The sequence below is a fragment of the Astyanax mexicanus genome, chromosome 1 (genome assembly GCF_023375975.1).
Source record: "Astyanax mexicanus isolate ESR-SI-001 chromosome 1, AstMex3_surface, whole genome shotgun sequence".
NCBI classification, from domain to species: Eukaryota; Metazoa; Chordata; class Actinopteri; order Characiformes; family Acestrorhamphidae; genus Astyanax; species Astyanax mexicanus.
In genome coordinates, this window is record NC_064408.1 from 87694516 (window position 1) to 87761618 (window position 67103).

General features: G+C 38.3%; 1 protein-coding gene across 1 annotated transcript; it reads right to left on the reverse strand.

Annotated features, from left to right (window-relative positions):
• Nucleotides 1-5590: 5590 nt before the first annotated feature.
• On the reverse strand, nucleotides 5591-58758 carry LOC107197707 (uncharacterized protein C14orf132). The gene is made up of 2 exons (XM_015606803.3): nucleotides 58575-58758; nucleotides 5591-10365 (listed from the first exon to the last, which is right to left on the reverse strand). Exons 1-2 carry the CDS (start codon nucleotides 58686-58688, stop codon nucleotides 10135-10137), a joined length of 345 nt encoding a protein of 114 aa, XP_015462289.3. The 5' UTR covers nucleotides 58689-58758; the 3' UTR covers nucleotides 5591-10134.
• Nucleotides 58759-67103: the final 8345 nt, after the last annotated feature.

Here is a 67103-nt window from a genome sequence, read left to right on the forward strand (position 1 = left end):
TTGTAACGTAATCAGTTACATTACTTCAAGTGAGTAACGTAATCTGATTACTTTGGATTACTTTAAATATTGTCATTTTTTTAAGCCTGAATGAATGTAGCAACCACATATTGCATATTATCCTTTTATTTTTCTTTCCAGTTAACAAATAGATAAACAAATAAAACAGCCTTTTCAATCACTCTATAAAAATACTTATGAAACCATTTCATCAAACAATTTTATGAAACACTTCTATAAATTGATGATAAAACAATTTAAAACCAAACAATGTAACAACAACTGTAAGCTATCTACTTGCAGGTTTGCCACCAGTGTTAATTTTGACAACAAATTTTGATTTAGTCTTAGTCATAGTCTTGTGACGAAAATAGCATTTAGTTTTAGTCACAATTTAGTCATCTGAAATGTTTTTAGTTTTAGTCGACTTAATGTCATAAGAATATAGTCTACTAAAATTACAGTAAATTTAGTCGACTAAAATGTAAAGGGTGTAAATGTAAATGCTTTTTCATCAGTTCCCTTGAATTATTAACTATACACTTATACGAAATGAAACGTTTAATAACCACTTGAGTAATATTGTTAATGTTTGAAAATGAAATATATTTATATATGATTTAATGTATATTATTATTATTATAGGTGTGTGACTATACATATTTTACATTTAAAATTTTGCTCTAGAAATCAGGTCATAAAACATCTGAATAGTTAAATTATAGTTTGAACAGAGCTGTAGATGCAAAAACAGCTTTTAAATGATCTAGTTTTATCTCCAGCAGTAACCCAGCACACCTACTGGAGCTACAGTCTATAAATGAGATCAAAAACACACATTCACACACTGTCCTGTAGAGATGCTCTCAGGATGTACTGAGAGACTTCATGAGTTAAAGTGAGAAACTTATGAGAAAGTGCTGTAAGGAACTTTACACAGACTTTTGGGTTCATAGATTCACTTATTTTATTGTTTTATTTTGGATATATTATTGAGTTCCTTTCTGACCTGTTCCTGCTTTAACACTAGCTATATCTTTCCCACTGTGAGACTAAACAGATGATCTTAATGAGTTAGGGTTCTGTAACAGTTCTGTGTTTTAGTGCACTGCTGAGTTAAACACATCAGCTCATGAAATAACATCAGTATTAAAACACGGATCTCTGCATGGAGATCTGTGTGACTCTGGTCTGCAGAAGCTGAAAGATTAGTGGTGTTTTTACCGGAGATGGAGTCGCTCCACACGGTTTACACGTTATCTTGTTTTTCGCGACGTCAAAGGAGAAATATGTCAACTATCTCTCTCTCTCCCTGCTGAACACTGTCGAGTTAACTTCCAGTCGAGCTCCGTAACGACAGGTTAATTCCCGGGTTTGTAACTGAGCGCGCGGCGCTACTGCAGGAGAGGCGGGTACTGATTGGTTGAGTACCCCGCTTATCCCGCCTCTCCACCTTCGCTAAAGTAGCAGTGATTGGATCTCTTCCTAACTGGTCACTACCTTTCACAGAACTAAATCAGTTCTGATTGGATTTCGTCCCTGCCAAACATTTTCGTCTTGTTTTTATTCGTTGACCAAAATGTCAGTTAATTTCGTCTCGTTGTGTGTGCGGAGCCGCTGTCTGCCCCTCCTCCCTGTGTGTGTGTGCAGCGAGACGGGAGGAGGGGCAGACAGTTCCCTGTCATATCAGAGCGATTTCACCGCAAAATGTTATTTGCGTTTTGTCAGTGTTGGAAGAGCAAAAATAGGAAAGTACCGCAATGTAATCCTTTAATTTTAGCAGAGTAACTGTAATCTGATTACCACTTACTGAAGCAGTAACTGTAACGGATTACAGTTACTCATAATTTGTAATCTGATTACGTAACGCCGTTACATGTAATCCGTTACTTCCCAACACTGACTACACGTATGATCAAACGTTCAATTTAGCACACACAACCATCCCCACAAAACAATCCATTTACGCTTGTGGCTTCTGAAAAGACTCCTGCAAGAACAGAACAAAGAGAGCAGAGAAATGTACAAAATCCTGGGATCGGTTGACCTTCTATTAAATGATTCTATTTTATGTTTTTCCATAAAAAAAAGAAAAAAAAAAAATATATATTTTTTTGGCAAATGCGAGTGATATTTATTAAACAAGAAAGAAAACATAGACAACTGAGAAAACAAGGAACATGCAACCTGAACCGACGTTAACACGTAAAAGAACAGACACAGACTATAAATACACACGGACAAGGACAGGAAACATCTGGGGTTAGGGGCGGAGCTACAAAATGAACACAGGTGAAGGCACTAGACACAGAGGAGCACGGGTCACACACACACACAGGAACACTGGGAGAATGACAGGCAAGGAAAAGGTAAACAAACACAGAGAAACATGAGCACAGACGAGAAATATAGGGCAAGGATGTGACAGTCCTTCATTTTTACTTATTAATATCATAAGTGACATAGTGTATACTGTATAATCTGAGTGTGTGAATCTGTAGTAATTAATCTGACCTTGTTTACAGAATGTAGGAGTGCTGGGTTAGTCCCTGAGATAGAAGTAGCTCTTTTTAAAAGTGAATGTTCTGCTTCTACAGCTCTGTTCTGACTATTTTAACAATTCAAACATTAATTAAATGTTTCTACCACAGAACTAGTTTTGATACAATTTTTAGAGCAAAATGTTAAAACACAGGTTATACAATTGTTGTTGCCATTTATGTTACATTAGGATTTTAAACAGTCATGTTCCCACTATAAGAAAAAAGCAAGAATGAGCTTTTCACTGATTTTACCTCACACTGATCATGCAAATCATTGAATTTATGCAAATCAGGTCCTGTTAGATTAAAAGAATCAAGACAGAATATACAGATTACAACTGATTACTGATTTTCAAGAAAAAAAAATATAAAAATACATAGCAAAAGTTGCACCACTATTTTAAAGGAAGAGAAAGGTTTTCAGAAATGATAATAATAATAATAATAATAATAATACAAATAAAACACTAGACTATACACTAGAAAATACATTAGTAGTGTGTAACGCATGTGTAATGCATGTATGTCCTAATGTCCTAGTGTCCTACATAATCCATCCCATGCAGAATGAATATGCATGCAGTTCCTGCAGATTCAGTGTTAGTAATGGAGACTACTGACCACAGTGTGGCCACAACCATATTTGTTGGTCATAGGCGGGACTCATCACTGAAGATGACCCGCTGCTATTCTGAGTCAATCCATGACAGTCTGGTATGATTACCCACCAAGTTTCATTCCTGTCTGTTGATTCTTGGGGTCTAAAGGGTTTTAAAGACTCATCCATTGAAACACAGAACATCTGCCTCAAGCACTACTTTGTACATTTATATGTAAGAGCATAGCAGGTATTGAAATCCATTTTGTTCTGGGTGAAATTGCGGGTATTTAAATCAGCATGTGGCTTCAGAATTGATTCTGTCTGTAAAGTCTGGATCTGATTGGTGTTGTTAGAGCAGCGGGGGTGAAGCACAGAGCCGTTCTCATCTTTCTTTCTGTTTTCTGAGCGCATGAGCCTCAGAGGCAGGAAAGATAGAGTTGAATTTCACACATTTCTCAAGCACACAAATGGGGAAGATGATCTACAGTTGGCTTATCTCGTTTCTGAACATAACACTACTGTAACTGATCTCAGCTTAGAATAACAAACTGCTGGTAATTGTATTGCAGAATATATGGATTTTTATATGCTCATTAAAATATCATCTGTTCAGATTTAGGCAGCAAGCATAAAAATAAATTTCAACAAAAAATATTTGCTCTTTTACTGAGACAACCAATCAGAGAAGCCAACATGACTAAATGCTCATCAAATTGTAGTGATGTTAAATGATTCAGTTCTCATTGTGAAAGTGTTAATTTGTTATTTGCAATTATAGTTTATCACTATTGAATTCACACTATCATAAAAAAGAACTGTTCTAGTTTGTAGCCATGCATTTACAGAAGGTCTGGTGTCATGGTGTGGGATACAATTTGGTAAAAGGCTAGATCACCTTTGGTCTTCATTACAGGCCCTTTGACAGCCCAACATAACAATAACCAGTGACCCTACATTTTCTGCACACAAATCCAAAAGGACAATGATCATACATCTCACATCTCAAGAGCTTTTCTTAAAAAAAAAAAAAAAAAAAAAAAACACAGATGCTCTTAGACCAATCCATCACAGTGTACCACACAGATCTATATCATGTCCAGAGTTTGTCTGTATTCTTTGAAATTATTTGAAAAGGCCCAAGTGAGCCAAACAGTTCAAATTTAATATGTCCAGAACTCAATGTTTTGATCTCATCTAGGTGATTTTTGGTGAGCATGAAAGGGAACATTTATATTCTTGGTTACCATTGATTTCCATCATGCTTTTCTCCCCTGAAGTTTTATTTTTTGGAATGATGTGCTGGACTGTACAACCTGTGAACTGCCAAGTTTTGTTGGATTGGGATGATCGAAATTAAGCTTAAAGCTAAATTTACCCTATCCTTGTTTACTAATCACTGATCCTATTTACTAATCCATCAACACTCTTGACAACAGGAGGTTGCATAATGAATGCCTCGGGTACCAAAGATGAGAGATGTATCGATTTTGCTTCCAGACATCCTGCAGACAGGAGGAAACACATTTTATTCTGCTAAAACCTCTGCACATATACAGTACCAGTCAAAAGTTTGGACACACCTTTATTTTATGTTCTTTATTTCTGCATTGTAGATTAATACTAAAGTCATCCAAACTGTAAAAAAATAGGATTATTTAGTGTTAAACAAACCAGAATATGCTTTATATATTAGATTCTGCAAACTAGATGCCTCTAGCTTGACAAGATGACAACCTTGTGCAGTTTGCCAATATCCCAGTCAGATGTATGAGGTAGAGTCACCTGGAATGGCTTTCAGTTAACAGCTGTGCTGAACGTTCTTGTCCGCTTAATGTGATTGAGAGCATAAGTTGTAATGTTCTTATTAATATTATGTCAAGAACTACCCAACTAAGTAAAAAAAATACTTTAAGACATAAAGGTCAGTCAGTCCAAAAAAAAAATCAATAACTTAAATTGCAGTCAAAAATGTATAAAACTGGCACTCATTAGGAATTCACCAGGAAAGGAAGAGCAAGAATTACCTCAGGATAAGTTCAGAGTTTCACAGAGTATTTTGCTTTGTTTAACACTTTTAAGTTACTACCTGATTGCTTATGAGTTCCTTTATAATCTGGGATGACTTAAGTGTTCATTTACAATATAGGAAAAAAACTAAAAAAACTAAATAAAAACACTAAATGGGAAGGTATGTCCAAACTTTTGACAGGTAATGTTACCATTGCATACCAGTACATTTATTAGTCTTGTAGTTTCATTATGTTTATGTGTAAAATTATTGTCACAATATAACAGAACATTTTATAAACACTAGAAATATACAATGTGATTATTAGAGATTATAATTATAGATTTGTTAAATACACTTTTATTAAAATGTGTATATTATTTATGTTTTCTCCAATGCTTTCTCAACTGTTAAAAGTAAAACACAAGGCATCTCTTCTATATGGTTTAATAGAACAACAACATTTTATTACAAAAGAAATAATTTACAGTTTAAGTAAAACACAACTCTGCAGAACAATCTAGTGTCCAGTTGTTTTACTGTATGGCAGGCCTTTAAATAAGACACAGTAACTTATTCACTGGCTAGATCTACTGTATACGCACTGATCAGCAGCACAATATTCCATTAACAGCAGATCACAGGGAAGGTTTATTTTATAGTGAGTTCATATATGAAGGCATCAAGGGAAAACCTTATGAAATAGCTTGTTAGAAATAGTCTGCACATTTCGTCATTCAGAAAAAGAAAAAGAAAACAGTGGAATAAAGGTTTGATTATTCCAACAGGTTGTAACATATGGAAATTGAATCAACTGCACCTGGATTGTCCTTAAACTCTGTTTATAAGTTTCTTTACTGCAATTGAGCTCAACAGACCATCCACAAATAAAGCTGTAGCTCTCACTGTGTACCAGTGATCCTGCTGACAAATTACATTATAATGTGATAATTTTCCCAGTAAGAAATCCCAACTCCCGTCATGGAGCCTAGAAAAAGGAGTTGGTCTTTCTTACTGGTGAAATGACCACATTATAATGTGATTTATCAGCAGGATCACTAAAATCAGCTGTAATGAGCTAATACTACTGAAGTGTGGAGGTAGAGAGTGTAATTTTGGTGGGTGTGGTGAACAGTAGGGTGAATGTCTCCAGTGGAAATCATATGGTGTGTACCAATTGTGTACAAATTACTAGCACTATCTAGTTTTTGTTATGCCACAATGCACTGTAATTCGGAAAGGGCAGAGCTACTCACATCTGTAATAATATTACAAAAATGTGGACAAGGGTACAGTAGTAAATTACAATTAAGTTGGGGAGGTGACTGGATCTTCCATACTTCCATTAGTGCCCTTAGTTGATTTCTCAAATGAATGTATAAGGGGAAAGCAGCTTCCATTATTTAACGTTCATACCCAATACTTTTTATAAAAGAAGTTGATAGTTTTGTTTTTAACTGAACCTTCGAGTTTGAGAAAATCAGCCAATTAAAAAAAGAAACAAGAATGTAAGTTCTGTTCCTTTTTTATTCTTTTTTTTAAAGAACATTTCATAAATAAATGAGTGGCCCCTTAATCAATATACTGTTACTTGCAACTCAAAGTTAAGAAAAGTGTCAGCGTTAGCTGTTCTGACAACTACTACAGTCAACTGAGCAGAAAATAATAAAGAAATAATAAAGAAAGCTTCACACAAAGTCCTGGATGTGTGGGAGTGTTACTGACAGTCCATTAACACCTCTGCCTCACTCCACTTTATTATTAATTTACACACTGACCCTCAGCACACTGGCTACTGTCAGCAGCACTAAAGAGACTCTGCAGGTTCAGAGACCTTCATAAAATGGTGCTGTGAGCATCAGTTTAAATACTTTTTCAGAAAGCCGTGCTGGATTTGACATTTTAAATCTGTCCTCATAACTGCATTAAAGGTTTGGTTGTGTCTTTTGGTCCATTCATCTTGGGACATGATGTAAATAAAGAGATAATGTGTGAAAACAAATAAAGATATGCTTAAAGAATAGCCTTGATCTGTTTCTGCAAATAAGCTTTTTAAATAGTGACAGCATTCTCATAGTTTCTACAACAGCTAAGCACTAGGGGTGTGCCATATCATATTGTTTGCAATAATATCGCCAACATTTTTGAATGTTGTGAACAATATTATACCATAAAAATCACCCACCCCTAATATCACATAATTTTTGCTGTTTTAGCAAAAGAAAATTCACACTGTTCCCATTTCCCATTAAAATCTACTAGAGACAGATTATATCTGTCCAGTATTATTTATTTTACTTTAATCCTGGATATATATGGAGATATTTAAAATGCATTATTAGTATTGTTGTAGTAGTGTGTTATTGAAAAAAAAATAATCTCAAATTCAGTGTTTTGTCACATTGCCAAGAGTATCATTATTGCGAAAATACCATGAAATTTCGTGATATTATTTTAGGGCCATATCGCCCACCCCTACTAAGCACACTTTTGTGCATAAATTAAAGTCAGATGTCGCTCACTGAGGTCGGGAAAATAAAGACCAAAAATCCAGAGATGGACATGAATTGTCTGTATATTTTAACTCTTAAAATATATATTTCCCATATTATTATTACTTTGGAACAACTCTTTGCATGTAGATAACAAATAATAATCCGTCCATCTTCACATCCACTTCTTCCTGGTCAGAGTCAAGATGGATCAAGAGCCTACTTAGAATCACTGGGTGCAAGACAGGTGTAATTAAAAAAATCTGGGAACATAAGGGGTTAATTTTTCAGAATTTTCTGTTAAAGGAAATACTCTCATTTAACCCTTTCAGACCTGAATTATCTCCAGTGATGGAAAAAATAATCTGAAATGCACAGAAAAAAGACTAATATTCTACAATAAAATCTATATAGTAAATCAATCCAAATAACTAAAATATTTATATAATTACTTTTCATTTTTGGATTTGAATCATATTGCTTTGGAAGCCTGTGTGTAATATTTCACACTTCATATTGACCTTTTCATTTTATAAACCATCCTAAAACAGTAAAAAAAAAGGGTTCTAAATCACATTAAAATAATAAAAAATAGCTGTTAACTTTCCTCAGTGGCTCTAGTACTACTGTTTTTCCAGTGTTTTTGCAGTGGGCGGTGCCAAGTTACTGTTTTATTGGTTTCTAAACTTGTTCATTGGTTGGGTCATGGTCTATTCTGATGGACAACAGCTCTTGAATAGTGTTATGCTGTCCATTGTAATGGATGCAGTGTCTGAAAGGGTTAAATGCATGTTGACCTAAAGGCTTATGCTTAAATGCTTTATAGGACATTTAAAACAAACAAAGTTTGTCAGGTAGACCAGTCCTAAAAGCTCCTCCTCGCTTCAGTCTAGCATCTTATAAACTCCCAGTACTACCTTGGCGACTATCCAAAGGATCCCAAAACAAGTCAATTTTCCTTTCCAGTCATTATGAATTAGGGTACTGTACATATGTTTGATGGAACGGAAAGATGCTTTAAGCATAAGCCTTTAAAAACACATGTTTAGTCAGGACAGGAGTGGGTCCAATCCTTTGTCTGGTTTCTGCAGATGCTTTTCCTAGTGCAAGTTCTTGGAGGTCTTTGGAAAGGTCATATGTGTGCGTGTGTTAGTGTGTGTGGAGCAGGTGTGTACTTATGTGTCACCAGAACGGGAGCTCTCCTCCACTTTGTCCAAGGCAAGGCACCCCGAGTTGCCATGGCAACCCGCGCCTCTCCCCAGAACTCATTAAAAGCGAGGCTTATTGTCTCGCTGGCAGACGGCACCGACGCTGACAGGAACAAAGCGGCACCCTGCCGATCGGGACGCGGGGCAATGAATCAAAAAACAAGCGCAAAGTACTGAAATTAAACAAACGTGAGGAATGGTGGACGTGAGGGGAAAACGCGATGTTCTGTGCGTGCTGAGAGTTCAGCCGATCGATTGTCTCTGTGGTGCGAGGGGCATGATTGTAGCGTGTGTTAAAGAGGCAGAACCACCAAGGGGATAGCATAGAGGGTGGACAAGTTAATGTGCAAATAACAGAGATGGCCCAATTGATGAATGATTAAGAATGCTCAACTAGGGCTCAGAGTGGTACAGCGGATTAAGGCGCTGTCACTGTGATCCCTGGATTGCTGGTGTGAATACCAGATCATGCTGCTTGTCATCAGCAGCCAGAATCCGAGAGAGCACAACAGACCTTGCTCTCTCTGGGTGAGTAGTTTGATGGTGGTCAGCACGGGCATCTGTTAGCTGATCTATTGGAGCTGGGGAACCATGCTTTCCTCTAAGTGCGCTGGCTACCCAGTGATGTTTAAAAAGAGGCAAGTGCAAGTCTTCACCCTCCTAGTATTTGTAGCATTGCCTAATGATAAGGGGAGTTCATATAAACAGGGATTGATTAATTGACCTTCCAAATTGAGAAGAAATAGGATAGAATTAGAAATAAATATGTTTTAAGGTCTATCAAGTAGAAAAACTGGCAGACTGTACACTTAAAAGTATTTTTTTAGTGGAAAGTGAGGAAACTGGCATTATTAAACCATAATTATTGGTCTCATATCCATTTGAAATATCAGGGATTTTTGCAGTCGATTGACATCTCAAATAGATGATCTCTATACATTTAAAGCTTTAAAAACTCCATACATTGAAACTAGAGGCAAAAATATATACAAAATGTTCATAAGTACCAAACGTGGCTTATTATTCTTTCGTTTCTGCTACACCATGCTGTTCGTAATTCATCAGCTTACAGGAAGCAAACAGAAGGAGCGATGCATCAAAAATACTCTAAAAACCTTCACATTGATTTGTGTAAAAATCGTAAGGGAGAAAGAAAATAAACGTTACATCTACGTATGCTACGCGAAAGACCTCACCACCCTGTTCTAGAATTTCGGCTCAGTTTTGGCCTTCAGTTTGGATCTGGTCTCTCAGGTTTCTGTCCAGTTTGAGTTTGTCCAGTTCAGAAAGTGAAGGCGTAGACCACGCCCACCACCACGATGTTGCCGATGGTGGCGGTGATTGCGATCCACAGCCAGATGGCATCGCGGGACATGGACTGCTGCTCCTCCTGCTGGTGGTGGGCTGCCATCGCAGCTGTGTGGACACTGGCAGAGGAGTTGAAGAGCGAGTGGTCGGTGCTGTAGTCGTCATTGGGGGACGAGTCCATGAAGGCCCCCGTCATGACCGGGATCTAAAAGAGAGAGAGAGACAGAGAGAAAGACAGAGAGAGAGAGTGAGAGAGGGAAAAAGAGAGAGAAATGCAGGTCAGCCAAAAAGAGAACAGTGGTAGAGAGCTGAATCAGTGGAGCAGCTACCAGCTGTAATATATGGAGTGTAATATATAGAGTAATCACACTGTGGCCAGGAGTGTGCTTGAACATTAGCCTATATCAGCATTTAATAAGGAGCCTTTGAACTTGGAGTTTATTGTTGGTTTATAAATGCGTAATTCACTGGTGTGTTTAATGATAAAAAACATCTAAGTAATTGCAATATTAGAGCAAAAGGACATGTTATACTGCTGGAAGGAGGCTGTAGAACACTGCTTGGCTGCCTTCAGCCTGGATACAGGAAGAGATACAGTTGGGCATGGAGGCATACAGGTTCCATATGGCTCACTACGGGGTCTCTATACTAAAACTCAACTTTTATCAGATCTCAAACAGAATCTGAATTTGTCACTAAAGACAATATGCTTCTAGTCCATAGCAGTCCAGGTTTCTCATTCACCAAACCACTGCACATGATGGTAATAGTGATTGGCTAACAGGCAGCCTAGATGGCAAGTGAATTGCTAAAACAACCTTTCTGCTTTTCTCAGTTCAGTAGTGCACCCACTCTGTTAACTGGGCAAAATGTCTTTGAGTGTGTTGTAGAGACATATCTGGCAGTCAATGGCCTTTCATCAGGAGGTACACTACCTGTAAGGGGCAAAGGCAAAGAAGCACTGTCACTCAAGGGACCCTAAATCCCAGAATTCCATGGGGTAATCAGTGCAAACCAGGCACACATGTTGGCACAGCAAGCAGCACACTCTGTCACACCTATGTTTAGGAGTGATAGGAGTGCTGTGGCTGGGAGAAAGAGAAAAAATCTGAAAAAAGAAATTAAAAAGAGAGATCTCAAAAGAAACAAAAAAATAATATTTCAAAACAAACAAAGGGAGATCTCAAAAGCCAAAAAAGATCCCAAAAAGCAAGTAAAGAGATAAATCCTAAAATAAGTTCTTCTTTCTTCCCTTTTGCTTCAGAGACATGCTTGTTGTTTTATTTGTTTTAGTTCCACCTGATCTGTTGTTTACGTAAGTCCCCCACTTCTTGCTAAAGGGGGTGTAATTCCAGCTCCTGTCTTTCTCAGTGGCAGAGGGTTAGCCCAGCATTGACAAGGTTGCCGGTTCAAGGAAATGCTTCCCTGCTTTAAAGAAGCACTATTATGCACTATTACTATTGTGGCAAAGTGTAAAATGGGAACACATCTGTGATCATTTACATGTGGGTTAAAAACATCGCTGTATGCTGAGTTTTCAGCAATCCAGAGGTGTATTACTTATTTCATCAATGAGTGTATATATCATTTTAGGAAGATGCATTTATGGGGCAGTATCTAATGGAGGCAATAATGAGCCAGATGCTACAGTAGTATACTTAATGGGCTAGTGGTGGATGAGGCAATAGCGGTGCAGAGTGAGTATGACGGTGCAATAGAGAGTATGATGAGGTAAGTATGTAAGTGATGGCCAATAGTAAGTATAACAGGGCAATAGTGAATATGATAGAGCAGCAGTGAGTCTGATTAAGTAATAATGAGTCTGATTAAGTAATAATGAGTCTGATTAAGGTAATAGTAAGTATGGTGGGCAATAGTACTGTAAGTGTGACAGAGCAATAGTGAGTATGAGCGGGTACTAGTGAGTATGATGAGGTAGTAGTAAATATGATGAGGCAACAGTGAGTATGATGGGCAATAGTGAGTATGACAGGGCAATAGTGAGTCTGATGAGGCAACAGCGAGTATGATGAAGCAATAGTGAGTATGATGAGGTAATAGTAAGTATGATTAGCAATAGTGAGTATAACAGGGCAATAGTGAGTATGATGAGGTAATAGCAAGTATGATTAGCAATAGTGAGTATAACAGGGCAATAGTGAGTATGATGAGGTAATAGCAAGTATGATTAGCAATAGTGAGTATAACAGGGCAATAGTGAGTATGATGAGGTAATACTAAGTATGATGGGCAATAGTGATTATGATGGATCAGTAGTGAGTAATAAAGCAATAGTGAGTCTAATGGGGCAGTAGCAAGTATGATGAGGCAATAGTAAGTATGATGGGCAATAAAGGCATGACGAGGCAATAGTGAGTATTATGAGGCAATAGTGAGTATGATAGGCAGTAGGGAGTATGGCAGGACAATAGTGAATAGGATGTGGAAATAATAAGTCTGATGAGACAATAGTAAGTTTGAAAGGGCAATAGTGAGTATGATGGGCAAAAGTAAGTTTGACAGGACAACAGTATGTATAGTGGGGCAATAGCGAGTATTATGAGGCAATATTGAGTCTGATAAGGCAATAGTGAGTTTGAAAAGGCAAAAGTGAATATGATGGGGTAACAGTAATTATGATTGATTAGAGGTAGGTCTAATTTAATTTAAAAAATACCTCAGACTCCCTTTGTCTGGTTTGTGTTTATTTTTTCTCTCATTCACACACACAGACACAGTCCCTGTGGCTCAGCCGTATCCTCCTTATATGCACACACGCATGTAATCTCTATGGCAACCAGTGGCAGAGCTCAGGGACATCCAGGGGTTATGATAGGGGACAGTTTTAATGAGAGTGGGCAGCTATCTGTGAACTGCCCCCAGGAGCTGTTAAATTTCACACATGCACAAATAAAGCAAGAGGACAGAGAGAATACACCCTTACATATAAAAGATGACATACTTCTCTCCCAACGGTTAAAAGGGAAAAGAAGATCAGAGAGGTATGAACCTGCTGTTTTTATCAGAGAAATAGAAATGAAATGCCAGGAAGTGTCTTGGAGAGAAAGCATGTGTAAAAAACAGGCTGGTCCAGCTGACATGATCACACTCTTGCAGCATATTTCTCTATTGCATTTTTCTGCCTTTCAGACAGATGCAGTGTGTTGATCAATCACGGCTGAGTTTAAAAGTCAGAATAAAGCTTTTTCATAGGAATGTATGATGCCAAGGCCTAGCTGAGTTTAAGACCGGGAGCCAGAAAGAGATTGCCTGTTAACAAAGTTTAAATATTTAGAATTTTGATTGTTCTTCATAAATAATTACAACCAGCAAGTACATGTTGGCCAAATGTTGGCTCAACAATATATGTTACACTGGCAAGGAGTTGGCAACAACCTTTTGGCCAGTAGGCCTACATTGGCCTGACTATGAGTATCAACCAGTGTATGACAGTGGGCCCACATTGGCCTGTCATTGGGTTTCAACCAGTGTATGAAAGTGGCCCTACATTGGCCTGACTTTGAGTGTCAACCAATTTTTGATGGTGGGCTTACATTGGCCTGATGTTTGGTGTCAACCAGTGTTTGACAGTGGGTCTACATTGGCCAGACATTGGGTGTCAACCAGTGTATAAAAGTAGGCCAACTTTGGCCTGACTATGAGTATCAACCAGTGTATGACAGTGGGCCCACATTGGCCTGTCATTGGGTTTCAACCAGTGTATGAAAGTGGCCCTACATTGGCCTGACTTTGAGTGTCAACCAATTTTTGATGGTGGGCTTACATTGGCCTGATGTTTGGTGTCAACCAGTGTTTGACAGTGGGCCTACATTGGCCAGACATTGGGTGTCAACCAGTGTATAAAAGTAGGCCAACTTTGGCCTGACTTTGAGTGTCAATGAGTGTTTGACAGTGGGCCTACATTTTGACAGTGGGCCTACATTGGCCTGACTTTTGATTGTCAAACAGCATGGTGATGGTGGGCCAATATTTGCCACAATATATAGTTTCAGTATTGCCATCACGATATGTACATACACGACAGTCACATCACAGGAAGTGAAATGTCACGTAAATATTAAAAAAAAAAAAACATTAATTGTAGAACTTGACTAATACACTTTTTTCCATGCCAAATATACCTGATGCAAATTGCATCATCCCAATGTATTACTCCAACTCAATACACAAAGGAAATTACTAATATTGTGTTATGCTGGGTCATTGGTGCTATCTTGTATTTATTTAAAACAACATTTTCTAATAATACACAGCTTATTTTTTATAGTTTCTATGCTGGGTTATTGCTGTGCTATCCCACATGGTTGCTAGGGTGATTGATATAGTGCACAGGTTGGTAAATATGTTGCTGAGTGTTTACTTGGGGGTTTCTTGGAAATTGCTATGTGTTTCTGTCATGTCAAACAAAGGACCGACCAAAAATGTGTGGCTATACAGTTTACACTGTTTGTGGTGGAGCAGGATATTTTTAAGAATAATTTTATGATTATTTTTCAGGCCTGAGTGGGCTGCTGTACAGTACGTTCCTTCTTTTGGGGGGAAAAACATATTTAAACAGCAATACAATACTTGAAAAAAAATGCTTTTAAGCCTGGAATCCTACACTGGAACTCAGGGGGGAAATACAAAACAAGAAAATTGTAGGATCAGGGCTTTTTTGTGTAGTTGAATGTAACTGAACTGGTGAAATATACTGTATATAACTGATTCTCTGCAGAGTGTACAGATGGTTTGAACAGAAGGAATAAATGATGAGGGTTTCTGCTTTTCTTCTGCAGAAACTCTACTGGTTGTGGAAACTGTTGGGAAGTAAATATGCGCAAGAGAGACTGTGTGAGGAGAAAGTTTACTCTTTGACGCTTGAAGTTCTTTGCGTATGAGCTCTTTTTCACCCTAAAGGGGGTTCATTTTGAAGGTGGATCTATCGTCTCCCAGAATATACGCCTGAAACAGAAACTCCCAAAGTGAATGGTCCTGCATGTTTAATACTATATATGCACTAACGCTGATAAATGGATTGTAATGAAAATATTATTTAACCAAGTTGATGTATCTGTAGTTAATTTTTCTGTTTGATATATCTTTACTTATGCCAAGTCAAATTAAATTATTATTGTGCAATGTTATATTTGGGCAGTGCACTGGTATTTTTGCCTTGTACCTACAATTAAGTGTAGGCTCTTATAAGTAAAGAAATGGATGTATGGGTATGAGGGTCCTACATTTGCCTTGTTTAAAAAGCAGAAACCCGGGCACCGAATGGTCCAGCGGGCTAAGCGCTGCCACCATGATCGGGAGATCGCTGGTTTCAAATCCCGGTCATGCAGCTTGCTGTCAGTTTCCGAATCCTTGAGAGAGCACAATTATCCTTGCTTTTCTTCATCACTCCTAGGGGGATGTCAGTCAGCACAAGGCTGATGTATCAGAACCAAATCGCTGCATTTTCCTCCGAGTGGGCTGTGATACTACGCAGCAATGCTGCATCAGCAGCAGCTCAAAAAGAGGCGGTGGCTGATTTTACATGTATGGGAGGAGGAATGTGTTAGTCTTCCCCCTCCTGGTGTTGTGGCATTACCAGTAATGGGGGATATACAGCCGAATGGGTGGGACAATCGGCCTAGACAAATTGTGGAGAACAAATGGGAGAAAATTAGAAATAAATCTTTAAAAAAAAGCAGAAACCCTCCTAATCACGTCAGTGCAAATGGATGTGGCTGATCTTCTCAAGGGTGAATACGCTGAAGTAGTTAAGTAAACTTTTATTTATCATTAAAAAAAAAAAAAATTATTGGAAAATTTCAAAAGAATGCTTGGTGTTCCCACACATTTGATGTGTACTGTGTGTGAATATGTGTGCCCTTTTCCGAAACAGAATTGTGAAAGCAGTGAACTTTCCAGCTGTCAGGCAACAGAGACTTCACTACAGTCCTTCTCAAGCCCCAAGCACCAGTGTGACATGCCAAAATGTAGCCAACATCTAAAAACAAATACTAAAATCTGTTTTTGTCATGTAGTTTATAATGTTTAGTACCATCTAATTATTGTTATTGTTTTTAAAATGTCATAAATGTAAAATGACAATTAATGCCAAGTCTTGGATGTTAGCATACACTGAATGGCTGCAAAGCTATATTTGTATTAGAGCTATATATTTTTTTACCCCTTAGACCAGACCTGGGCTTTTTTACGGTTTGGGAGCCACATGCGGCCTTTTGCTTTTTCACACCCAGTGCTTGACCTACACCACAGAAACCCAAGTGAACTTCACTGCACCTGTTCAACCCCCAAAAAGAAGAAAAAAAGAGTCCTTACTGCAAACACTGTTTATGTGAATGCTATTTTTTATTGCCTAATTATAACTTCAACTCTTTAAAAGTAATTCTCATCAAAACCATATAATTACTATTTTTTTTTTAAAGATAAAATTGACAATTGAGCCAAAATGAGGTGAATCTGTTGATCAGGCCCCCCAAAACTGTCAAAGTGATTATGTGGCCAAAAAATGTGGAAAATGAATTGCCCACCCTGACTTAGACCCTATATTTAAATTCACACTTCACTTTTATTAACTACCAAAGTCAGGGCATTTCATACGCCCCAAAATAGAACTTGTTGGACTCCACAAGATCCTGCTAAACCAAAGGATAGAGAGAGGATAATTTCCCGATTCAGTAACAGTTACAGACCCAACAATAACAGAAACAGTCAGAATCCACATCAGTACTTGCTGAAGAAATCACAGAAGATGCACTTAGTGTTCCTGCCATGCTGCTGTTGAGGTAAAGTCAGGATGAAGATGTTTATTTTCCGGCCTGAAATCTCCTGAAGCATCCGCTCAGCTTTTAATGATCATCTCTGCTGGAGTCAGAGCTCCATTCAGATCAACATTAACACAACACGGCCTGCAGCTACACACACACACACACACACACAGACACGGTACAGAAAAGAGCCATAACAAATACACACAAGAGCAGAACATAAATAACCTTTTAACTTTCTGAGAACTACATTTTTTCAGGAACCAACAACATATTTCACTATTATCACATTCAGAACAGAAAATAAAGTAAAATTCACTCAGAATCTGGAGGTCGTGGCTGGAGTGGGCGGATTTTAAAATAATAACAATGTTCAGTTTCTTTTTTAACATTTGTTGTATGTAGTAGGGATGTAACAATGCATTCAGCTCATGGTTTGATGGATTCCCAATTCGATTTTCTCACTATATTTGGAACAAATTTTAAATGACAAAGAATGAGGAGACAGAAGATTTCTTAAGTGTATAAATAATGCAAAATAAAAAGTCTTATTTAATATTTAAGTTATTTAAGTTTGAATAATATACTGTTTTAAGCTAATGCATAAAATAGTGTGCTTTTTAATACCTATTTAAACCATAAATGTTTTTAAACCCACTCATTAGGGGCATCACTAATGATGCCCCAACACAAGGAGGGTGAAGACAAGCACATGCCTCATCCCATACATGTGAATTCTGCCAACACCTCTTTTTGTACTGCTGCTGATGCAGCATTACTGAGTAGCATCACAGCGCACTCGGAGGAAAGCGCAGCGACTCGGTTCTGATACATCAGCTCACAGACGCCCTGTGCTGATCTGCATCACTCTTTGGAGTTATGTGGGTAGAAAGCGCCATCCACCCACAAAGAGAGAGAGAGAGAGAGAGAGAGAGAGAGAGAGAGAGAGAGCAAGGCTAATTGTGCTCTCTCAGGGCTCTGGCAGCTGATGGCAAGCTACATGAACAGGATTTGAACCAGCGATCTCCCGATCATAGTGGCAGTGCCTTAGTCCGCTGGACCACTCAGAGACAGTTAATCACTTTTATAAGTGATCTAGAGTGTCGTTGTCTTTTTACATGTCAAATTCAAATATCATACCTTTCACTTTACTATATTAGTGTTCAAACAAAGTAGTATAAAAAAACATAATGCTTGTTCCCACAATGCACATCATGTCACAATGATTTGTTACACCTCTAGTATGCAGTGTTTTGTAGTTGTCCGATTGTTGACTACAGGAAAAATGAAAGAAGGCAGAATAAAGACATCACTGTTGCTTGGAGGGTAAACTCCTGGTGAAGAACTTGGCTGACGATGCACAAAGAGGTAGAGAACAAAACTGAGCTAACTGACCTTCTGATAAACTTCACTGTGTCTTCTTTTATTTTCCCATATCTAAGCTGCTTTGCTTGCTAGCATGATTGGCTAACAACTGCTGAAACCGATAAGGGAATGAGAAGTCTAGATCAGAGTATGCCCTAGATGCATTGACTGCCCTTGTGATAAGAAAGTATACTTAAGAGCACTACAATTAATTTTTCTATTTCATAGTAAACTAGAAAATGAAAGCTCATAAACAAACTTTAAGTTTGCTTGGAAAAGTGCGCCAATAAAGTTGAAAAATTTAAATGGTTGCTAAGCTGTTTCTGTCTTAAGAATGTGAAGAGTGGTTGCTATGCTTTTGACTTTTGGCTAAATGCTAAACTTTTGGCTAAAATGGTGAAATAATAAAACTTTAGACTGGTATAGCAGTGTCCAAAACCTTTGTCTTAAAGCTAAAGTCCAAAAACTTTTGACTTAATGCTGAAGTCCAAAAACGTCTGGCTGCTAAGGTGTTGATAGACAGTTGCTTTTCCAAGCCAACTTAAATATACTTTAATCTGTATTTCCATATAATGTATTTTAAGTGATATATATTATTATATTAGGTTATACATTAGTATGTTGATAAACATTATATATCAACATTATTTAAAAGTAGCATTATATAAAATATATTTTAAAGCCCTGAAATAATGTGCATTCCTGAGTCTCCACACATTTTTTTCTGCATGTTTAAAACACCAAAGAAAAAAACTGTAGAAAAAACATAATCATATACTTTTTTTTCACTGCACCAGAAAAAATAACATATGAAAAAAAATGGCTAACAGGGCCTGCAGATTTTTATTAGATTTTTTTATTTTTTGTCTTGCATTTCCAGGCATCTAGCAAAAACAAACTCTAAATTATTAGTAGCAGCTCTCTGTACCAGGGCTGACCACAAGAGATGACAGCTTAAGGTACTTTCAGGTTGCACACAGTAGCCGCACCGCTGTACACCAACCCTTATTGTGTTCACTTGTTTCCCCAGTGCCAGAGCAGTGTCCAGCTACTTCTCTGAATGTTTTTATTTAATAGTGTAAATGAAATATTTACTTGTGGTGTGTTACACATGTACCAAAATATTTGTATGGGATTTTTTTTTATCTTACCTCTCAGGCCTTCTCTATATCAAAGCATACTTTAGTATAACTTACAAAAAAAACATTTCCTTTAATGTATCAAATGTTGGACTATTAATGATTGAAACTATATTTGATTATCATGTAATTTTAGATGTAATATGTAAAAGTATTTCTGAGATATTCTTCAATATAGTTTAGAAAATACTCTTGAGTGAATGGATCTCACTCACAAAATGAAGAATGCTTCATATGTGAATAAATGTACAATACATTGTATTGTATATATTCAATCAAATTATTGCTTACTACATTTAGGCAAAATGTACTTTCTTGTGATGTAATCTATCTTATATATAGTGACATTTTAAGGAGTGTTATCTTTGGGCATGGCAACCTTCACACACCCTTACACGGAAACACTTCACACTGCATAGTGCAACAGATTCACTGATTTATATACAGTTACATGCTGAATAACAAGTTATGAGTATTCTATGAATTAGCATAACATCCAATTTGAAATTGGGGGCCTCATAGTGCCTCATAGTGTGAGCACCATCACACGCTACAACACACAGCTGGACACACCAGTGCTGAGAATGCGATGAGAAAACCCTTTGGGGGTGGCGAAAGCAACGAAAGCAGCCAAATCAATAAGACATGATGTTGTGCTCTTGTGTTTCTTTGGGAATCAGAGGTATTAGCTGCTACTACTCTTCTAGGAAGGTTTTACACTAGATATTATTAAATTCCGCTACATGAGAGAATCAGTGAGGTCAGGTTCTGATGTTGGATGATTAGTTCTGCCAGTCCAACTCATTTTAAAGGTACAAGATGGAGAAAACAGTTCATCTGCTCCAAAGCCCAATGGTGTGTGTGGTGGGGGGGCTTAATATCCCTCTAGTCCACACTTGACATTAAGCATGGTGACCTTAGAATCGTGTACTCATGGCAGCCTCGGACTGTTCAGGGGCTTAGAGCTGTTTTGGGGTGAAATTATTATTTTCTTCAATTAAAGATGTGATGAGCTGGAGTACCGGTGCAGCTGCAGAGACCTCCTCTCTGCCCCTCAGGTTCATCCCTCCATCTCCTTGGCCTGCTCTGACCTGATGGATGGTTACTGATGCAGACGGGGCTTCATTCTTCTGCAGCGTTCAGAGCTGGTCTTATCTCCATGCTGAAGACAAATCACCCTCCACACACACACACTGCACTCAACCAGATAATTCTGCTCGCCTTCCTCAAAATCCCTCATTCACTGACATCCCCTCCTGCTGCACAGTCTGGAATATCCTAGCCATTTAATGATTGTTAAACATTCAGGTTTCACAGTTAACTTGATCCACCAGGAAGCACCGCATCATAAGAAATATGCAATTATATTAAATAATGAGGAGCTCTTTCATTATACTTCACTAGAGTCAACAATAACAATAATATGTTGGCTTTAATATGCACAATTTAGTTTTAATATAATTAAGTTAATGAGTCAGTATTACAAAAGTTAATCAAGAATATGTATCGTATATACAGCACAGCTCTGGAAAAAAAAAAATAAGAGATCACTTCAGTTTCTAAATCAGTTTATCTGATTTTGCTATTTATAGGTATATGTTTGAGTAAAATGAACATTGTTGTTTTATTCTATAAACTACGAACAACATTTCTCCCAAATTATAAATACAAAATATTGTCATTTAAAGCATTTATTTGCAAAAAATGACAAAATATGCAGAGCTTTCAAACCTCAAATAATGCAAAGAAAACAGGTTTATATTCATAATGTTTTAAGAGTTCAGAAATCAATATTTGGTGGAATAACCCTGTTTTTTAATCACAGTTTTAATGCATCTTGGCATGTTCTCCTCCACTAATCTTACACACTGCTTTTGGATAACTTTATGCCACTCCTGGTGCAAAAATTCAAACAGTTCAGCTTGGTTTAATGGCTTGTGATCATCCATCTTCCTCTTAATTATATTTCAGAGGTTTTCAATTTTGTAAAATCAAAGAAACTCTTCATTTTTAGGTGGTCTCTTATTTTTTCAAGACCTGTATGCCCCCACTCTAACAGGGAAATCAACAGCCCCAAAAACCAGTTAGCATACATGTCTATAGTCATGTTGTTTCTCTAATAACTATGCTCCTTCCCTCGCCACCACCCTCAGTGCATAAATCATATGGAACAGAGGTTCCAATTCATCCTCAAAGTGGCACAGTGCCATAAGCTAAATTCTGTTTAGCATGGGAATGGACAGGCTGTTTACAAGCCAGACACGGTCAGCCCTGAGCCAAGCCAAAGCTCGGAGGGAGCAGCCCTCACCAACCTCAGCCTTCCTCCTTTCAGAATAATAATTGCACTCCATTCACACAGCGGCACGGCTCTGCAACGGAGCAATAAGCAGATTCATTCGTCGGGGGAGCTCGCTGACATTAGCAGACACACTAAGCAGCTCAGGGTGACAGCTTTAACATTTACTAATGCATTCTGTCTCAGACACAGCAAAAGGAAGCCATTCAGATCATGCAAATGATTTAAACGATCTGGATGTGAGGAGGAAATCAGGCCAGCAGTGTTAGAAACAAGAATGGAAATTAGTGCTACAACAGTGAAACAACAAGAAGTCCAACCATAATAAGTGTTGACATAGTTTATATTAAGTGAGCAAATAACTGACTTTAATAAAACTCTATATAATATTGTATGAGCCACCCTAACATTATGACAGACTGTAATGTATTACAAAAAGTATTGGGGGTGCTCTATAATGCCATATAATGTTTATATAATTTACACTGTCGATCTACTGTATAGGAAATATAGGGGGTGTGCTATAAATCTTTATAAACTCCATACAATCCATACAGCAATTGTGACAGAATGTAATACACTACAGGAAGCATGGGTGAGGCTTTGTAATCCTCTATAATGTTTGTATGAACTGTCATTCTGTAATTTGTTTTTGAAAACTGGAAAATACCTTTTGTCAATTGCACTTAAACAGGCAATTAAATCACATATACAGAACCAATTAGAAGTTGTGACACACCTTATATTTTTGTTTTTTAATAATAATAAAAAACTTTCTGCATTGTAGATTCATTGTAAAGTCTATGAAGAAATACATATGGAATTATTTAGTAAACAAAAAAGTGTTAAACAAACCAGAATACGTTTTATATTTAAGATTCATCTTTGCCCATCTTGGCTGGATTTTCTCAGTTAGCTTTATGATGTAGAGTCACTTGAAATGGCTTTCAGTTAACAGTTGTTCTGAACTTATCAAGAGTTAATTACTTGCACTCTTAACGAACCTGTTTGAGAGCATCAGTTGTAAAGTTGTGAAGAGGTAGAGTTGGTATACAGTGAATAGCTCTATCTAATCCATATTATGGCAAGAAATACTTAACTAATTAAAAAATACTTAGAAAATACTTACAAAAAAAAATCAAGTTTGAAAGTATCCTTAAGTGCAGCCACAAAGACTATCAAAAATGTTTTGATGAAACTGGCTCTCATCAGGACCACCCCAGAAAGGGAAGGCCAAGTGTTAACTCTGTTGCTCAGTTAATCAGAGTTTCCAGCACCCCAGATAATTTTATTTAACACTTTTAAGTTACTACATAATTCTTTATGTAACTTCAATATTATTTTAAAATGTGGGAAAAAGTATTAAATAATAAGGTGTGGCCAAACATTTGAAACTGAACTGAACAAAATAAAACAGTAGAACACATTACCACCTATAGGCCATGTTCAAATTCAAAGTTTCTAAAAGTCCAAACTTGAGAACAAAAAGCCTGTTTCAAATTTAAACTGTGGCCTTAAAACAGACAATCAATTCTGCAACGAGGACCTCTAAGATAAAAACAAAAATGTACTAGACAGGTACAAACAGTTTACAGTCAATAGGCTTAAAGGTATTCTACATTTACTACACTCTAGATGAAATGTATATTTTGTGTTGTATTTGCCTTGACTTGAACTTGATGTGAACCAAACAAGATAATATACAGTACAGAAGAATCACTCAATACCAGTCTGTATATGTTCCTTTTTTTTTTTTTTTTTTTTGGCCATTTTTGTCAGTGGAGCAACCCCTCTTCTGTGAAACACAGATGGAGGTGCAGGCAGAGGAAGCACACCACAGGTCTACCCACACTGCTTCAAGTTTTCACTTGGCAAACCTTTACTCACCCAGAAACAAGACAGACAAGCAGCAACTGCCAAACCAGACAAGGACTTCTCTCTTTCTCTGCTGGACTTCTGACACCTGACTCTTCAAGAGACAAGTACAAGACCCAGAAGGTGTTTTACCCTCCGGTCTGAAGGCTGAAGGGTGTGAAGGTTCTACTTGCACATCTTCACACGAAGCTTCAACTAATCAATAGGGCTAGGAAGTACCTGTCTGATTCAAACTGTTTAACAGTAATACCCATCCCTCAAAGCAAGCAGCTATCACTGGAGTAAATGAATACACCCACATTGTTCTGACCTCTGTACTCATGGCATGCTTTGAAAAACTGATACTACTATAGGTATCTGAAGAAAATCAGAAAACCCTGTTAAACATACATCTGAATTGTTTTCATTGATTTTAGCTCAGTATTTAACACCATACACTTGGAATAAATCCACCAAAGATAAACCAAAAGGAAACATTTAAGCTCATCTCGCTGGGATCAATGAATCATTTTAAACTTTTAGTTTCTAATCACCATTAGAAACCCTGTGATTGTTTAATTTTTTTTTATTAGTTTCTTTTTCATATTTTAATTTATTCAATTTATTTTTATTTATTTATTATTAGTTTATTTTTTTATTCTAATGTTTTATATTTTCATTCTTGTTCTTAGTTGTATTATTAATTTGGTAATTTCTTATCATTCTTAACATTTTACTTTGCTTTTACTATTATCTTTTAACTTATTTCATATTTTATAAATGTTTTACTTTTTATGTGTCAATTAGTTTTTTATGGTATTTCAGAATTTTCTGTTTTACATATAGATATATTATATTAACTCCTGCATTGCTGCAGGGGTTAAAGGGGTGGGGGGTCAGCCTGTCAGTGCTCGGACCATACACTGCACACTGGATCAAATTGTTTGCACATGGCTGTTGTCCCAGAAGAAAGCCTCTTCTAAAGCTGATGCACAAGAAAGCCCACAAACAGCTTGCTGAAGACAAGCAGACTAAGGGCATGGATTACTGAAACCTGATAATGGGCACAGGAAATGTATACTGTCCTATAAGTATTACATTGTATAAAAGTGTCATATCTTCAGTGTCATTCCATGAAAAGATACAATAAAATATTTACAAAAAGTGTTGTGTGTATTTACTTTTGTGAGATACTGTACCTCAGCAGTGCAATTTGTCATATATTTACCCCAACAGTGCTATTTTAGCCATGAATTTACCTCAGTAGTCCTACTGTAATTATAAATGTACCACAGAGAAAATTTATGAGTGAAAGATACACAGAAAACATATCTATCTGGAAAGTGTCAGTAAACTGATGCCAGTCATAATAGGTGATACTGAATGCTTTATTAAATTGAATGTATGTAAATAGAGTATAAAGAGAATTTTGATTGATTGGTTGCGTTTGTCTGCTCCCATACGCTTTAGCTAGCACTAAAGCTCCCCTCAGGGGGACAACATATTAAAACACCTTATGGTGGAATGTGGGCCTGCTGACACCACTAAAAACAATACTCTAAATTAACTAGTAATCATGCAGTGTAAGTTATTTTTAGCTCTAATAATCTCGGTTGCCAAACATTAGGTGCATCCCTACATTCCACAATAAACCCTCACAGTTCAACATTCCTGCCTCCACCTAAAAGTCAATCACCACCTTCCTCACAGGCCGAGAAGCTTGGGAATTTATTTTCAGACACTCAAACAAACAGTACTGGTGGCCTCCAGGGATGCGTGCTCTTCCTCCACTCTTGTCACCGTACACTAATGACTGCACCTCCTCAGAGCCCTCTGTCAAAATCCTGAAGAGCGCAGACAACACCACAGTCACCAGTCTCATCCATGATGAAGATGAGTCTGCTTACAGTCAGGTGGATGAACTGCTGGTTCTCTGGAGCAGTCACAACAAGCTGAAGCTGAACATGTTTAAAATAGTGAACTTCAGAAGCCGCCCACCCCTGTCAGCCCTCATGGTCCTTGACAAAGACATGATGGCCATGAAGCCCTTCAAGAAGCACTGGCAACTACAATCACCAGAGACCTGGAGTGAGGCACTAACATTAGTTTCACCGTAATAAAGAAAGCTCAGCAGGGGATGTATATAAAGACCTCATCATCATCATAACCCCTTCAAAGTCTGGATGCAGCTCCTGTGCTTTACAGTAAGGCTTTTATTGTAGGGGTTAAACAACGCTAAACTAAACTGGACTCAATATGCCCTGGTTAGCTAACAAGTTTTTTTCTTTTTGACACTGCGCATGCGCCGACCACTAAACAATCTACCTGAATGTTAAAAAAAACATGTTAATAGCAGTTAAAGCATAGCAATGGCAAATAAAAAAAATAATAATGAACTGTAAAACTATAAAAATACGGTTTATAGTCACCTATATTACCATAACCTCTTAACTTTTTAACAGTAAAGAAACAAAAATGGATTATAGAAACCTATGCCACCTGTTCTTGAAAATTTTTTATGGGGTGGTCTGAACAAATGCTGCCTGAAAGGTCCAAATTATTATGTGGAATATTAGTTCATTTAAAACGATTTAATTCATGATTTGTTGTACTTTTTTACATCAAATAATTAAAAGTAACTATGTAACTTTTACTCAAAGTACATTTTAAATTAAATACTTTTTTACTTTTACTCAAGTAGATTTTTAGATGAGTACTCTTACTTTTACTTGAGTAGAATTTTAAAGATACTTTTACTTAATTAAAATTTTTTAGTACTTTTTTCGCCTCTGCCTATTTCATACACAATTCAAAAGTGGCAATTCAAAGTTTTTTATGCTTTACATAAAAAAGTAATATTATTATCCACAGGATAGAGATTAGCAGTGTTTTAAACTGAGCTGAAAGCCTGATTTAACAGAAATGTTTCAGCCTGGATTTAAAGGTTCCAAGTATTATGTTTTTATTGCTACCAATCAAATTGTTTCTTCAAAACATGTTTCTTAAACTGCATAAGATTTTCAAAATGCACTTTATATTTTGCTTTTTCAAATCAGCTTTTATTTAGTGTATTCTGTTGTGGTGAAGAGGGCTAATTGTGTTTTTGTATTTTATTAATTATTGAATAATAATAATAATAATAATAATAATAACAATAATAATAATTATTATCATTAAGAACACGATCCATGTTGCCAGTCTTTGCTATGGGAATCTGTGATACACCATGAATAAGAGTTGCTATACCCTTCTATTGTTTCACAGCAACTAAAAAGAAGCATCTCATGTGGCATAATTAGAAGTTGTAATAATGGTGCTGGCAAAAAGAGAGCAACTGAAATATAGCCAGTAGACTGATTAAATGAACAATTAACAACTTACAAGACTCACCAACAGAGAGAAACAGCTAATACGTTTGTTCCGCTGTGATTAAGTAATTACACAGCTTGTCTGGAGGAGATAACGCTGCTCTCACAGGCAGACTAGTGTTCCTGGGGTTCTGTAGGAGTCAAGTGTTTTCCGTGGCACATTTGTGCAGGTGTCTGATAGCAGCTAGCCTGAGCCATGATAAGAGCATTGCCTAGGACTTTCTCTTACAAGAGCAATGAAAGGATGAGATTTATAGTGGAGGGAGCCGTCATTTACACCCAACACCACTCAGAGAAAATGAAACCTGCACACTGAAGAGACGCTACACATCCAAGCTAATACTACACTTGTACTCTACACTTTATCAGTGTACCACTTAAAACAGCTCCTAACAAATCCTATAGCGTTTAGACTTACACCAACCTCAATAAACACACCTACACTTTACTAGAGGATATATTGCTTCTTAAAAAACAACCTACATAAACTCTCTTATACAGCACACTACAACTGATTATTTATATTTAGAATGTCACATTCCTCCTGCTATTTCCTGTCCTATGATTTTGATGTCTTATAATAGCTAAAGGATTCTACCATTACCTTTATGGGAATGTGATTTCTGCTAGAATAACTTATCCGTTCACACGCAAAATTCTAGCAAGACACCGCAAGTTATGATCATTCTCTCGTATACTGCAGTATTCACTGTGAGTGGAAATGCATATGATGTATTCCAAGTAAGAGAAAACACTGAGTAATGGGCCTGCACAGCATCAGAAATGGAATTATCTCATCCATCTGGACTCACTCCATCTCCAACACAATAGATGAAGGTGTGGGCGTTCCTAAGCTGTTCTCTGAGGTAACATTTCATGATCAAGTTACATCAGTTTACATACTGCTATCCCATGACTTTTGACATGTCAGTGTTGAATAGTTATTAGTTAAAAAATAAAACCTCAATTAACATCTCCATACACTGTAAACCCATAAGTTGTTTGAACTCAAATTATTTAAGTCTGTTTTACAAAAAAATCAAACTGAGATCTCTGAGTTGAACCAACTTATAATAACTGAGTTTAGTCTGTTGCCAGTTTCTGACACTGACCATCAGTGTTTAGTGATTAACCCTGGGCTGCCTTAAAAAATAAATCAAGTTCCCCTTTAGTTGTAATAACTTCATGTTTTAATTTATGCTAACTCAAGTTTTAATTCCCCATTACTTAAAAAATTTAGCAAACCGACTGCCTTAAAAAAAGTTAAGTAAACTCAACATATCCATATAAATAAAAAAGTTTTATCAACTTCCCCTTTAGTTGTAATAACGTTGCTGTAAGTTAACTTAAGTTTTCATCCCCTATTACTTAATTTTTTTGAAGGCAACAGGTTTCCTCATTTTTTTTAAGTAAACTCAACTTATCTGGGCTTACAGTGTACACTTATATTGTTCATATTTTTCTATAAACAACCTGAATAAAAATGACACTTAATTAAGGTACGTCATTAACCCTCATTAAAAGTCATACACTGGATAAGAGATATTCATCCATAAATTACCTCAATAAACATTTCTATACTCTAGAATAGCATTTTTTCTTTTATTAATACATTTATAAACCTCAATAAATACGCCTTTACACGAGCATTGATCAGTCAATACAAACATGTCAAGAAGTTTGAAAGTAGAAAGTCAAAAAACGTTATGATGAAACTGGCTCTCATCAGGCACGCTCCAGAAAAGAAATACCAAGCGTTACCTCTGTTGCACAGGATAAGTTTATCAGAGTTACCAGCCTCAGAAAATAACTGAACCCCAGATAAGAGCACCTAAACCAACAACCTTTACAGAGTATTTTGGTTTGTTTAACACTTTTAAGTTTATTATATGATTCCTTACATGTTCCTTCATAGCCCAAATGACTTCATTCACAGTATAAATGAAAAAAAAATACTGTATCATTCTCTAAGAAAACTTCAATACTTCACTATACACTAACATATGAAAGCTATTAATCCATATACAACCTTAATAAATATTCCAATACACTATAACAGGAGATATCAACCCATACCATACGTAAATAAGCACTCTTACAAACAAGAATATGAGATATTAGTACATAAACAACCTCAGTTAACATTTCTATACTTTATAATCAGAACAGTTACTTCATAAATGATCTTAGGTAACTTAAAAAGGGGATACAAGTGCAAATCCAGTTCAGAAATGTCAAGACTAGTGGCTTTTTATTGTTATTCCATACAGAGTACAAGTACACAATGTAAGAATATAATGTATCTCTGGAACCATGGTGACTCCATTAATAATAATGCATAAAAATGTCAAAAATACAAACCCATACAGAAAATAACACATAATTTAAATAGATAAAACAGCAGACGGCAAAACAAACTGTCCATGTTTTGAATGCAAGGAAGGAAATGTTCCACAAGGCCAAACTGAAGCTCTCCCTGCACCAAAGCAATAGAAAATCAGTGATGCTGCAAAGACAGAGGGATCTGAGCCACTCTAATAGGATTAAAAGCATGTTGGTCAACAGAAGCATTACAAAACAACAAGACTTATGTATATAGTCCTGCTGCTCTCTTGGTCTGAGACTGGAGGCAGTGTTAGAGTCGGCGGATACAGAAAGGGCCATGGGCCAGTAATGGCATCTTTTTAGAAAGGTCAGTGAAGTGCTTAATTTTGGGGTATGTGACTCTGAATAATAATGCCATAGCTGACGTCAGCCCCGCATCGACTCATGTTAACAAAACCGCATTACGCAACGCATGCACACAGACTCCTCCAGACGCGGACATTCACGTGCCTTGTCGCTTACCATGATGTGACATAATCAAGGACACAGCAGCATTGTTCCATGCTGAGAGCGCTTGGCGCAAGGCTTGTAGCGTGACCTGTGACTGCTTAGCATCACTTAAGTATTAATTCTTTAATAAGCCAATGTGTCTAAATGAATTGTGTCTCAACAAAACCATGCTGTTTGAGAGCTACAAGCTTTACATCACACTCGCATTGCCTTTTAAATATCCAAATACCTTTTTTACCCTGAGACTAAGCCTAGTCATAAAATTTGTTTTTTCTTTCAATGGGAAATCTGTGGAAAATGCTGTGTAGTTCTAAACTAGGCTTAATTCCTGTCCAGGAAACTGCCTCTAAGGGTATGAAGTCTGTACCAGAGTCAGAACTAAGGTTGGTGTGTTTGTTACATTATATACTGTATATTTAGTGAGCTTAGATTTGGTTTTACAATACAGTTTATTAAGCGAGTGATCTAAAGAACGTTGCTATGTTCTGTCATCATCACCTATCACCTATGAGGGATATGTCTCCCTATACTCCCTATACACACTGATTGATCAATGCTAGGATTCACTAGCATTATCTGTTGAACCCATACTTTTTCTTTACTCTGTTGTTTTCTGGATGATGATAGAATGTCTTAAATTCCTGTAATTAGTACCGTAGTAGTAAGTCTTAAGCAGCTAATAAAATGTTTTCATACTGCAAGCAAATCGTATCATGGATCAGTTCACACCTGCTATTTTTGATCCAGACCACACTGAAAAGATGTCACTGAGGATGGTCTTCTTTTTTGTTTCTTTGTTTTTTATATTCTGCTTTTCTCCCCAATTTAGCTTTGACAATTACCCCACAAATTCAGCTGCACTCTCACAACACTTTCAATGCCCTCATTATCAGGAGGGTGAAAAGGAGTACATTCCCCTCTGACACATGTGAAGTCAGTCACCTCCTCTGTTTGAACTGCTGCTGATGTAGCACTACCGAGTGGCCAGTGCTCTAGAAAGAAAGTGCAGCTTACAGATTCCTCATACTGAGCAACATCACCTTAAAAGAGCACCATATACCCACCCTGAAAAAGCAAGGCCAATTGTGCTCTCTCGGACTCTGACTGCTGATGGCAACCAGCAATCTTCTGATCATCGTGGCAGCGCATTAGTTTACTTCTTGAAACCCCAGGACTGTGTTCTGATTAATATCAGACTGGCTTCATCATTATTGCTATTTAAAACAAAGTTAGAGATATATAGTAACAAAGTATTACTACATAAATTAAACAGTTTAATTGTTTAATACTGCATTGTTACACATACAATTATAAAAATTTTACGAATCATTCCAAACCCACACTATCACTTAAGCCAGAGCTGTAGATGTTCTGTACTCTCATTGGGTTTAATGAAGCTGCTTATCAATGAGTGAATCAAGAGATCAAGCTGATCTTATAAGAAGACCTCACTGCTCCCATTCTGCCTTTAGCTCTGATAACTTTCCACTGCTTTCTACTGTACTTTTACCTTCAGTACTTCAGTAGTACATTCAGTACAAAAACATATATTAAATAGCTTTCCTAAAGAGCTGATTCAAGCCAATTTTATATTGTATTAAATGTCAGTTTAGTCAGTTATTTTCCCTCTTTTTTATTTTTGTATTATTTTATTAAAAAAGCACCTCTGGTTGTTTTAAAATGTAGAAATAGATTTTACTTAGCTACATAATTACTAATAAGAACATCCAAGAGTCTCTTAAAAGAATATTTACAGTATATCTCTGTGTATCATATAATTCTACAATCTCAGGTGTGAGCTACAGTCTCTTATTAGACCTGAAAGGTAGCTTTCCCTTTAACATTTTAGAAGCTTTCTCAACATCAAATTAATGCAGTGAAACTGACATGTCACGTCCTACTGAAATGCCATATTGAGATGAACTCATACCCACAATGTGCTATAGAATGCTTTGTGTTGTTTATGATAATTATATCAGCTATCATTTATTATATCAAGCTGTATCAGCTAATATAAAACTCATTACATCTCTGGATAAAGGGGTTTTCATCAGAAGATGTAATATATGATTTAAAGCCTAGATTAAAAAGTCCAATCTAAACCAGACCCATAAAGTAATTTATTACTATAGCCCCAATTAATTTAAATTTGATTGCAAACATCATTCTCACTTGCTTCACAAGAAAATACTTAGCCAATTTAATTTACATACTAATGAGAAATAAATGAACATTCGGTGCATATTAAATGAATACAGCCTTGGAATTATAAGCAGTCTTAATCAGAACACAAATCTTGCTGGCCAGATAATCTATAGAGGACAAACATCTTTCATTCCATCTGTTAGCTGGGAACACCAAGAGGAGGATTTCTTTTCCCTGAAAATGAACAGTTTTAGTTTGGGTTTTTTTGAAGATCTGATCAAAAGAAAGAAAAAAAACATTATAATTGAAAAACAACACTAAAACATTTTATTTAGCAGGAGTGTCGATTACAGGGCATCTCAGATTACAGTAATTTATTAATAAGGATGACATCACAATACTGGGGGTTCTATGTTGTACATTTAATGCTTTGTCTGATTCTCTGCACTGCAACCACATATCTTCAAAGGTGTTTTGCAACAACATCAATTGTAAAAAGTGCTATTTAAACACATTTGATAAGACAATCCTCTAAAGATCTTCACAGCATCTGTGTTACTAAAAAAGTTAAAATACCAGGAATGTAATTATGTATTTATTGATGTCAGTTTCACAGAATTTGACACCCATATTCTTTACCACAAGTAATGAAGCAGTATCTTTAATAAGTCAAACTGGGGGTCAAGTCTTAAGGAGTTTAGAGTGGCTGTGTGCCAATAAAAATATCAATATTTGACCCCACATACCAATAGAATAAGATGTATCACAATATCGATATAATGTCCCACCCCTATCCTTTAGTATAAACTACTGTATTACTTAGTACTATGCCAAGACATTTTTTTTAATAATCAAACTATTTATCTATAAATGTCTTAATATAATGCAGAGTTAGTCACCTGAAAGTGAAACATGTTACTGATGTATTTGGATGGTAATTTTGTGGTGTTGTTGGGTTGCATACCCTTACCATACATGCATGTGGGTTTCTCCCATTAAAAAAATCCTCTCTGCCAATGCCAAACATCTTATTCTTACTCGTTTGGTGTTTGAAAATTTTCTTGTGGCATCCTCTTCTTGGGACGCCCACTTTGCAGCCTGTCTCTGACATCCCCCATTATATGGAACTTGGCCTTCAATTAGGAGATGGTATCAGGGCTCACCCAGTTTGAAGTTGCCGTATCGCATGGCCCCTATTCAGATCAGTCAAGGTGGCATGACAATTCTTAGAGCAGACACCTACCGACCACTGTAGCAGTAAAAGAAACTTAAATAAAGTGTTAATAGTGGATGCAAAATAAGCTGCTTGGCAATGGTAGAGAGGATTTGGCAATTGTTATGGGCACAACCCATCTACTAAGGTGCTCATCCCACAAAATGCATGTTCCTTAAAAATTTGGAACCATTTAAAATTGACATTAACACGCTTTCCAACGATATAAGATTTTTTGCCAAGAAGCATTGTTACAACAAATACACCAAACTCTACCAAACACAAATTTCCTTACTTTTTGAGCTGGGTTTAGATGACACATTTCTTTATCTATGTAATATCAAACCCTAGTCTGCCACTGGGAAGGAAGTATTGAATGAAACACTATTCTATAAACAAATACAGCTTATTTAATATTTTAAGCATGCATATCCTTCCTCCCACCCCTTAGCGTTTTTTTTTAAACAATAATAAAAAGAAAATGGCCCTAAAATAAAAGCTTAGCAATAAATCTCTGGCATGAATCATAGCCAGTATACACTGCGTATAAGCCTTTCTCCACTGGTGGAATGTTTTTTTTTTTCTTGCCACTGGCCAAAGCAATATTGATCCCCCCATTGCTTTACCTTTGGAAAAGTGTTCTTTTATCTGGCTTGTTTAGATGTTCCTTTGTTTCAGTGAATTTTGTGTTGAAGATGGTATAAAAGGTTTTCTTTTGATGACTGTTTCAAGAAGGTCACTGTGCAGTAGAGTCGTGCACCACCACCCACAGTCCTGTGCTAAATCTTTCTAATGGTTGTTTAATTGCATTTTCTAGTCACTTTACCAGCAGCTCTCTCTAAAGTTCCCCTGCTTTTCCAGACCTCAGTTTGACCTCTGCTCTTACCATTAACTGACAGTCTTTAATTGCATTATAAACTGAGCAAGCAGTGGCTGCTGACATTAGGATCAAGGTTTGAAGAGTCAGAGTATTAATAAAGCTTTGAAGTTTATAAACAAGCTATGCTGCTAACAAGCTAATTAATGCCTAAGACCTTGTTAAAAGTTTTCTGAGCCCTCCAACCACCCAAACTGTTCTCCTGTCTTAATGCTACTTTCTCTTTTTCTCTCGATGATTAAATAAATAATAATGTTAAAGAAATAAGCAAAGGCAAACTATGAAGCCACAAAGGACCCGTTGCTTATGAGTAAGTATCTGATGCTCACTACATAGTGTCTGGTGTTCACCACATACTATCTGATCCTTACTACATAGTATCTGGTCCTCACTACATAGTGTCTGGTGTTCACCGCATACTATCTGGTCCTTACTACATAGTATCTGGTCCTCACTACATAGTGTCTGGTGTTCACCGCATACTATCTGATCCTTACTACATAGTATCTGGTTCTTGTCACATTGTATCTGGTGTTTACCAAATAGCATTTGGTCTTCATTACGTCTTATCTGGTTCTCAAAACAGTATCTCACTAGATAGGTGCTCACTAGATAGTATCTGGCCCATGTCCTGTAATTTCTGGTTCTCACCACATATTATCTGGTCCTCACTACATAGTGTTTGGTGCTGACCACAAAGTATCTAGTCCTCATTAAGTAGTGTCGAGTGCTTACCACATAGTATCTAATCTTGACTACATAGTGTTTGGTGCTCACCGCATAGTATCTGGTCCTCATTACATAGTGTCTGGTGCTCACCACATAGTATCTGATCTTGACTACATAGTATCTGGTGCTCGCCCCATAGTATCTGGTTTTCACATAGTATCTTGTCCTCAACACATAGTATTTAGTGGTCACTACATTGTTTCTGGTGCTGACCACATAGTATCTGGTTCTCACAAAATAGCATCTAGTCCTCACTACATAGTATCTGGACCTCACTACATAGTATCTGGTTCTCACCACATAGAATTTGGTGCTCATCATATAGCATATGGTCCTCACTACATAGTATCTGGTTCTCAACACAGTATCTGGTGCTCATCAGACAGTCTCTGGTCCTTGCCCCATAGTTTCTGGTTCTCACTACATAGTATTTGGTCCTGACTACATAGTGTCTGGTGCTCACCACATAGTATCTGATCCTGACTATATAGTATTTGGTGCTCACCCCATAGTATCTTGTCCTCAACACATAGTATTTAGTGGTCTCTACATTTTTTCTGGTGCTTACCACATAGTATCCTGCTTTTCATGACATAGCATCTAGTGCTTACCACATAGTACCCTACTTCTTATGACATAGTATCTGGTGCCCATGACATATTGTCGGGTGCTCACCACAGAGGATTTGGTCCTCACCACATAGTAACTAGTCCTCACTGCACAGTATCTGGTGCACACCACGTAGTACCTGCTGCTCATGACTTCAGAGTATCTTGTTTGTATTTAAACCTGTATTTCTATCTGGATAAACCCTACCCAGATATTCTCCTCACACTTTTCATTAAACAGAGTCAGAGTGTTCAGTGTGTTCACATTCACAACAGAAAAGAGATGGGGGTAACTTTGTTATTAACCACAGGGTATTTGCTCTAGAAACAAATTACCCTGCTCTTGTTGAAAACAGGCTGCCCTTTCCCAAATACAGGGCTGATTTCATAACTGAGACTGTAGCTCTAAGCACTGTTTCCATCTGGAAATAGGTGCTGAAAGACGTTTTGGGCACAGGGGTCCATTACACATCACATAACACTCTCTAATGTAATGTTCTGTCCTTTAACCCTGCAGACAGAGAACACGGCTACAGGAAAAGTGTCAAACTTTACCAATCACAGAAACCTTCATCTCACTGTGGCGTCTTAAAAAAAACACTGCAGGACACACAAACACAACAGCACTTTGGACCTTTATAGGATCTTTTTAAGTATAGAATCAAATATGTATGATTGATTACTCACCCAGATAAAGACAATAAACTAAGGGTTTGCGGATGAATGCAAGACTATTCTCACTGTCCAGCTGGTTAAAACTAGATGATTAATGTACAGCCCTGGAAAAAATAAGACCACTAAAAAATAATTAGTTTCTTTTACCAAATTGAAAACCTCTGGAATATAATCAAGAGGAAGATGGATGATCACAAGCCATCAAACCAAGCTGAACTGCTTGAATTTTTGCACCAGGAGTGGCATAAAGTAATCCAAAAGCAGCATATAAGACTGCTGGAGAAGAACATACCAAGACGCATGAAAACTTTGATAAAAAAAAACAGGGTTATTCCACAAAATATTGATTTCTGGACTCTTAAAACTTTATGAATATGAACTTGTTTTCTTTGCATTATTTGAGGTCTGAAGCTCTGCATCTTTTTTGTCATTTCAGCCATTTCTCATTTTCTGCAAATAAATTACAAGATTTTTATTAGGAATTTATTTATTTAATTTATTAATTTATAAACAGCAAAATCAGAGAAACTGATTCAGAATCTGAAGTGGTCTCTTATTTTTTTCCAGAGCTGTATATTTAGAACATGGGCTGCTTAATTCATCACCTACTGTGTATAAATGGTTACACAATACATATTTTCTTTCTAATACTACACCCATTTCCATTGTCACATCTGGTGCTGTTAGCTCCTCTGTTTCTCACGCACCCAGCTCTGACAGAGGTTCTCAGTCTAACAACTACATTACCCAGAACGCACCACCCGCTGACACGCACACACCCAGTCACACGTCACCTCACCTGCTCCAACCAGGAAGCCCCGAATATTAGTCTGGCACTATTTAAGGACACCTCTCACACACTTCTGTGCCGGGTATTGTTGGATTTTCCTCATTACTAAGCGTTACTCTCTATTGTCTCTGTTATCTTCGTGTATGACCTTGTTTTGTTTTTTCTCGACGCCGATTTTTGGATTATCTCTGATTGTGGATATTTTTGTGTATGACCTGGACTGTTTCACGTTTTTTGATTTTGGATTACCTCTGATGTTGGCCTGCTTGTGTTTGAACTCTGGACTGTATCTCACTCATGGTATGGTTATCCCTACGTTGCTTCTGTTTACCGGTGCTCTAACTTTGTTTGTACGACTACCCTTTTTTCTACCTGCTATTTTAATAAACAACCCGTTTTACTGCATCTGCGAGTGTCTGTATTCTGTGCACACCATGACAGAATACCCGGCCTCTCTCGATCAGACAGCAGATGCGGATATGCTAAGATCAGGGTTGTTTAATCAAGGCAGATTGCTCGGTCAGCACCAGCAAACACTCGCCGGTGTGACCCACGCTGTTACTGAGTTAGCTAGCCAGCAAGCTAACCAGCAGCAGCAGCTCTCTAGCATTCTCGAGCACCTCAAGGGCTTAGCTGTAGCTAACGCTAGCCCTGTAGCTAACACTAGCACCATTAGCTCTCCTGTCTCCGGCTTTCAGGTGTGCAAGCCGGAGTATTTTGATGGTTCCCCGGAGAAATGCAGCGGATTTCTCTTACAATGCTCCGTATTTTTTAGTAACGCTTCTCCCGCCTCAGACAAAGCTAAGATCGGCTTTATTATTTCGAGGCTGTCTGGTAAAGCACTCGACTGGGCTACGGCGGTTTGGGACACCATTTCTGAAACCAGCTATTCGGAGTTTTTGACTTTGTTTCGAGCAGTTTTTGATCACTCACGCTACGGACAATCCTCTGGAGAGCTTCTACTGGCGTTAAAACAAGGTCAAAAAACTGTTGCTTCATATGCCATGGAGTTTCGCACTCTGGCAGCTGGCAGTGGCTGGAACAACGCTGCACTCATCTCTGTGTTCAAGAATGGACTTAACCCTGAAGTTTTGAAGGAGTTAGCATGCAAGGATGAATCCCTTACCTTGGATCAGCTGATTTCCCTCTCCATTCGGTTAGACCAGCTGCTCTCTCGCCAAACCAAGACCAACCTCCACGTACAACCCACTCCAGCAGAGCTACCTCACGCTTCATCAGACTCCACAGTGGAACCCATGGATGTTCAAAAGTCCAGATTATCTCCAGCGGAACGCCAACGCCGCATTCGGTTCCATCTTTGTCTCTACTGTGGAGAGGCTGGGCATCGCAAAGCTGCATGTGGTCTCCTGACCCGATCCGTGAAGGCTCCAGCCCTGGGAAAGCGCGTGGGGGGCTCTCCACGCGCTAACGTGGTACGTAATTCTATCTCTAATCACAAAGCTAAATGTTTTACGTTACCCGTTATTATCTCTTCACCCACTGGTATGTTCTGTGTCCCAGCGCTTGTAGATTCCGGGTCGGAGGGGAACTTCATCAGTTGGGACCTGGTCAAGGAACATGGCATCCCTACCCGTGACCTGCGCCGTCCCATTTCTATTCACGCGGTGGATGGGAAAACTGTACGCTCCAAGGCTATCACTCGTCAGACACTTCCCGTCGCTCTTCAAGCCAGCGCTCTGCATCACGAGGAACTGCCCCTGTTTGTGCTTCCCTGCTCTGAACACCCGGTGATTTTGGGCATGCCATGGCTCAAGTTTCATGATCCTGTGGTTTCCTGGACTGATGGTGATATTACGGTTTGGTCTCCCTCTTGTTATGAACATTGTTTAGCTCTTAATGAGTTAGCTTTACAGTCTACCTCGGTAGAAAGTCCTGACGCAGTAGATACTCCTGTTATCCCCTCTGAATACTCTGATTTTCTTGATGTCTTTAGCAAAGCCAATGCCACTAAATTGCCTCCACACCGTCCTTATGACTGTGCTATAGATCTAGTGGAGGGAGCTACGCTGCCCAAAGCTAGAGTCTATCCCCTCACCCTCGATGAAGAGAAGGCTATGGCAGACTATGTTGAGGAGGCACTCGCTCAGGGTTTCATCCGCCCGTCTAAATCTCCGGTTGGTTCAGGGTTCTTCTTTGTCAAGAAGAAAGACGGGGGGTTGAGACCCTGTATAGACTACCGTGGGCTTAATGACATAACTAAGAAATTTGCGTATCCGTTACCCCTCATACCCAGCGCTCTCGAGCAACTTCGTGAAGCTTCCTTTTTTACGAAATTAGACTTACGCAGCGCGTATAATTTAATTCGTATCCGTGAGGGTGACGAGTGGAAGACTGCCTTTACCACTACTAATGGGCACTACGAATATTTAGTGATGAGTTTCGGTCTCGCTAACGCCCCGGCAGTCTTCCAGTCATTCATGAATGACATATTTAGGGATATGATTGGGAAATACGTCGTCCTATTTATAGACGACATTCTGATTTATTCAGCTGATTTTGAGTCTCACGTGATCCACGTACGTTCCGTTCTCCAACGCTTACTGGAGAATAGCCTTTATGCCAAAGCAGAGAAATGCGAATTTCACCGTCAACAAGTCTCCTTTCTCGGCTATGTTATTAGCTCCCAAGGCGTCCTGATGGACGACACCAAAGTTTCAGCTGTCACTGACTGGCCCGTTCCGCAGTCTATTAAGGATCTCCAGCGCTTTTTAGGTTTCGCAAATTTCTATAGGCGATTTATCCGCAATTTCAGTGGTATAGCTGCCCCTCTTACTGCTCTGACCAAGAAAGCCACTAAGATCCTGAATTGGTCCCCCGAAGCTGAGCAAGCTTTTAATAAGCTTAAAGCTGCATTTGTGTCCGCGCCTATACTAGCTCACCCTAAGCCCGAACTCCCGTTCGTTGTCGAGGTCGACGCTTCTGATACTGGGGTAGGGGCTGTTTTGTCACAGCGTAGTGGGTTTCCGCCTAAAATGCATCCCATAGCCTTCTTTTCACGAAAAATGTCTCCTGCGGAGCGCAACTACGGCATAGGGGATAGAGAGCTTCTTGCTGTCAAACTGGCTCTCGAAGAATGGCGTCACTGGCTGGAGGGGGCCGCGCACCCATTTACTGTTATCACTGATCACAAGAATCTCGAGTATTTACGCTCTGCCAAACGTCTTAATCCTCGCCAAGCTCGTTGGTCATTATTTTTCTCTAGATTCGATTTCTCTATTTCGTTTCGCCCTGGCAACCGTAACACTAAGGCAGACGCGCTATCCCGAGTCTATACTGCTCCGGATAGCGCATCTCAGTCTTCCGAACCTGAACGCATTCTTCCTCCGGCCGTCAAAATTGCAGCTATTCGCTGGGAATTAGATGATCTCATTCAACAGAGTGTAGCGCACTCACCACCTCCTGAGGGGTGTCCCTCTCACAAAACTTTCGTTCCTGAACAATTCAGAGATCGTCTTATTAGCTGGGCTCACTCTGCTCTCACCTCGGGCCATCCCGGCGTTACGCGCACTCTGCAGCTAGTATCAGCTCGCTATTGGTGGGAAACCATGCGAGCTGACATACACGCTTTCGTCTCCTCCTGTTCCGTTTGTGCTCAATGCAAAACCCCAAAAACCCTTCCAGCCGGTAAGCTTGTTCCTCTACCTGTACCAGAAAGACCCTGGTCTCACATAGCTGTAGATTTCGTCACCGATTTACCTGTCTCCGAGGGTTACACCACAGTACTCACTGTTGTGGATAGATTTTCCAGGGGGGTTAAGTTTATTCCTTTCTCTGCCCTGCCCACTGCACTTCAAACTGCACAAGCCATTTACACACACGTGTTTAGACATTATGGTATTCCAGAGGATATTCTCTCTGATCGGGGCCCTCAGTTTACTTCCAGGGTTTGGAAAGCATTTTTTGAACATTTGGGTGTTCATGTTAGTTTAACCTCAGGGTTCCATCCCACTAGTAACGGTCAATGTGAACGTGTTAATCAAGAATTAGGCAAGTTTCTCCGTCTGTACTGTTATAAGCACCCCTCTGACTGGTCTCAGTTCCTTATATGGGCTGAGATTGCGCAGAATTCTCTCACTAACTCCACTTCTGGTCTCACACCGTTTCAGTGCGTTCTGGGTTACCAACCTCCGTTAGCTCCGTGGACAGCCGTGTCCTCTGAGGTTCCTGCGGTGGACGACTGGATGAAGCGGAGCGAGCAGGTGTGGGAGGAAACTCACCAGCAGGTTTCGGAGGCGTTACGCAAATACAAGGAGCAGTCCGACAGACACCGAGGCAGTACCCCCCAGTATCAACCCGGGGATCGAGTGTGGTTGTCCACCCGGGACTTGAGGTTTGAGGGGGAGTGCAGGAAACTTCTGCCTAAGTATATTGGGCCTTTCAAGGTTTTGTCTCAAATTAACGAAGTTACTTATAAGATTGAACTTCCAGCCCAGTATAGAGTCCATAATTCATTCCATGTATCTCTCCTGAAACCTCTTGTCCCAGGTCCACTCGCAGAGGGTCTTCCGGATGACGTACCGCCCGCGGCTGTGGAGGGGGAGGCTTCATCCACCTACGCGGTGAAAGAGGTGCTGGATTCTCGCAGGCGCGGCGGTGGGCTCCAGTATCTCATTGAGTGGGAGGGCTACGGCCCCGAGGAGCGCTCTTGGGTTGCTGCCAGTGATGTGCTGGATCCGGCTCTTTTGGCTGAATTTCATGCTAGTCATCCGGGCAAACCTGCTCCTAGACCCCGTGGGCGTCCCAAGCGCTCACTTTCCTCGTCGGTTCCGGTTCATCGGGGTTCCCAGCTCCGCAACCCCCGCCTGTCCGGCACCTCTGTGGCTACTCCTGTTCCTCCCGCCGGTACTCCCTGTCCGTCGGGTGGTCGTCGTCGTGGTCGTCCTCGTTCCGTTCCCGTTCCGACTCCCTCGGGGGGAGGTACTGTCACATCTGGTGCTGTTAGCTCCTCTGTTTCTCACGCACCCAGCTCTGACAGAGGTTCTCAGTCTAACAACTACATTACCCAGAACGCACCACCCGCTGACACGCACACACCCAGTCACACGTCACCTCACCTGCTCCAACCAGGAAGCCCCGAATATTAGTCTGGCACTATTTAAGGACACCTCTCACACACTTCTGTGCCGGGTATTGTTGGATTTTCCTCATTACTAAGCGTTACTCTCTATTGTCTCTGTTATCTTCGTGTATGACCTTGTTTTGTTTTTTCTCGACGCCGATTTTTGGATTATCTCTGATTGTGGATATTTTTGTGTATGACCTGGACTGTTTCACGTTTTTTGATTTTGGATTACCTCTGATGTTGGCCTGCTTGTGTTTGAACTCTGGACTGTATCTCACTCATGGTATGGTTATCCCTACGTTGCTTCTGTTTACCGGTGCTCTAACTTTGTTTGTACGACTACCCTTTTTTCTACCTGCTATTTTAATAAACAACCCGTTTTACTGCATCTGCGAGTGTCTGTATTCTGTGCACACCATGACATCCATAGTCATTTACATGTTCTTTTCATTTACTTTTTTACACATTTACATGATATGGTATACATATATTTGATAAAGTATCCCAGAAATAATTATGCTCAGAGATATTAATGTAATTTTAAGATAGTTTTCATGGTTATTTCATGGGCATTCATTTTATACATTGTATACAAATGATCTGAACCAAAATAGCAGGTCTCAGACCAGATCTACTGAACAATGGTCCAGGTCATTTTCGATGTGAAAACATTTTCCTAGATGATTCCGAACATTTACAGAAAGTTGTTGCAGTCTTCAATTAAATGTATTAATTAATAAATTAATTATTTTGTAGAAGAAAATAACTGGTGTTATTTTCTTCTACCGAAATCCATCTAGATGCATTCCATACTGCATCTACAGTAACTGTAGATTAACCCTTATTTATGAACAGAAATAAAATAAATTCCTATGGGAATCTGTTAAACTTGACCTTCTGCATTGCGTGTTTGCATGCGAAGGGAGTGGGATTCTGGCAGGGAGGTGAATTGAGCACAACCTGGAAAGGCAAATTCTACATTCTACAAATCAATTAATGTCAAGTACATTAATACCTATTTAGTCTATTTATTTAGCTCGTTAGTCTGCTCACTAAACTGCAGTATTAAACCTAATAAACTAACCGAACTACATGTATACAAGGTTACAAATTAATTGTTCCAGATTTTAGGTCTGAAAACACCCAAATGTACATAACAAAAAAAAATTAAATAGATGTAAGTGTATGTGATTAGTCCATAATCCATACTGTCAGTACTGAACTAGAGTAACATAATTTTAACAGTGATACAGGGTGAATTAACAAGCACTGACACTAGCATTAGCTACTGCTGTGTATGACTTTATTCTACTGCTCCAGTGCCTGTATAATATCTCCATCTGAAGCTGGGTACCTACCCAAAGTTTCAAATTCAGTATCTTCACCTTACCAGATATTAACTCCACACTCTTCACTTTACACAGAGTGGGAGGTAACAGTGGTGTGCAGCAGAGCCACAGAACAGCATCACATAATCTCAACTAAACCCCACAGGACATATTATGATGAAAAGAGAAGTGTTTCATCTCTCTCTCTCTCTCTCTCTCTCTCTCTCTCTTCCCAACCCTTTCCTGAGCTCCAGCTTTTTAGGCCCACTGATACCCAGCTGTGTCCCCACTGCCACTAAACTACACACACTCCTTTTTCTGTTTTCAAGTTGGTGCCACCAGCTGTGCTCACTCCAGCGCACACACACACGCACACACACACACACACACACACACACACACACACACACATAGAAGGCACACAGCCAAGCAGCATAAACAGACTAGCAGCTGTAAACGAAGCGATAAAGTGAAGATGAAATCTCCACTGGTGTGTAATAAATCTCAGGGTGAGTGTGAAATGGATGAGAACTGAAACCTTGGATAAAAGTGTCAAAGGTCAGCAATGAAGAGAAAAGAAAGTCTCAACTCTAAACATACCATTTACAATATATCATATTGTTTCCACTATGAATTATTCAGTATCCACTATAAAAGACTCATTTTTAACCAATGTGTTATTCAATATAAACTAAAAATAGTAAATATATTTTTTATGTATTACTATACAGCTCTATAGCTCTAAAGCTCTAAATTAAGAGACCACTTCAGTTTCTGTATCAGTTTCTCTGATTTTGCTATGTATAGGTTTATGTTTGAGGTAAATGAGCACTGTTGTTTTATTCTATGTTCTAATACGAATATTGTCATTTAGAGCATTTATTTGCAGAAAATTAGAAATGGAGGAAATAACAAGATAGATGCAGAGCTTTTAGACATAAAATAATGCAAAGAAATCAAGTTCATATTCATAAAGTTTTAGGAGTTCAGAAATCAATATTTGGAGGAATAACCCTGGTTTTTACTCACAGTTTTTTTATGTCTTACACCAGTCTTACACACTGCTTTTGGATATTGTTATGCCACTCCTGGTGCAAAAATTCAAGCAGTTCAGCTTGGTTTGATGGCTTGTGATCATCCATCTTCTTGATTAAGGTTTCAATTTGGTCAAATAAAAAAAAAAAAAAAACTCATTTTTAAGTGGTCTCTTATTTTTTTTCCCCAGAGCTGTATATCATTTTTATTGTTGTATTATGTATAATTATGTATGAATTATTTACAGTCTATTAGTTATGAATTGTTAATAGCTATTATGACTAACTTAGCAGCAACAATTTATGTAGATATTGATATGTATAGGTATTTGCTATCTGCTATAAATTATTTCGAAACTATTCTAAATAATTTAGTAACTACTACAGTCACATGAACATATATATAGTTATATGGAAAATTAAGGTTTATTTAAAGGCATTAAGTCATGGAAGTGGCTCACAAGTGGTATGCACGTGTTTGTGTGCATATGTTATCTCCATGGTTTTTTACCTCTCTGACCCTGCACTCTATGGCAGCAGTGAGGTAACAGGAGGAACTTCGGATGCCTTTTTTCTTCGCATGGTTGGCTAGGCATGGTCTTAACATGGTTTTTAGTCTTTAAGCCCGAGGGTTAGCACTCTGCAGCCACTCTAAACACTAACTGACTGCAGGTCAAAATATTTAGGCTGAATAAAATCTCTGAATGGTTGAATTCAAGGCTTGTTGCTAAAATTACCAAAATTTGCCTCTTTCAGTTCAGCTTTTTCAGTTCAGTTCTGCTTTAAAAAATGATATATTCTTTGTATATTAGTCTGTGTCTGTTACAAGTATAGCATGGTTTTAGTAAATCCTGAAGAATAGTGACAAAAGAGGGACACTATCATTCTATTATCATGCTGTCATTACATCTGAAGACTACACTGTCCACTTCAAGAGGCTGAGGTTTGCTATGATTCTACTGTATACTCTTTGGCACAGTATAATTTGAATCCTAATTTAATTCACAATCATATTTACTTTAATTAAAATGCTATCACAACTAGGGTTGCAACGGTATGAGATTTTCACGGTATGATAACCGTCTCAGAAAATACCGTGGTATCACGGTTATCACGGTATCACAGTTTGTTACATATATTATTAAACTGACCCTTAAAGAAATTACAACAAAGGTTTTTTGTTCAATTAACTATTTATTGTAGAAACCTGGAACAATTATATAGATAATGTTTCTTTAAAAAAAATAAGCTGTACACCATCAGGTGAGGAAAACCAGGTTTTTCCACTAGTCTTAAGAGCATTAAGAGTGTATATATAAAAAAAAAAAAATATATATATATATATATATAAATATATATAATATATATATACACACATATACACACACACGTCACACATTACATGTCCTCTAAGAAGTAAAGATCCTGTATTTAAAATATTCAGTACAATTATTTAAGTTTAAATTATTTAATATCTGATAAACTGAGCCTGGGTCAGTGTCTGATCAACAACTGTTGTAAACGTCCGTTTTACTGCCAAGTTGGTATATAACCAGATACTGCAGAAAGAGGGGATTTATTTCTGACATGATCCTCACAATAGAGATTTCTATTTTAAGGCTTTCACACAGAGTCTGGTTTTAACATATGAAAAACAGGCACGTCAGAATTTGAAAATGAACGCATGTAAATGAACGGCGTCTTTCACATCCAGTCCGGCCAGGACCTTTACACGGACACGTGAATCCATCGTAGCACGCACTTCACTCCTGTACCTCCGTATCCGAAATAGTCCCACACTGCTGATTTTAGTTTAGCCTTTTTTTAGGCGGACGGAGATTTGTTTAGTCTGATGCACTTTCTGCTGTTCTCACCGCTGTGTGCTGAGCAGCTGAAGCGGAGCAGAGTTGCGCATGCGCGGGTGAGTTTCTCCGCTGGCTTGCCTTTTACCGGTAATAAGCAAACACACACGGTATGATAACCGTGCATTTTAATACCATGGTATACCGTGAAACCGGTTACCGCTGCAACCCTAATCACAACTGCATTTACACCAATCAAGCAATACGTTATGACTACCTGCTGCCCACAGGATGCTGTTGATGGACTATTCTCACAAGAGAATAGTCCATTTAAGCAGCCTATTTCTCATCAGGTGTTAAATGTGTCTTGAGACCCTTATGCACAGGTAACCAAAACAAATGTTTGATCATTTTGGGTGGCAAACAGCAGCACAGGACTGCTCGATTAAACCACTGTGCACAAACACACAGAGACACAAACACACGCGGACCTGCCTCTTTGTACCTGCTGATTTTAACACATTGTTTCGTGTTCCATTAATCTCATGTTCCTGCCCACATATTCCTACCTTTATTATTTAAACTGGACACACATGAGGCAATGTGTTGATATTTGGCCATAGGTTGCCAGGTCTGCATAGAACCATCAAGGGGGGTTGCCAGTATTATACAGAACTGGGCAGACTCTGACAATAGTTATAAGGTCTAAAGAAACTCATGTAAGATCATACAGGAGAGAAGTTGTTGGGTTCATGGTAAAACCAGGTGCAGTACTTGCATACTGGGTTTCAGTCAAATAAAATATTTTCAACATTGAAATAAAAAAATATATAGTGCTAAAATCCCATCTTGTCTCGTAAACCCAATTTCATGCCACATCTCATCTTGTTTTGTGAGATGAGTGTCTTATCACACCTGTAACAAGTTAATTTTCTATAACTCAAACAATAAACAAAGAACAAACACTTAGGCTACAGAAACAAAGACTATAAAACAAAAGATTAACAATGAGACTAATAAACAAACAAGCAAAATAAGTAAACAAGGAAACATAAACTAAAGAAAACCAACCAGAAACTTAACTTGCACAAAACTGCAGGACTGAGGATCAAACAAGGATAAATCTAACAGAAGACTAGGTATAGTAGGACAAGATTAAAATACAGAGACTAGAGCTCACACAAATACACATGGTCAAACAAACAAAAAGCACAGCAGAGAACAAAGGAGCACATGCGATTTTTATACACAGGCACAGACAAGGGACACTTGGGGAAGTAACGATTGGGCAGGGTACAAATCAGACAGGAGGGGTTACAGATGACAGGGCGGGGCTTAGGCAGAGACAAGACCAAAAAACAAAACTGAGCCATGGCTCAAGAAGAACATAAGGAGGAAAATAAAACAAGAGAACAGAGGACAGGAGCAGAAAGGACCAAAAAACACACAAAAAAAACAGACACAGGCCAAAGTGTCTACATCGAGGTGTTTAAAAACTCCAGCAGCACTGCTGTGTCTGATCCACTAATACCAGCACAACACACACTAACTAACACCTCATACACCACCATGTCTTAGCATCACTGTAGTGCTGAAAATAATAATAACACACCACCCAAATAATAGCTGCTCTGTGGTGGTCCTGCAAGGTCCTGACCATTGGAGAACAGGGAGAAAGAAGAATAATAAAGTATGCAGAGAAACAGAATGAATACAGTCGCCCTTATGATCAGTAGAGCTCAAAAATGGATAATAGGCGTAGAAACAAGGAACAATCCTAAAACTAGCTGGACTAGCAGTGGTGGATCTGATCATGAAGATGGCCTTAATTATATTCTAATTAATTCAGTCCGTGCTAAAGGTCCAAACCATATGCAGTATTATGGTAATGTGATTACTAATTGTGGATTAAAGCAGAATTAACAGACAGGATTGACTTGAATAATGAATTGTCACACCTGTTTATAAACAGCCGCTGAATTTATCACATTTTTTACGCAAGACTGCAGCAGCAACGAAAGGAGAAACAAGCCGCCCTTGTCTTGTTATTTCTGCAGCTGTTATTACTACCAGCACATTTTTCACCATACAAAAACTGACAAGCCCTAAAACCACCACGTCCAAAGAGGATCACCTTTAGAGACGTGGGTTCTGTAAAAACAGAAATATAACATATTTAGGTCACCTCAAGGCCGTCAGTCTGAACAGAGATGTATTCTGCACAGTCTGGCCTATATTATGTAGGGCATGCTGATGCATGGTGGCAGATTATGATGGACATCAGAGCGAATAGACTGAATCAGTCTTTGTGCAGAACACAATTGTGTACATGTGATATGAGCTCAGATCACCTTTTTCGTTAGAAAAGGCCAGGTGATGCAAATTTCAAAGCTTTATAAATAATAAATAAATAAATAAATACAAATTCTGACTCCTCAAACCTTGTCTCGAGCCTTTTGGAAACTACAAGATTTTTAATCACAGTAATAGAAAGTTGTACTACATAAAAATATCCTATTCTCCAGTCCTATTTCCCCACCCCAGGGTGCCAGGTATAGAACACAATGTGCTTACAGCCTCTGTATCCTTCTAAAAAGCTTCAGACACTGATTTAAATATGCTATAATGTGCTAATATGACCTGTAGTTAGAGACAACACAAGAGCATTACATTACATTACATTACATTTGGCAGACACTTTTATCCAAAGCGACTTACAATATTGAAGTGCAAATAATAGAAGAGGTTAAGCACAAAAATAATAAAAGTTAAAAATAAAGCATCTATAGATAGGGCCTTAAGGAGGTCAGAGGGAAATAATGGGATAGAGGAGTAGAGAAGAGGAAGGAGATGAGGTTAGAATTAGTTAGTTTGTTAGAGGTGTTAGGAGAGTAAGTGCTCTTCAGGAGTTTCTTAAAGATAGCGAGAGATTCTCCTGATCTGGTAGTGGAAGGTAGTTTGTTCCACCATTGGGGAACTCTGTATGAGAACAGTCTGGATTGCTTTGTGTGAGTGTTTGGCAAAGCGAGGCGACGTTCATTGGAGGAGCGCAGCGGCCGGGAGGTAGCGTAAGCCTTCAGGAGCGAGTGCAGGTAGGAAGGAGCCTGTACTGTCATCACCTTGTAGGCGATTGTAAGCACTTTGTATTTGATGCGAGCAGAAACCGGTAGCCAGTGGAGCTCAATGAGCAGCGGAGTGACATGTGCCCGTTTTGGTTGGTTGAAGACCAGACGTGCTGCTGCATTCTGAATCATCTGTAGTGGTTTTACTACACAGGCCGGGAGGCCAGTTAGTACGGCATTGCAGTAGTCGAGGCGTGAGATTACCACAGCTTGTACCAGGAGTTGGGTGGCCTGTTGCGTCAGAAACGGTCGAATTTTTCCGATGTTGTAAAGCGCAAAGCGGCAGGATCGAGCAACTGAGGCCACATGGTGCGTGAAGAGAAGCTGGTCATCAACCATGACACCCAGGTTCCTAGCAACCTTTGTCGTTGAGAGAGAGAGAGTCGATGGTTATGGCAAAGTTGTGTTGAATAGAAGGTTTTGCTGGTATGACCAGAAGTTCAGTCTTTGAGAGGTTTAGTTGGAGGTGATGTTCCTTCATCCATGCGGATATGTCTGAGAGACACTGTGATATTCGTGCAGAGATTGAGTGATCATCTGGTGAGAACGACAGGTATAGCTGAGTGTCGTCAGCAAAGCAGTGGTAGGAAAAAACATGTGAGCGGATAACCCGACCTAGAGAGGTGGTGTATATTGAGGAGAGAAGAGGTCCCAGTACCGAACCCTGGGGAACCCCAGTGGGTAAAAGGAGCAGACCTGCCACAGTCGTTTACTACCTTATCAGCCACCACCTTGCCAAAAATATAGAAAGTAATTTAAGTATGACTCTATATTTACTCATTCATTTAGCTATGAATGTGAATATATGTTGCTATTACTAAGTTCCTAACCTGAACTAATCTTTTGCTTTTTTATGTAGGTTCGCTGTTGTCCAACTAATCACCTTCATAAGCTTTACATGTGACAACATGCAGCAACACTTTTCTGTGTTCTGAAACAGCACTGCAATGGATAATTCACAGGACACGCTGCTGTCATTTTAGTATGTACTGTTCCTTTAATTATTGCAATATCTGTCAGCAAATATGCCAGCAAATCATGACTCCAGATGAGTTTTGTAGGTGCTTTTTGAATTGAGGTTATCCGTAAAAAAATGGAAGCTAATTATTAACCCATGGTATACTAAAGTGTTTTTTGCAATGGCATTTTTTACATTGCAACATCATCACGGTGTTTATGTTGAAAGTATTTTGGTCTGTAACTTTATGTTGAAGTTAAACGGCTCTTTAACTCTTCAGGCCATTCATAAAAGTTATGGGAAACTTCTCTGCTCTGCACCAGCCCTGCACAATGGAGGAATTCAATTACATATAAAATGGGGGCTGCCCTATCTGTAGCATGAGATAAACGGGGCAGCTCAGGCCAGTCATAATGAAAATCAAGGCCATTATGAGAAAGCACTAACCACTGCCATCCTTCAGCATCTGTCAGAAAGAGTAAAGCCAGACCTTCATTCACTTCAAGAGCCATGGAATGACAGATGAGTTCAGGGCAAGGAAAAATAATTTAAAATCATTTAACGATGAAGAGGAGCTCATTATGATCTGACTCAGCCATAATGTTCTCGGGCCGAGGATGTCAAAGACTGCAAACTAATCACAGTTTGACTGAGCATTCTGCCGAAGGTCCTAACCGAAGAACTCCTGTTTCCTCAAAATAGAGATTCTCGTTCCCTCCGATTGCGTCATCAGATCCACTGAACCCTAACACCAGTGGCCCAGTTCCTAAAAAACACTGGATCCTGCATCTGCTGCCCTCTGCTTACAACCACTGGCTCCAGAATCTCCAATGCCTTGAATCTCTGGCTCCTAAAGCTGTTGCCAATAAATGTAATTGATTTGGGTGGTCAAGCGAACTAAGGCACTGGCACTATTATCAGGAGATTTCCGGTTTGAATCCTGTTCATGTAGCTTACCATCGGCTACTAGAACCCTGGGAGAGCACAATTGGCCTTGCTCTTGCTCTCTCTGGGTGGGTAAATGGTGCTCTCTCCCCACATCACTCCAAAGGGGGATGTGGATCATCACGAGGCGTCTGTGAACTGATGTATTCAAACTGAGTCACTGCGCTTTCCTCAGAGTGCGCTGTGATGCTACTCGGCAATACTGTATTAGCAGCAGTTCAAAAAGTGGTCTGACTTCACATGTATGGGAGGAGGCATGTGCTAGTCTTCATTATCCTCCTGGTGTTGTAGCATCACTAGTGATGGGGGGAGTCCTAATGAGTGGGTCGGGTAATTGGTTGTGTAAATTGGAAAAAATGGGATAAAAGTTAGAAAAAAAGCTAATTACATTTTTTGTCTATGTCCTAGAATTCCCACATCAGTGCATCCTTACTGCACTGAAAAATCGAGAATAGTAAGTACATATCCAGTCCCAGTTTCTATAATCTTAGCCACTTATTTTTCTAAGCATGAATATGCCACTTCCAAGCCCTCTTCCCAATCCCCTGGGCCTTCTGCTGAACTCCAGTAGAATTCCAATCAGAGCTCAAGAGAGCAATGTTGCATTGGGATCTACACACAAGGCTACAGCTCATGGTTAGGTGTGTGTGTGTGTGATGTGCATTTGGAAGCACTGACTACTCAATGTTTGCTTTAAGGACTGTGCCCAGTCCCTCCAGTCCAAGATCCAACAAATTATCTATTTAGGTCTCAACGTATACCCTTTTGTATCCTTGATCAAGCACAGTTCTCTATGCTCCAATGGCAGCACTTCCTGGTTCTCAGGGTGGTCCTTGGTTTGCCCTGTTCCCATGTAGGTCTCAGTGGTCACCTTCTCCTTACAAGCTTGTTTCTACTTCCATCTATGTCCATCTATTCCCTTGTTCATTGCTCACCCCACAGCTTTACTGTTATCCTAAAATGAGGAAACAAGTAAAAATAAAAAAAAAGAAAAGAAAATGTCACCCAGTAGTGGTTGAACTTTTGACTGATGCTCTTTGGAGGCTTGTTGCTCATGTAAGCTGTGTGGTTGGGCCACGTCTGTGAAGCTGATGACTCTGAGAACAGAGCCTATTCAGCCGGCCTTTATTCTGTTTTGGAGTTTATTTTAAAGTGCCTGCTGTCTGGCTGTCAGGAGACATGACACAAAAGAAATACACCATTACACAGTCTAATGGAGCTTTCACCTTGCTATGAGACACACACACACACACACACACACTGCTGCCTGTAGTGGGAAAGTAACATCTAAATGGGTTTTTGATTGGACAGCCTCCTGCCCCAGTTCTAAATTCGAGCTTTAAACCTTTCACATCTCCACAAACAGCTAGTTCTGCCATTTTAATCAACTTTTCTCCTATAATAGCATGATTTTCCAAAGCTTTTATTGGCAATGCATTTATTGTAATCTGTAAGGAGTAGTAAAATTATTAGAATAATAAATGTGATAACTCATAACTATTAGTCACACAGAAAGATGTTTAAAAAAGTGCAAAGTGGTCCTGTTAAAGTCCCTGTGGGGATTGGAAGGGTTATGATAATTAAGGGTGTTTTTTTAGCTACCTAATTTTGATCCAGACATTATACACTATTGTCCTTTTTCCGGAATCAGACTGACATACTCACCATTCTACTTGACTTTTTTACTCGAGAAAAGCCATGTGTTAAACATATTTGTACCTGTATGTTTACAGCCCCTACATCCTGTCTTTTTGCAACAAACACATCAGAAGAGCTGCAATAACATTGTGAAAAAAAGCAAACTTTAATTGCATTTCCCACATGCAGCAATAGAGGGAGTTCATCATGCTGCAGACAGTGATCATGTGACACAATAAGACTGGAGGTAGAGTGAGGCAGAGCAAGGTAGACTTCCACAGTGAACACACATGCCAAGCTACTTCTGAACTTGGAGAAAAGAATTATTGAAGCCATGTGTCTTCGGTCAAAAACCTCTGAGGAGTATACACAAATTTATTATCTTAATTTATTGTATTTCACATCGAAATCAGGATATCCAACAGTGTCAATTTTATTGTAAAAATCTTACATCCCACTAGACATAATCTTTATCAGATCTTTTTTAATTAAACCAAGAACATTATGTTCAGTGTATATTTTACCTAATTTGTTGCAACAAAACATTGTATCTTTAAATAAAGGGTCCTGACTCTTCTTTATTTTTAACACATAATGTGTTCACAGTCACAATCAGATCCTGCAGAACAACAAAGTAACAATTTCCAAGTTACTGCCACTAATAACCCAGCAAACATATAATAATTCATTGTATTTACTAAAGTACAGACTTAAGCCTAACTCTATATGCAGCAAAACTGCTTACTTTTACTCATTACTGGGGCTGCAAATTGCTGTTACGATCTAATCATACAATGAGATCCACTTTATATCCTGCATATAGATTGCATCATTCTCAGGGTCTGAAACCTAATGATTATTGATCAACATCTCAGCCCATTCTATATGCTTATAGATTTTACCCATTAAACTGCATTCAGTTTAATCGCTGTAATAATGTTACTCCATAAAAAAAGGCCACCACAGTTTCAGAAGGCAGCAGACACTCAGTCCTGCAGTTAGTTTACAACCTCAATGAAGACAATGTAATTAAAACGGGGGAAAGCAGAGTGACAGCAAAATTATGGGTCTTAAATGTGTTTACTGATCTACATTGCTTTCCCTGACCTACAGTTAGACCTGTCGCAATTATGTTTTGATACGATAAATGAACATGATGTTAATCATTTCTGCTACCCTGGATATTGTTATTGTGTTTGTATGGGGTCCTTTAATTAGTTACTCTGTCTTTTTCTCTCCTCTGCTCTCTGACTTAGGAGAGAGGAGTAGGCTCCATACAGACACACATTGTGCATTTTTACTGCTGCTGTAGACTTTCACACAATTTAATCAAGAGCTAAACAGACTTCTGTTTCAATGCAAGTCAAACATGCTTTTGCCTTTTCCAGTCCAATAAATGTAATTGTATAAGTCATGACAGGCAGTGAGACATTTACAGATGTAAACATAACAATTAGAGTTTAATGACCGAGATAAAGCACAGAACGGATGGGTTTAACCAACACAGGAGTAACTAGATAGCGAACAGAGCAAAAGGTAAAAATCGCATGAAAGATCAGAACCGTTAAACAACTAACAGGACAACAGAATAACAAACAGAAAGGACAACACTCTTTATATAATGACAAGATGTGTTGGCAATACTTCGCAATGAGCGAGTGAAACAGAGGCTTACACAGAGGCCAATGTGAAAATATAGGTGAACTGAATAATTAAATGGTTGGTGGGGTGGGGCATAATGGGACAGCGAGTTCCTGGAATCAGCAAAGACAAAAGGAAGGCCAGAAAGCATTTTTTTTTTCTTTAAACAGTGTTCACCCTTTTATCCAGGTATTAGTTTTTAGCCTCACAAAAAACTGCAGTAATTCAATTTTGCTGTTGTGACTCATACAGTATGTCCTACTGGGAGAGCAGCTCCTTTCACTTCTCACTGAATTCACTCACATGGGTTTTACAGCTCAGCTTCAGTGGTCACTTAAATTGATCACAGGCGCAGGTTCACCTAGAGATTTGGAAAACACATCTCTTTTTAAATCATTTTTTTTTAAAAAGAGCTTCTGCTCCCCTCTTTCCAGACTGATATGTAAACAGAGCAGCTCTCCTTTTACTCCCCAGACTTTGTGATCCAGATAATAGAAGCATAATTAAAACACAGGCTGATTGATTAATGTGCCTTACTTTCACCACTGATATATGAAGCACCGTATTATAGCGGTCTTCATTAGTGCACTAAATCCATTTCCTTACTTAGAATACAGCGAGTTCCTTAGAGACTTCTGCTCCACATGTTTTCATGCATGCTCAACAATTATAACCTCCTCTATGCACAAAAAACTCTCTTTCTATAGTGAAGCTATACTTGTTTTTATGGTTATACTACATAGTTACAACTGTCATGAGAACAATTTAATAATATGACAATAACAATACTGCCATAAACAATATAATTGTAATTTTAATACCATTTAAATGCCACTGACACAATGATAATAAAACAACATAGCAAAGCAAATATGGCATTTTTAAGACAACACATTTGTAATTAATCATAGAAAAGAAAATATAACTAGTTATACTTTTTTCTTCACCTACAACAGTCTCACACTGTGTGTATGGAGTCACAGTTATTGAAGCATATATCATTGTATGATTGGTATATTCACTGTTATATATATTATGTTATAAATAAAGAGACCACTTCAGTTTCTGAATCAGTTTCTCTGATGTTTGAGTAAAATGAACATTGTTGTTTTACCCTTTAAACTACGGACATTTCTCCCACATTCCAAATAATAATATTGTTATGCAGAAATAATAATAATAATTTATTTGCAGAAAAAGAGAAATGTCTGAAATAACAAAAAAGATGCAAAGCTTTCAGATCTCAAATAAGGCAAAGAAAACAAGTTCATATTCATAAAGTGTTAAGCAATAAAATCAATATTTAGTGAAATAACCCTGATTTTTAAAAATCACGATTATCAGATATTATTAAGATCATGTAATATATTGTACAATAAGCCAATAACGTAATTATCATGACAGGACAGGTCTAGTTAAAATATGAGTTACTGGGCAAGACCCAATTGGGCCAATGTTAGCACCTTAGGGGTCTCCCGATTCTTGGGGGAATAATGGGATAGGGTGAAGGGTCAGGGCTACATGCTTCTCCAAATTAAGATTTTTTTTAGAGGCACACTCTAGTGACTCAAAAAAACATAAATGTGGGTTAATGTAGTTTTTCCAACCTTTTGAAAAGATACAATGTTAAAATTCAGCAAATTTGTTGGTATCACAACAGACTAAGTCACCCACAGAGTACAGCTAGTGAGCTGGCAATAAAGACTTTTTTTTACTATTATTTTAACGGTATATTAGGGTGATTAAGAGAGGATTTCAACAAATTCCCTCTAACTCTGTTCCAAGGGAAAGGAAGACATTCAAAAAAAACAAGGGGGCATGAGTGCAAATGAGAAATGGTATAGAGCCATATGATACAACATTAGACTACTTTTGTAACATGATAACATGTTATGCAAATCCTTTTGAAGAAGCGTGTCAGCCAAATGATATAATAGGATCCAGTGAGCCCATAGTTAGACAACTAATCCAAGTCATCCCACAGTTAGACAACAGTAGTTCCAAAACAAATAGACTTAAATCAGGCTTCTCAATCTAGAGAACAACAATGTATCCAAGCTGAGCTGGGGGGTGGGGGTGGGGGGGGGTTCAAGTGGTCTAACTATGGGATAACAGCCTGTCTACTTACTAATTTTGAGACAGCTGTAGTCTAATTATGGGATACCTGTAGGTTACTTGTGGTCTAACTGTGGTCTAACAGCACTGCATCTTTCCTAAACAATGGAGTCAATATTTATTGAGTAACATTATTACAGCAATTAAACTACATGTAGTTTGATAGGTAAAAATCCATAAGCATGTGGAATGGGCTGAGTTGTTGATCAATCAACAATAAGCTTCAGACTCTGAGAATAATGTAATATTTATACAGGATGATTCAGTGTAAATCTGACTGCATGGCTAGATCATACCATCAACATGCAGCAGCAGTCCAAGGTTGCTTCTCTCTACAAGATCAGTGGGTCAGATATTCCATTTACTGTCTATTTTAAGTCTCCAAAAATACTCTGTAAAACAATTTATAAAACATTCTATATAATAACATCTATGGGTTATTATCAGAATACTGTTTCTTGACATGTGTTTATCTAATTCTTATGACTATATCTCATATACACAATATATATACCGACTTCAGAATACAAAGAAATCATATTTTCAGAGCTTAATCACTGTTAATACATCCATGGCAAGCTGCACCAAAGTGGACAATTTTAGTGAAAATTAACATTTGATTTGAAAACATGGAGTTTCAATCATTAAATTGGGGATTTTCTAAAATTATATTAATTACTTAAATATTTTACCATGACAGGGTGGACAGCTTTTCATGCTATGTTAGGCTAGCTCTTTAACTAGATCTTGACCGGCATAGGGGATGTTTTTTTTCTGGATGACCAGCTAGTCTTGAGGTCTTAAAGAAACTTAAAGAATATACATATATTAAAATATACTTTAAAATGATACTTTAAAAATATATATTTTAAATAGTGAAACTGTGGGAAAAAAGGGCAATACTACATAAAAGAAAACTGTATAAGATGTACAAAAACTATGTAAGGTTAACACTGCAAAAAAAATACATTGTCAACAACTAGACAAAATATATGTAAATTTAGACATATACACTGCAAAAATAAACACCGAAAATATCTAATTTAAAGGCAATAAATCTTTTTTCTGATAAAATCCTTTGTCTTACATACTTTGTCTTGATTGCTTTACATATGCATATACATGTCAATTTACACATATTTCATATATTAATCAAAAAAATATACCAATTGGGTAAGCAATTTTTATTAGGTAGGGTTTCTTAAAATAAGCAATCACAAAGTCTCCAAATAATTAAAGTATGACTTAAATCAAGCTAAATTATTATTTTTTTGCATAAATGCAGACACAAGAATCAGAATAACTTGACTGGTGAGGTTTTGTGCTTATTTTGAGTTTAAATTACTTCAAATAAGATGAGAAGGCTCATAAAGACCATAATTCTTAAAATAAGTGAAATCATAAGCGGAATCATAACCTTAATCATAACGAATAAAAAAAACAAGGTTTATTTCCTTGAAATTAGATCTGAGTTTTCTGAGATTCTGAGTTTTACTTGCTAAGATTTTTTTTGCAGTGAACATTCTTCATTGAGAGTAATCCTTAAACTATATTGTTGCACAGTGTTTGTAGGCAATTTAAGCAACAGTGCTGCAATGATATTGATGATTATCAATTATTAAAGACTCTTATTTACCCTAGAAATAACGTGCACTGTAAATGTAGTAAATGAAGTTTACAGAGCGCTGAAAAGGATAAGGTACGGTAAAGTCTGTTCAGTTCGGTCAGTCTGAAGAGCAACAGATACGCAACACTTAAATCAACTTACAGTACAGTTCACAGTACCACACACACACAAACACACACACGCAGCAGCAGTCTACAGGTGTGTGTGTGTGTGTGAGTGTGAGAGAGTGTTTGTCCCTTGTTCCCTCAGGGAAATTAAAATTCCAGACTGAGTTCAGATGTTTCTCCTGTTTAAACTGAACAGTAAAATAATAATATAAGTTCTCAGAGCAGCTCCAGCAGGGTTTAGACAATGAGGGCGGCAAAAACACAGAAACACGAACAGCTCAAACACAAAACACAGAGACTGAGATAAAAAGCGCGCGCGTCCCCGCGCCCTGTCCTACCTGCGCGGCCATGAATGACAGATCCATGGCGCTGGGCTGTGAGCGCGCGCACGAGGTGCAGGAGAGACGCCGAGAGAAGAGAGAGATCACCTCAGAAACCAGAGAGCAGACCATCCACAGCTCAGCTCATAGCGACCAGCACACTGCCATCACCACCCAGACACTCTCAGACTGAGAGAGAGAGAGAGAGAGGGAGAGGGGGAGAAAAGGGGGAGAGAGAGGATGAAGGAGGGATGTAAACTGAGAGAGGGAGGGGGTGGGAAAAAGAGTACGTAATAAAGCCTGGAAAGAGGCTTAGAAACAAAGAGAGCTGCTTGCATGACAGAAGCGCACACTTTAAGCAATCATGGATGATTTAGTACAGTACTGAAAGTGTCTTTATCAATATAGTGTGCCTTATTGTTTTTCTGACATCAGTGACATCACAACATTTAGCTACTTTTCAAGGGACCAAAGACAAGTGCAGACATCCCAAGTTGCAAAAATTAAATTGCAAAAATGTATTTCATAACAAAACTTTCATTGTTTTTTACTTTTACCAGACATGAATATACTTTAGAGTAGTCAGAGGTAAAACGAGCTTTGATGGGAGCCATGATGTTCCTGAACGCATTCTGTCCAGGAGAGAAAAAAAAACACTGCCCACCCACACTAAAAACAATGTTCATGAATATGCTCACCAGGGGAGCACCTTTCTCTCCCTCTCCTTTTCTTTCCCTCACGCGATTGGGTGAAAAAAGTGTGTGTCGCCTGTGCGTGCATTTTTTGCTCGATCTAGATTCCAGAAGATTTTATCAGACTTGTGGGTGTCAGGGAGCCGTTATTGATATGCCGAGAAATGTCTATTATTTAGTCATTAACAAGCTCAAAGTAGCTCTGAAATTCATTCATAGAAGTCTAGGGGTCCTACCTTTTAAATTACTGAGAAGTTTGAAAGTGTATAGGTAGTATTAAAACACTGTTTATACACACAGTACTTTGGGGTAGTTCTCTGACCATGCCACCATCTTGAAATTAAGTCACGATAAGTTGACTGATGAGCACAAATAAACAGGTAGGATAGGGGAACAGATCGGAAATGCATGAACATTATATGCAACCTTAACATATGTAGAACATACAAGAACCGACCAAGGAAACAGGAAATGCTGGGGTATAAATACAGACACAAGGCGAGAAAGGAAACTGGGAACACCTGATAAAAGGTTAACGAGGGGGGGTGGAGCTACAAATGAAACAAAGAGACAAGGGAGGAACACAGAGGACCATGTGGGGCATGACACAGGCACCAAGGAAGAAAGGTAAACAAACACAGAGAGAGCAGTAAAAACACAGAGACAGAACAGAACAGACACAGAACAGGTCCAGGACGTGACAGTATATGGAAAAGCATTGTCCTTTTGAAACACTGCACCAAAGTGTGTGTTTAGAAAAGTAGGGCCACTGGCTGAAGGACATTTCTAACATAACATTGGGCTGGCCATTGTGATCTGGCAATGTACAAAGGCTTTGTGGACAAGTGACACATGACAACCAACCATGAGACCATGGCACTAACCACAGTGCCTGAACACACAAATTTGTTGGTCATATCCACCAAGACATAAACATTTTTAAAATAAATATATAAATATATTCAGTAGAACGGACCATATAGTTAAGCAGGATGGCTGTTAAGGCAATTAATTTGTTCTTTAAGATGTTTTGGTTCTGTACAGAACCATTGCTTTATTTAAGACCTCTTGAAAACCCTATTTTTACCTCTCAGCTTTAGCAGTGTTGAGTTCTGAAGGTCTGCAATATTTAATGTCGTCCTTCTTTGTGGATGCATTATGAAACCAGCCGGCTGACAGTGTTAACTGCAGAAGCCTTCATGATTAATGCCATCTAATAGAAGTGGCCCATATTTAATGTTAGTGGGTGTGTTTGTTCCATTGTGCAGTGCTCTTTAATGCATACTGAGTAGACCTTATTATAGCTGGTGGAAGCTGCACCGAATGCCCAAAAGCGTGTAAATGGCCTCTCATTAATGATTTCCTCTGAAATCAAGGGTATTAATAGAGGGTTTGCCCTTTTTTCCTGCAGTAACATCCACTAGTCTTCTGGGAAGTCTTCACACTGCTTTGAGGAGAATTTGATTGCATTCAGCTTCAAAGAGGTACATCAGTGGTGGAGGTTCAGTGATTAGTTCTGCCACTTCAAATCCATCCATCCATCCATCCAAACACAGCTCCAGAGCTCCACTGCTTAACAGTGCAATACTTATATATTTTTAGCCCACGCTTGGCTTTGGACACAATTAACTTTTGTGTGGCTTCTTTAGAAAGTCTCATTCAATTTATTACTGCTTTACTGGGAGTGTACAACATGTTTTAATTATTTGTGGGTTTTCTGTAAGCCACATAAGGTCAAAATGATGTATATGGAGGTCAATACTATTCATGTACACCCAACTTAGTGTTCCAAACTTTAGTCTTTCAACCTGCCAAGACCAAGGCCTCTTAACTTCCCGTTAGTTATCCTGATTGACTTCGGTAGTAGGTAGTTCCTATGTGCCTACCGTGGTGGAAAAATGGTGGAGCCTTCGAGTTCTGTCCTAATTTGGGCTAAAAAGCATTCTTCCTTAATTATGGACAGGTATTGCTCATGAAGGGAACCCTACCAATACTACTTAAACACAGCTCTTGCTGGCCATGAGAGAGAAACAGAACCTTCGGGCCAGAGAGAGACGTATAAATGGGAGCACAAGGTGTTAAAAAAAATGAAAGACGTAAAAGTTCAAGATTCATTGTTATGGATATATCAGGTACAAAATGTTGTAATACAATGTGGTGACTCACATGCATGGTCTGTGTACTTATTTATGAGTGCTCCATGCTCTGCCGTCCAGTCACGTGAGTTGGCCTCTCTCCCAAGGCCGACATCACTGTACACACCAACTCGTCTAGTGTAGTACTAGAACTGATTTTGGCTGTATTTCAAAACTTAGGCTGCAGCTGTGGTGGGCTGCATTTCTCAGAAGGCTACTCGAAAGTGAATGCAGTTTAGAAATGCACAATATTATTTCTGCTGTATTTCATATTTGTTAAAACTCATAGTTTGCTTGTAAATACAGTCTTTCTTGTCCAGTTTACAGCTTTTATTAACAGGCAACTTGATTGAATAAATCATATGTGGCCCCTGAGAACAAAATGAATAAACCATAATCTATAGAGGCATCAGCTTTACAAAGAACTCTTAAAGAACCATCTTTATAGCTTGCATTGTCTCAAGAATCAAAATTGCTTTTGAATGTAATGAGCAACGGTGATACCAAGATTAGAGAAAGTGATATGTCACATTCGTTCACGCTTGTATGAAAGCTGTATACCAAAGAACATAGATTGTACAATATTAATGTTTGACTCCTTTGAGGACAAGAAGAATATACAATATGTTAGGACTACACAAAGGTGATTCATGAACCACCAGATATCAAATTTCTACCTACAGCAGGAGAAGATTGATTAGGCAATAATCAATAAATCATAGAAAGCTGTTCCAAAGTGAAGGACTCTTCGTATGCAGGTGAGAAACACATGAATCTTTTATGGGCCTTAGTTTTCTACAACTTTCTGTACGTGACAAAACAGCGAAACAAAAATCAAAAATGGTATACAGTGATTTTTTTTCAGATTATTTTTTAATGAGTTCATTTCCGTGAGGAAAGAAAAAAAAATCACACACGTTTTGCATTGCAGTTGCAAGAGGCTGGTTGTCATGTACAGAAGAGAAAGAGGGAGACAGTTTGAAATACCAAATATGAGTTAGATCCTTTTGTCGATTAATATCTGTGCTTCTGCACAGAGCTGAGGCTTTGCAAATGTTATAAATGGATTGGTGCACATTCATAAACATGATTCAGTTATGTGAGGTATCATATTGTGATGTGTAATTTCCGCTTGGTGCAAAATGTTATTGTTCATCTTGAGACAATACTACTCTGCAAAACTCCTGGCTGTTAAAAATATATGTATTTTTAAATTAGTCTGTTATTGCCTTTGTTTGTGAGTTTTTGTGCCCTTTTGTGAGTGTGAGATAGATGTGAGTGTGAGATAGATGCCCATGGCTACTCTTAATGATTTTTGGTGTGCTCTGAAGACTCTATCTACATTTATGTCCTGCCTATAAGTCTTAAGTGTTGCTGCACCAGACTGGGAACATTACCTTGCCTGCTTTAGAGGCTTTAGCTGCTTTCACCATCTGGATCTGTTTCTGCTCTGTATACTTCAACAGATAGTGCTCTTGGGTTCTGTTGCATGGTTGTAATTATACCACGAATGCCGTATGCTGCAGGGCAGAGTATCTGCTGTGTGTGTGGTCTGCTGGCTTTCACCAACAATGATCTAATTCCATTGTGTTATAAAGTATGCTAATCTTCATTATGACAGCTACATTGTGGATCCCTTTGTAACTGTGGGCAGTGTAATAATGCCCAGTAAAAATGTGTCACACAAATGGACCAATGCCCAAGGACTCTGGCTGGTGTAGCATGGTGGCTTTCCCAGTTGGGAAATCAAAGCCTGGTCTGCTATGGGGTTAGAAGCAGTGGTGCTGTTACTCACTAATCTAAACTAAGCACATTTAACATAAAGTTGATTTTCTTGGTGAGCATTTTTTTATTAAACACTGCCAAATGTGTGTTAGTTTTTGTTTGAATGCATATTTACATTTTTGATAGTGATGGAATGGATTTATGGTGGTTTAAATTCAGTTAAATTAACTTAAATTTAGTAAATCTTTGGTTACAGACTTCTGGAATTATCACCTTCATTTTCCTTTGACATTTACAATATAACAACGATTTATAATCATTGTAGAATATATAAAAAACCAGAACAACCATGTGCGTGTTTTTCTCAGACGTCCTCTGAGAAAATTACAGGCCGAATTACCCACTGTTTTTCACTAAACTCCGTGGTCCTCTGGTAATTTAAGTCCCGTCCGGAGGCACATCTCTGAGTTTCATCACCTCACGTTTAATAAAATAGCTATTTGTCCATTGTTACACTCCACAATAATACTTTGGGCGTGCGTTTCCACGAAGATCCATGTAAACACAACAGCGAGTAAAAAAGGAGGAGCTACTGAACATGATGTCAAATAACAGAGAAAGCCTAAAAACTCACTGATCCTTCTGTTTTTTTATTGTCTGGATGCAAGAGTTTTATCACTGAGTAAAAGTGTGAAATATTTTTCATAGATGTCCCCCTGAGAAACTTTTCCCGTCCAGAAAGGGCCTTAGTCTTGGTAATAAATATGACTGGGCTTTTAGTAGAGAATAGTGCTGGGCGATAAAACGATATCGATAGTTATCGAGGAAACTATATATCGCGATAAGTCGGGGCGAGAAATTCGATAAACTAAATTTTCTATTTCCCGTTTAAGTAGCGTTGTGAAAAGGCGCAGCACGAGATCAGGCAGCACGCTGAACTGCTGCTCAGCCCAGTACAACCCCTCCCCTCCCCTCTCCACCATCCCCCTCCGCCCCACCCCCCGAGCCCCTCCACTCTGAACTCCTCACATAGCGGCTCCTTCTCTCCCATTTACTGGATAAACTTCATTTATACTATTCAGCGGCGCTACACTGGAAAACTCACCTTTTAAATATGAGGCATGCGTCTCCAAGATATTTAGAGAGGTGAGCTTGTTCAGATTTCTGAAGGCAGGTAAACGCTGCTCTGTTTGCTGCTAGTTAGATTAGCTTGTCTCCAGTTTAAAGTTAGCGATGTTTAGGTGTAAAAGGGATCTGTGCAATCTGTCATCATTAGCTAAGATGCTTTCACTGCTTTTTACATTCTAATAAACTAATGGGTAACGCACGTTAGCCGTGTTAATCCACGTTTCGTGTAAATTAAGGTTAACTTCAGCACGAGTGAGGGGTTAGTATATAAACACACAGAAAGGAAGCACTTTCCATCTTTTTTCCTAACTCTCACTGTTTCTGTTAGAAAACCCTGAGGGCAGCATTCTCCTCTGTCTTTGTGTTTTATAGTTTTTAACAGATAGAGAGTCTGTTATGCTGGATATTTTACTAAATACAGAAGATTATATAATCTGTCTAGCTGTATTTGAACTGAGCTAAACATTGCTGTTACTGAACTGGAGTTTTAAATACACTTAAGTAATGTAAGTCTAGTCTACTGAAAGCCAGTAATGTTAGTATAAATCTGTACTGCAGTAGAAGTGGATCATTTCAGAAACTTGACTTTATTCCTCCCACCTCCATTATAGGCCACTTTTTTTTTTAATATTTAAATGTTAGCTTAATTTAAATGAAAAAAAAACTAAAGGCTCTTATTTAAAAAAAAACATAAGCAGTAAATTATCTAAAATTACAACAAATAGAAAATAGAAAAACAGTAAAACATATGTAATACATACTTTTTATATGACCAAAATTAAACTAGACTGAAATCTGACTAAAACTAATAATATCCGATAGACTAAAATGTAACTAAAACTATTATACATTTTAGTGAAAAGACTAAGACTGTATCAAAATCACCTGTCAAAATGAACACTGTGATATACTCTTGTATTTTGCTTTATGTAGTTGCCTGCATTCAGGGAGGGGAATGATCTTTTGATTAAATATAATTTTATAAAAATAAATAAAGTGTTATTGCAATTTAAATTAAACAGACATATAATGTAAAGGGTCTTACATATTTTTTAGTTTATATATTTGTCCCCTTTTTAAAATTAATTTAAAAGCTGTACCCACCTGGCAAGATGTTAACATCCTAGTGTCTGTCCACAAGGCTCTGAGCCTGCTAGTGATTTTGTCCATAACTCCCTTATTCTGTCACTTCTGAGTAAAAATAGAAACCTTTAAGTGTAACAGAAAGTGATTTGATTTATATCGTGATACATATCGATATCGGCTGATATGAAAAACTATATCGTAATAAGATTTTTTTCCATATCGCCCAGCCCTAGTAGAGAATAGTGAATGATTTTACAATTGGGCCATTCTGAATTAATTCATTCAACCCTCCTAATTACACCAATTCATATAATCTCTGCTCATCATTTGCTGATGAGATTAAATCTGATTTAATTTGGAGATATTTCAAACTAAACACTTGGACTATGCCATCTTGTTACTGTTCTATTTAATGGTAAAGAGCACTTCCTGCCAAATACACACAGTGACGTGTTCACACTGTTATTTTTTCTCCCACAGTGTAATGCATCTACAGCCCAGAGCTCATTATATGGGCAAAACAACAACTACGAGGTCTATGAGCTTGTGTTGGCTTAGCATCTTGAAAATACACATATATCTTACTGAATCAGATCTAGACATAGAATAAAATGACCTCATGCCGTTTGTGTTACTGCTGGATCAAAGGCAGTAGAAGTTGCCGCAGGCTGTACTACTGCTCTGTAGTTGTGTGTCATCAGTTGTGATCAGTGTTGAGTTTTTACTGGCCAGACTCTCTGTGTGGTGTGATGTTACGCCTGCAGGTACGGCGCTGCTCCTGACAGAGCAAATTAAGACACTTCCACAATGCGGTCTGAATGTATTTATTTACTTTATTCTGTGCCTAATGTAATGTGAGTAACTGCCAAGATATATTGCTTGTAAGGGAAATTTTACTTGAGCAGTAAAACCCCTCCTGAATGTGGATCTAATTCCGAATGAAGCTCTGCACTGAATACCGGCACTGGCATCATCATTAGCAGATGGTGGCAGTTTATATCGATGGTTTGTATGAGACTATAAAATAATCACCTGCTGAATTTATAAGAGCCTGCACTGCTCTTATAATGTTAGTGTTAAAACTCTGCATTATGTCTAAAATAAAACCATGATAGAATGGAAATATACAGCTCTGGAAAAAATTAAGAGACTACTTCAGTTTCTGAATCAGTTTCTCTGATTTTGCTATTTATAGGTATATGTTTGAGTAAAATGAACATTGTTGTTTTATTCTATAAACTACAGACAACATTTCTCCCAAATTCCAAATAAAAATATTGTCATTTAGAGCATTTATTTGCAGAAAATGAAACATGGCTGAGATAATAAAAAAGATGCAGAGCTTTCAGACCTCACATAATGCAAAGAACACAAGTTCATATTCATAAAGAGTTCATAAATCAATATTTGGTGGAATAACCCTGGTTTTTAATCACAGTTTTCATGCATCTTGGCATGTTCTTCTCCACCAGGCTTACACACTGCTTTTGGATGTCTTTATTCCACTCCTGGTGCAAAAATTCAAGCAGTTCAGCTTGGTTTGATGGCTTGTGATTATCCATTGATTGATTATATTCCAGATTTAACAGAATTTGGTAAACTCAAAGAAACTCATCATTTTTAGTAGTCTCATACATTTTTCCCAGAGCTGTATATATTTTCTGTGGTATATCTGATTATGTTTGCTTATGCATTGTCACTTATCCTTTTAAAAAGTAAGGGGCTGCATTTTGAATGTGTTAATTTTAAACCCTAATGATAGACTGCAACACACACCAACG

Coding starts and splice junctions, on each gene's coding strand:
- LOC107197707 (XM_015606803.3), bottom strand. CDS start 58,688: ATGGTCTGCTCTCTGGTTTCTGAGGTGATCTCTCTCTTCTCTCGGCGT. Junction 10,366..58,574: donor TGTCATTCATGGCCGCGCAG/GTAGGACAGGGC, acceptor TCTCTCTTTTAG/ATCCCGGTCATGACGGGGGC.